General features: G+C 45.0%; 3 protein-coding genes across 4 annotated transcripts in view; 1 reads left to right on the top strand and 2 right to left on the bottom strand.

Annotated features, from left to right (window-relative positions):
- The first annotated feature begins 17,446 nt into the window (after positions 1–17,446).
- On the top strand, positions 17,447–23,469 carry pnpla4 (patatin-like phospholipase domain containing 4). Of its 2 annotated transcripts, none has more exons than XM_056301443.1 (7): positions 17,447–17,595; positions 20,308–20,488; positions 20,689–20,783; positions 21,011–21,146; positions 21,555–21,620; positions 22,075–22,227; positions 22,836–23,469. In XM_056301443.1, exons 2-7 carry the CDS (start codon positions 20,309–20,311, stop codon positions 22,965–22,967), a joined length of 762 nt encoding a protein of 253 aa, XP_056157418.1. In that variant the 5' UTR covers positions 17,447–17,595; position 20,308; the 3' UTR covers positions 22,968–23,469. The 2 variants fall into 2 exon arrangements, with proteins under 2 accessions (XP_056157418.1, XP_056157419.1); XM_056301444.1 differs by having other exon boundaries at positions 20,315–20,488.
- An 18,549-nt stretch (positions 23,470–42,018) lies between these two features.
- Positions 42,019–54,475, bottom strand: sts (steroid sulfatase (microsomal), isozyme S). The gene is made up of 10 exons (XM_056301399.1): positions 54,409–54,475; positions 53,811–53,967; positions 53,448–53,569; positions 50,561–50,683; positions 49,375–49,786; positions 48,896–49,032; positions 47,694–47,831; positions 44,917–45,076; positions 43,496–43,617; positions 42,019–43,010 (listed from the first exon to the last, which is right to left on the bottom strand). The coding sequence occupies exons 2-10, from the start codon at positions 53,963–53,965 to the stop codon at positions 42,655–42,657; spliced, it is 1,725 nt and encodes a 574-aa protein (XP_056157374.1). The 5' UTR covers positions 53,966–53,967; positions 54,409–54,475; the 3' UTR covers positions 42,019–42,654.
- Positions 54,476–66,812: 12,337 nt separating this feature from the next.
- anos1a (anosmin 1a) overlaps positions 66,813–72,089 on the bottom strand; it is a 39,557-nt gene continuing 34,280 nt past the window's right edge. The window contains exon 14 of the mRNA XM_056301078.1: positions 66,813–66,937. Coding sequence (XP_056157053.1) covers positions 66,813–66,937 — 125 coding nt within the window. The remainder of the gene's footprint in view (positions 66,938–72,089) is intronic.

Here is a 72,089-nt window from a genome sequence, read left to right on the forward strand (position 1 = left end):
CCCCTCCACCATACACCACCTCCCCCTAGCAAGAACTGCTAGACGTCTCTGTGGGTACACCTACGCATCAGATGTAAGTTCACACACACGCACATGTGCACGCACACACACACACACACACTCCCTCCAACATACACACATGCACATGCACATGTCAACATAAACACGTGCAGACACACAGACAAACACACACAATGCACACTGCATGGCTTGTCAGACACACACACACACACACACACACACACACACATACAGTCCAACATACAAATTCACAATTACATGCAGAGACCCACATTCAACTCAGATGATCGGATCAGGTGAAATTTAATGACCACCATGGGGAAATTGGGTCATTGCAGAGGCAGCATCCAGATAAGCACGAGACAAGTACGAGAGCGCTGAAGGTATTAATACCACAAGGATACAAAACCAGCTGAACTTATCGCAGTTACCACTGCAATACAGAAAAACAAAGACAAAAATAAATATACGCCGTCGAGAAGAAAGGTTTGCCCTCTTCAAATTCACAAGCGAATGTGGGACACGCTGGTGTGCATGACCGGCTGCCCCTTATATGGAAAAGCAAATGCACAATGATTTATTCATTCACTTTAACTTGTATTTAAATTCAGACTCTATTCATTTCCCTGCCGGCACTGGGCGAAAGGGAGGGAAATCAATCAATCAATCAAACTTTGTTCATAAAACATATGCATAAAAATACAACACAATGGGCGTGAAATGAGAAAAAAATATGGAAATGCATTACAGTGTGTTTGCGGGTGTATGTTAATATATGTGTGGGTGTATGTCAATGGTTCTGCTCCAAGGATCCCCACCTTATAGTGGTGGTGAATCTTGTGTGATCCCAACAGCAACTGCTGTTTGGAGTTTATTTCCTGGTTGGGGTCCCACACAATGGTAAGGTTCATGACGAAGCGAGACCCAAAAAAGTCCTCAACGGCAGAGCTGGCCAGAAAAAGCCGAGACCACAGACCAATGGCGGATGAAAGCCGTAGGCGGAGTCGGCTCCCTGAGGGCCACCTTGAACAAAACAAAAATAAAAATCACTCACCGGGAGGACAACGCAGGAGACAGCCCGGCGTACATGAAGTATCCCGAGGCATCCTCCTATTTGAGGAGTATAGCAGCAAGCACACAGTGTGAAGGCTGCAAGACCCCAGGAGTAACCCCAGAGCTCCTCAGACTCTCACACACACCTCCACAGTATGCCACAGAGCTGGACATTAACCGCCATACCACCAGCCAATACACAGAGAGGTGCAAATAGTCTCAAGCAAAGACTCACTCAGCATTCAAGAGAGCGCACTAATATGGATATGTTGATTAATATGGATATGCATTAAAGTTTTTTTCTTTTTACATTTATGTACAGGAAAATATATGGATTAAATATAAATTGCAGCTAATGTTTGGTTTATACAGACATATATGGATATGTGCAGAAGATCTATATATATTTATCATGAAAATACATGGTTTAGATGAGTAACGGTTACTAAATAAATCACAGAGCAAATCAAGAGGGACGGGTTGGCCTCTGTTGACAGAGATATATTTCTTCATTTAATTGAAGTGAAATGAAATTGAAATTGAAATGCTCAAGAGGCTCTTCGGATGCAGAAAAGGGTAATACGCCTATATCATGCAAAAATGAAGTGTGATCACAGCGAAGCCACACAAACGTGTCAGTCCTCACACCATCCTCAGCCGAAAACCTTTTCTTTTGACACAACACAGTCGTCGCTCTTCATGTTATGTGTTCTTTAATTTCATGAGACCATTTTCTGGCCTTTGTGCCCAACTTAGCACACCTTGGTAAGTCTTTGATTAAAAGCCCAAACACCCCCCTGCACACACACACACACACACACACACACACACACACACACACACACACACCCGTCATATTGTGGACAAATGAGTTTATAAAATGCTCGAATGTGAACAACAGATTTTTTGAGCAGAAGGCGTGAAAAATGGCATTTCACAACTTGTCCCCATTTGTTGGATCCAAACGTGTTCTTAACACATACTCTCTTTTTCTTGCTCTATTTTTTTTTTTTGCTGAAATGAAAAGGAATACTATCAAGCGCAGGGGTCTAAAGATTTCATATCGACGCCAAATGTCTTTTTCTAAAGAAAACTACAATGCTGACTTGGGGCTTTACTTTTGTGAAATAGTGGCCTAACCTTTTAAGGTTGAATCCACTGGGGAATAAAAATAAGACGGGAAAGGGCATCTGCATTCTGTTCAGTGTGCCGGGCCGAGGTCGTTTCTCTCTGAGTGAGCAACGCCACAACTCGGACACGACTCTTAAATCCCCTCTTGAATCACACTCATTAGATACGAACTTAACCTTGGCATAACAGCCAAACAAACACTGAGTCAGTCTGTCAACTTGTACACTACTGTCCTTCTGACACAACTACTACTACTACTACTACTACTACTACTTTTGGCTGCTCCTGTTTGGGGTCGCCACAGCAGATCCTCAGCTTCCATCTCTTCCTGTCCTCTGCATCTTCCTCTGTCACACCAGCCACCTGCATGTCCTCCCTCACCACATCCATAAACCTCCTCTTTGGCCTACCTCTTTTCCTCTCCCCTGGCAGCTCCATATTCAGCATCCTTCTCTCCCAATATCCCAAGTACCTCTCCTCCACACATGTCCAAGCCATCTCAATCTTGTCTCTCTTGCTTTGTCTCGAACCGTCCAACCTGAGCTGTCCCTCTAATTTACTCACACAAGCTTCAGAGAAATCCACCAGACAGCTCACGTTTTATGCAATACCAGAGTTTGTACCCCTAAAATTGTATTAATAACTCAAACAGCCCACCTTTGATTTTCTTACAGAGATTAGCTGTAACTGTTAAAAACTAGCGAAATCTGATTTTCTTGAGTTAAGCGTTTCCATTTGTACCGCCGAGGGATAACAAGCCAATAAGGAGAGTATACAGACTACTGTGTGCACTGCGTTCTAAGAGGTCCCTGTTCTGCATTGGAGATGGGAGATATGCACAAGTTGTAAACCCACCACACTCAGTGTGAACCTTTACTCTCTACTACATAACAGTGGGCTGAATAGTTATTCTCAGCGCGGTATTTCCATGGGAGATTGCTAGAAATGGGTTATCGGATTGCTTTAGCACCTCTAACTGGCATTCTTTCTTATTAACATTTACAAAGAAACCCAACTTTACAGTTAATGACATGCACAACAGTTGACTGCCAAGACATTTTATGGATACAGTGTTGAGCTACATATGACCCACAACAACAAAACCTGCCATGTGCAGTGCAAAGGAAGAGAAATCATATACACGGTGGACTTGACATGAATACAATTTACAGGTAAATGAGGGAAAGTTGTTTATGTATGCATCGGCCGACCATGTGCCTTCACCCGTAATGGTAAATTCTTTAAGATCACAACCCTGTTTGTGAGAAACACGGCGAGAACATTTTCATTTATCTACTCCCAGACGACAATCTCTCTCTAGCAAGCATCATTGAAAAATGGTAATCACAATGGCATTCTGACCTCTCGCAGTTAAGTCAAGTCAAGTCAATTCTGATGTTAATGCATTTTGTTCTTTGGATTTTTTTCCCCACGGCACGTTGGCGCAGTGGTTAGCGCAGTTGCCTCACAGCAAGAAGGTCCTGGGTTCGAGCCTCGGGGTAGTCCGACCTTGGTGGGTCACCCCAGGTCGTCCTCTGTGTTGAGTTTGCATGTTCTCCCCGTGTCTGCATGGGTTTCCTCCGGGGGCTCCGGTTTCCTCCCACAGTCCAAAGACATGTAGGTCAGGTGAATTGGCCGTACTAAATTGTCCGTAGGTATGACTGGGTGTGTGTGTCAGCCCTATGATGGCCTGTCCAGGGTGTCTCCCCGCCTGCCGCCCAATGACTGCTGGAATAGGTTCCAGCATCCCCGTGACCCTGACAGCAGGATAAGCGGTTCAGATAATGGACGGATGGAAGGGTTTTTCCCCCCTTTTTTTTCCCCAATGATACCCGGTCAGTGACCCCACTTTTCCAAGCCGTCCCGGTCGCTGCTCCCACCCCCTCTGCCGATCCGGGGAGGGCTGCAGACTACCACATGCCTCCTCTGATACATACGGAGTTGCCAGCCGCTTCTTTTCACCTGACAGTGAGGAGTTTCACCAGGGAGACGTAGCGCGTGGGAGGATCACGCCATTTCCCCCAGTTCCCCCTCCTCCCCTAACAGGTGCCCTGACCGACCAGAGGAGGCACTAGTGCAGCGACCAGGACACATACCAACATCCGGCTTCCCACCCGTAGACACGGCCAATTGTGTCTGTATTAGGACGCCCGACCAAACCAGAGGTAACACGGGGATTTGAACCAGCGATTCCTGTGTTGGTAAGCGACGGAACAAACCACTACGCTACCCGGACACCCATGTTAATGTATTTTAACGTGTCGCCCAAAAGTTAGCAGGCTCATATAGCTCATATAGCACATTGAATTATCACAGCCGAGGTAAGAAATGCTAAATTCTCACTCAAGTAGTGGTCTGGTACCTCTACAATACAATAAACTTACTGACATCTTCTGGAGCGTGACAGAACACAGTCAATGGCTCAACTCAGTCTCAGTCCTGTTTAATTCCCCCCCCCCTGTCTGGGGAAACCTGCTCTGTGATCTGCAGACTTACTCATTGTTTCAACAAGTAAATTGTTCCACAAGTTGTGCGGTCTTTTAATACTCTCTTTGTGTTTTAGGGCCAATTTTAATGAACGCTGCAGCTAATTATGTCAGTTTACCAGCTCCGCATTTCCAATCCCGATTGTTTGTATTCTTAAGAGAATATTGCATGATGTCCAGGGGCCCAAACAGAACAGGGGAACGGCTGATGTCAATTTTCTGGCTCCCTCTCAGTATTGATCATTATTCATCGGCGCCACTCTGAGGGGACGGGGTTACTTACTCTCACGGTGTGATTCAGAGTTGAAATTGAAAACACAAAACGCCTCCCGGCCTTGTGTTCATAATCACTGTGTGCGTTGTTGGAATTAGACGGGACATGGCATCGGGCGCAGCCGTGTCTGTCCACGGAGTATTGTGTACCCTACAGCGAACAACGTTGTTGCATGTGTTATGTAGGCAACTGTGATGAAACAAATAAATCCCCGGAGAATGCTACCCGTGAAGACAGACAAGGAGACGAGATGTTATTTTCTGCCTTTTGTTGTTCCAAGCCAGATTCCCCTCCATCGGGCGGTTTCATATGCACCAAATACAGTACTGACTAAAAACAAATGAGGCCAGTCTGCAGCCATTGAAGTCACCTCTATAGTGATAGGTACCTATGAAAGTTTAGTGAGAATTACTTCTGGTTCTTCGACAGAAACGTAAAATTAGATGCTCCAGCATTTAAAGGAAACTATCAAAGGATGAGACCAAAAACGTTCCTGTGAGCAATATTTTGAGAGTTGCATGAAAATTCAAAAACGTTCCTGTGAGCAATATTTTGAGAGTTGCATGAAAATTCAGCTACACACCTTTGTCACTCATATCTTCAGTCTTAAGGTCTGACAAAACTGAAAGACTGAAAACTGAAATTTTATGCCATCAGTTGTTGCTCTGATTGCTCTGCATTGTCTCTTTCTACTGAACAGAAAAATAAGTATAAAAGCTCCATCTGTCTAGCCATAATCTGAGCCGCTTATCCCAATCGGGGGTCGCGGGATGCTGGAGCCTATCCCAGCAGTCATTTAGAGCTACAAAACATATGAAAAAATAAATAAAAGTATAAAAAGGTAAATAAATAAAATAAAGTATAAAAGATGGAATTCAGTTTTTTTTTCTAAAAGAGCTCCTCTAATATAACTTCTCTTAGCCAATCTTTTTCCCCTCATACTCATGTCGTCACATGCACTCATTTTACATACAGCTAATCAGATCGAATCCTCAAATCCTGAAACCCCGCCCACCCTGAGTGCCAACCCTTGCTTGCACTCGTCACTCAAAGGTGAGCTCATGAATATTAATGACCATTAGACCCCGCCCTCACTGCTCTTGAGCCAATTGAGAACAGTTACGGATAAAGGTGTAAAAATACACAATATTAGTCATGTACAAATAAAAATAAACGGTTGGGAATGTTTTATCATGCCGCCTTCAAGTTAATTTTTAATTACTGATTACGGTCTGAGAAACTGCAAAATGTTTCATGATAATGGAGAGCGCGTCCACATCTATATGAGAATTTATGCTGCGTCCACTTCATGTATTCCAGTGTGAAACGAAAATCGAGGGGCAGGTCCATCACGAACGCCAAGCCTTACCAAACTGTGTGTTTTCAATCACATCAGTGAGGACAGCTTTTTGGTTCTACTGTATTTGACAGTAACATCAAATCGACAAGGAACACAGGCGAGATGAGAACGTGTCTCGGCGCTAATGACACAAACGCCCCGCCGTCTCTACCTCGCAATCCAGAGATGGGTTTTTCATCGCTATTTTTGGAACAAAAGATAAATATTTAATCAGGCCAAAAAAAAAAAAACACGGTGTTAGGATGGAGCCGTGTAACTAGCTCCGAGGTTTGGCAGGTAGCAATAATTCATGACCACTTCTAGTTAATGTTCACAAATTCTATTCCCAAACACACAAAAAAAAAAGAAGAAGAAGAAGAAGAAGGGACATTAATGTGTTGAAACGTGAGAAGTGTTTGGATGAAACATGTAAAATGTTGTTTGGCTCAGCCAGTTTAGACATGTCAACCCTCTTTACAAAAAAAAAAAAAGCACGTTTCACGGTTCAAGGCCTTCTCAAGTGTTACTCGCCACCTTGCCTTGGTATCTTCTTCACATTATGTTAATGTCGGATATGAAATATCTTTGGAGTGAGAATTTTTCTAAGCACTTGCAATATGACCTGACGGACAATTTCTATCACCAGTAAAGAGGAAAGCGTTAACTGCAAATGAAAAAAAAATCCACATTTTACCCTTACAAGAAAATGGGGGAAAAGGGGATATTTTCCATGTTATTTTCTCTCTGAGATGTTTACATGGGGGGCCAGACTGTGCACTTGGCCGATTTGGGACTCTGTCGACTTCTAAGTCTGGGTGTGGAGTTGTCCAATTATAGCAAGGCCCCAAAACTTTCAACTCTTTTCTTTCAAGGAAACGGCCGCCATTCCACAGGATGATTGAGTTTCGACTCGGCTGGGGTCTAAACGTGATATGGAACACCTTGCTCTTTTTTTCTTTTCTTTTTTTTTTCTTCCTCCAGCCGAGCATCCATTCCAAGAATCACAATTGCTGTTTCCTGTCCTTCCTCCTCCAGAAGGATATCCAATTTCCCCCCCTTAAATAGTTTGTCCTCCATCTTCCTGAGGAGACACGGTGAGATTTTTAGAAAATTGTTGGGGCACTATGGGGCAACTGCTTGTTCCTGTGCACAACGCCATGCCTCTTTTTTTTCTTTTGCACACATACTTCATAATGTGAGTGGACTTAAAATAAAACCCACGCTCTCCTATGTCACTTTTGGACTTGTTTGAATTCAATATCAGGGGTAGCGCAGAGTTACAGTTGCATAATTTGTGCATTTCTGCAGGACAATAACAATTGGGTCATTTTGCTGTTGTGGGTATTGATCTTCAGTCAGTTTGGTCAGGATGTGAGGTTTCCAGCGAAATCTCAACGGAGGGCTATGCAATGGCAAAGCCTTTTCAAATGATGTGACTAATCCCTCAAAGATGCACGGTGTTATGACAGGTACATATTTGCCCTGTTTTGATAACATTGCTCTATAGTGGCCTTTGAGCGTGCCATCACCTTTACTCTCATTTCTGTCAAATCGGGTCAATTTATTTCTACTCCCTACATGCTGCCCTCATGACGTGCCCCCCGTGCATCACTCTCGGCACCCTTTTGATTGCTTCCTTCTTGCCCTATTGCCATATGAATCTATGAATCACATGTCCTTTTTCGATGCACAGGAACTATTTGATCTTTTAACAGATTTATTTTATCTGCGTGACCTTGGGTTGGCTTTCCTGCGGCAGTTACGCTCGCACGTGTATGTGTGTGTGTGTGCGAGTAAGAGGGGGCTCCTTCCTCCTCAATCCATCCATAAAAAAGCCTTCCGGCCTTTATCTGCCAGCCCGAGTACTGAGAAGTGTAATTACGCCCCTTGTTTCCGAGTCAACATAGAGACACACTGGCCGTCAGTCTCTTCCGCGGCATTGGATGTGGCCGAGATAATGTTTCCTACCTCGTTTTTTTTTCTTTTTCCGGAAAAGTGCCTCTTAATTATAACTGGGTTTGGATAATGAGTCTGATATCTGAAATTGGACTTTTCCACTTCCCTTTATCCATGACTTTCATGGACTGTGGGAAGGAAGAGCGTCTCGAACACGCTCGCTCTCCCTCGAAACAGTAATGGTCCATGGCCATCGACTTTATAGGGAACGAGTGCTAGCTCCTTTATCTGGGGAAAAGTAATTAAATCACAGCTCAATGCTAAACATCACAAGTGTGACCTCCGCAGGCGGCTCTATACTCTCTATCAGCTGAGCTGTGCTGAATGAGTTGGTTAAACATTTTTCTCTCGCACAAGTTTTAATGTTTAATTCTCGGCTCCTCCGAGCCAGCGGGACCGAGTGTGAAAACAGACTCCACCCGGGAGAATTAAATAAAGGGGACTGTGTCCCGCCAACATTATGACATTAACACAACACAAATCATTGGAGTAAATGCATTCAGTGCCATACACTATTTGCTGCTGAAAAGTCAGCAGCTACTACAAACACAGCAGCTGCTGGTGATTTTTCTAACTCAGATTTGATTAGTTATTGCATCAGTAAACTTATAGCCTCGGTCTAATGTCATTCATTAAGAGTTTCTATTTGAACGCAATGGCCTAGTTTCAAAAAAGAAAGCATGAATCACTGTCTGTCATTGTAAAAACTGATGCCTCTAGCCAGTGGCGGACTCAGGCTGTTGGAGGGCAGGGGCGAAAAAGCATAAAAAGGCCACCGGGGCTCTTTATCACATTTTGTCCACTGGAAGGGCACCCTGAAGGGAACTTAATTGGTGTGTCTGATGTCGCTGTGTTGGTGTTGCTCCTGCAACATCATAATTAATGTTGCTCCAGGACCATCATTGTAACTGACCAATCACATTGATTTTTTTTTTGTTGAGATACTTTATTGATCTCCATAGGGAAATTATGCTCTGCATTTAACCCATCCTAGCTGTGTAGCTAGGAGCAATGGGCAGCCGCCGTGCAGCACCCGGGGACCAACTCCAGTTCATCTTGCCATGCCTCGGTCAGGGACATAGACAGGAGTATTAACCCTAACATGCATGTCTTTTTTTTTACGGCGGGGGAAACCGGAGCACTGCAGACACGGGGAGACATGCATAATCCACACAGAGGACAACCTGGGATGACCCCAAAGGCTGGACAACCCCGGGGTTCGAACCCAGGACCTTTTTTTCCTCTGTTAAAGGGTTTTTTTTTTTAGGGAGTTGTTCCTTATCCAATGCGAGGGTCTAAGGACAGGATGTTGTGTTGCTGTAAAGCCACTTGAGGCAAATTTGTAATTTGTGATATTGGGCTATACAAATAAAATTGACTTGACTTGACCTTCTTGCTGTGCGGCGACAGCGCTAACCATTGCGCCATCATGCCACCACGGTGTTGTTGTGTTGTTGTGCTTTAGCGGCTCGGGGAAAAAAACAGTTGTGGGATAGGTTGTGAGTTAGCTATCGGTTCGGTTAAGGTTAGTTATCAGTTAAGGTTAGTTATCGGTTAGGTTAGTGTAAGGTTGAGGTTATGTTAGGTTAGCTATCAGTTAAGGTTAAGGTTAGCTATTGGTTAAGGTTAGGTTAAGGTTAGCTACCGGTTAATATTAGGTTAAGATTAGCTATCGGTTAAGGTTAGCTATAGGTTAACATTAGGAGAAGGTTGAGGTTGAGGTTATGCTAGGTTAGCTTTGGTATTTTTCCGGTCTTTTTCCCCGTGTCGCAAAGGCAGGACATCACAAGTTTGACGAACAGACTATCACAAGGGAATTTTGAGGCCTTCATGATGATGGCAACTGAGAAAAACATCCTGACGAAGGTTGACTCTGACGATGTGATTGACAGGGTTGCAGAGAAAAGCAAACTTCTTCATAGCTTGTTAACTGCATGAAGGTAAGACACAGTTTATCATTATAGGCTATACTGTGGCTGTGCAGTACTCTTAACATGTTTTGGTGTAGTTTCGATTATGTACTGTGGCCATCCAGTGCTCTAAATGGCTATAGCCTATATGGTTATGCGCTTGTCACAGTGCTTTGTTTTTCTACGGGTGGAGCTTCCTTTCATAGTATTGTTTACATCAGTATTGCAGAATTTAGTCTTCCTTTTGTGCTGCATAATCCAGCTGTAATTGTAATTTAATACCACTCATGTAGTGTCGGCCTCTCAGTACAAGTTTAGTCTACTCTTATCTAGCTTGTTTCTTCCCATACAAACTGTTTTACTCTCATTGATTGGTGATTGACACAAAATAACATTAGAAAATGTATTGTATTCATTTAATAATACTGAAATCCATTTATGGTCAAAGGACCATATGGTCAGATTTATGGTCAGACCAGCGGGTGTGCTCCAATTATCAGGGCATCACACTGCTCAGCCTCCCTGGGAAAGTCTATTCTAGGGTGCTGGAAAGGAGGCTCCGACTGATTGTCGAACCTCGGATCCAGGAGGAACAATGCAGATTCCATCCTGGCCGTGGAACAATGGGCCAACTCTTCAACCTTGCGGAAGTGCTAAGGGAGGCATGGGAGTTTGACCAGCCAGTCTACATGTGTTCTTTGGACTTGGAGAAGGCCGTGTACCCCAGGGCACTCTGTGGGGGCTACGGTGGGAGTATGGGGTACCGGGGCAGTTGCAATAGGCCTTCTGGTCCTTGTATAACCACAGTGAGAGCTATGGCCGCATTCTCAGCACAAAGTCAAACATGTTTTCAGTGGATGTCGGACTCCGCCAAGGTTGTCCCTTGTCTCCAATTCTGTTTGTGATATTCCCGGACAGGATCTCAAGGTGCAGCCAGGGTTAGGGGTCTGACCATTTTGGGAACCTCAGAATTGCATCCCTGCTCCTCGCATATGATGTGGTTTTGTTGGCTTCATCAGAACGCAATCTCCAGCACACACTGGGGCAGTTTGCAGTTGAGTGTGAAATGGCCGGGATGAAAGTCACCACCTCCAAGTCTGAGGCCATGGTTCTATACTAGAAAATGGTAGATTGCTCCCTCCGGCTTGGGGATGAATTGTTGCCTCAAGTAAAGTAGTTTAGTATCTCATGATCTTGTTCACAAGTGAGGGTAGGATGGAGCGAGAGATTGACAGATGGATTGGTGCAGCATCAGCAGTAATGCGGACGTTGTACCAGACCGTTGTGGCGAAGAAGGAGCTGAGCTGGGAGGCAAAGCTCTCAATTTACCAGTCAATCTTCATTCCAACCCTCATCTATGGTCATGAGCTTTGGGTAGTGACCGAAAGGGTGAGATCACGGATACAAGTGGCTGAAATGAGTTTCCTCCGTAGGGTACCTGGGCTATGCCTTAGAGATAGGGCAAGGAGCTCGGACATCTGGAGGGAGCTTGGAGTAGAGCCACTGCTCCTTCATGTCGAAAGGAACCAGTTGAGGTGGTTAGAGCATCTGATTAGGATGCCTCCTGGGCGCCTTCCTTTGGAGGTTTTCCGGGCACATCCAACTGGGGGGAGACCCCAGGATAGATCCAGAACTCACTGGAGGGACTACTTGTCCAATCTGGCCTGGGAATGCCTTGGGATGCCGCAGGAGCTGGAGGGCGTTGCTGGGGAGAGGGATGTCTGGAGTGCCCTGCTTAGCTTGCTGCCACCGTGACCGACCCAGGAGAAGCGGCTGATGATGAAATGAGATTTAGGGTAATTTATTAATTTATTTCCTCTTCAAATAACGGTGTTGACAAAAAAACAACAACTGTGTTGACTGTAAGGCATATGCTTCAGCAGTACGGGATATATTGCAACAATTAGTGATGCGTGTGTTGACCCATAACCTGCAGGTCGGGTGGGTTCGGTTAAGCTTACCAGAAAATATGACAAGTTCAGGCGGGCGGGTTGAAAAGGGACAAAGCAGTGGTCTGAGTAAGTTATAAATAACTTACAGAAACATTGCAGGCAATAAGCTAGGCTGTGCATTACTAGTCCACCTTCACTTCCCCTCTGTCACTTTCTCTCTCGAACACACACGCACGCAAGCAGCTTTTTCTTCAATTTGCAATCGTGGTTTTGGTCAATGCATGTGTTTTAAGAGTGTTGAAGCTTCACTTATGAGTTTTTCTTTAAGTGGCAACCGTAGCTTTTATTTACACCGCCAAAACTCTTCTTTCTTTCTTTTTTGGGTCAGAAAGAAGAGGCTTGTGTGTGTGCATACGTGTGTGTATGCATGTGTGTGTGTGTGTGTGTGTGTGTGTGTGTGTGTGTGTGTGTGTAGATGAGTGAGAGAGACGGAGAGAGAGAGAGAGACAGAGTTCATGTCTTTAATGAAAGGTTACATATTTTGCTGCTATTCAACAATAAAGAACCGCATTTGGAACACTTCATCTGTTTATTTAGTAGCCTAGACCCAGATGCTATTCAGCTATGATACAATAGGCTATGCCTTGCAATCAGTGTATCAATATGGGCAAACAGCCTAAAAACGAAATAGTGCAACACTGCTCACTTTGCTGTAGCCTAGGCTAAGTTTGGAGGTTTGTGGGTCAGGTCGGGTTCGGGTGGTTAACTAACGCATGTTTCAGTGGGTCGGGTGGGTGGGGGTATTAAAAAACACTGACCCGTGCATCACTAGCAACAATCCTAGTAACAGGCCTAGTATTACTTGGCTAAAGGTGCAGTCGAGGTTGGCGCTGGGTTTGGAAATAGAGCAGTCGCCTGTCAGGCCAGTATATGTTGCAAATGTCAGGGCCGTATTTTGACCCCAGTCCGTCACTGGCTGTAACCATTCGGCTACAGAGACGCTCCCACCACCCCATTGTTTAAAACATCATAAGAGAAGGGATGGACCAATACTGGTATTGAATATTGGGCAGACACCAGGCTAAAGCGGATAATCAGCGAGTATACAAGCTTCCATCCAAAATCTGACTGAAGCCTGTATTTTCTAATGTTGGAGAAAAAACTGATTCTATCTGAATCGCTTTGCCCTTTGACTGCAAGTCTGCACTGTGCAGCAGGAGAAATGGATCAGATCGGTACCCGGCTTAAAGCTTAGTTGCTGGAATCGGTTTGAGCAGTGAAAAAGTGGTATTGGTGCATCCCTACCTAAGAGTAACCGAGGGGGGAGGTCAGGTGGGTCAGTCGACCTTCCCCAAAAAACAAAAGGTTAGAAAAGTCTAACTAAAACATATTCAATGAACCAAGCAGAAGTCACCTGGGGGGCGTCCGGGTAGCATAGTGGTCTATTCCATTGCTGTCAACACAGGGATCGCCAGTTTGAATCCCCATGTTACCTCCGACTTGGTCGGGTGTCCCTACAGATACAATTGGCTGTATCTGCAGATGGGAAGCCGGATGTGGGCATGTGTCCTCGTCGCTGCACTAGCGCCTCCTGTAGTCGGTCGGGTTGCCTGTTCGGGGGTGGAGGGGGAACTGGGGGGAATAGCGTGCTCCTCCCACGTGCTACGTCCCCCTGGCGAAACTCTTCACTGTCAGGTGAAAAGAAGCAGCTGGCGACTCCACATGTATCAGAGGAGGCATGTGGTAGTCTGCAGCCCTCCCCGGATCGGCCGAGGGGGTGGAGCAGCGACCGGGATGGCTCGGAGGAGTAGGGTGATTGGCCAGGTACAATTGGGGAGAAAATCCACAAAAAAAAAGAAAAGAAAAAAAGAAGTCACGTGAAGAACAAAATAAACTCATATTTGCGACCATATGATGTTTTTAAACCTGAAATATACATTACTTGGTGATCCTTTCACTAAATTACAACTTTTAGTATGTTGTAAAATAGAGTATATCCATAGCCATAGTAGGTCAAAGGCCAGCTTGCAAAAGGCATCTTATGCTCAGAATAAAAGGGCTCACTTTTAGGGAAGACAGACCCACTACTTTTAGGCTGACAAGCCTGGCTATCAGTCAAAATCCATGCATTACTGAAACCTCCACTGCTTACATTTTGTTACTATTTGAAATGACCTGCTCCGGCTCAGGTTTCTGAATTTGTTTGGAAAACTAGCCAGACACTGGTATTCAGTGGTATTTGGTTCAGCTTTATGTCACGAATGAATGCTCCCCCTACTCTCCCATTGTGCCAATTGTGAAACTTGTCATGCTTGTGCAGCTGCACATTTGTAAAGAGCAAAAAAAAAAAAAAGTGCACAGTATAAATTATTCCTTGTGGCTACCCATGGACTGAAACCCACTCTGGAAATATATCTGCTGTTAGATTCCAGGACATGCAATATGTGTATCTGTGGCACCATGTGCATCATTACAATACAAAGGCATCATTCGAGCATTAACTGCAGCTGGTTAAGTATTTGAGTCTCTCCATGACAACAGAGAGTGATGTCCCCTCCCTCATAACCTGTTATTAAATGCCATCTCTGCTCTTTACCACAGGAAAAATAAGTATTTGCTCCCCTCCATTATTTCAACAGTCTAATGCACTTGCCTCTTCAAATGGAAATGCTCTGTTTTTCCTCCGTAGTGTGAAATAAACCTAATCCACATTAGGCTATACATAACCATGAGCAACATTAAAGAGGCAGGGAAATTTGTGCTGACATGCCAGTAAAGGAGGATTGGAGCAAAATAAAGAGAATTCCTATTGCAAAGGGTCCTTGGGAAATAAATGCTGACTCGAGTGGGAACGCAGGAAGAATTGCACCCCGGAGACGATCCTTAAGGCAGAAGAGTAACAAAGCACTGCTAATGTTAAAAGTGCAAACTAGTTTATTATCTCCGTTATTACACGATATGGCTACTCAAATCCCCTCGGGGTCGGGGGGGGGGGCTAAGTTTATTGTGGAGAATTAATTGTTGAACATAAAGCTAGTTTTGTTTACATGAACATGATCCCCATACTTAGAACTTCTTGAAATACAGCATGAGACTGGGTGGTAATTGATTCAGCATGGTGCATTTACTCAGATGACTTCTCTCATTATGTGTGACAGGTGACGGCGGCTGTGAGGTCTCGCATTTTGTTCAAAAAAGAGACCTTGGGTCTTCCTTGCCTTACCTTGCTGGGAGTCACAGAAAAGCTGGCACGACATCAGACAATTAATTGGACTTGTGTGCTTTTCAGTGTCTGTCTGGCAGCGGGAGGTTGAGGGCTGATTGAGCTGTAGTCTCGGGTGGACACCACAGTTAAACCTCATGGGCCCAATCCATCAGAGAACACGGGAGTCATTCTTTCGCAGTTGCAAAATGGTATGTTGAAATCTCAATGAAATGGCCAGAGCAGGTATTAATACTTCTTGTCCAGCTTATCCTTCAAGTATGATGATCTACACGCTTGGTGATAAGCTAATAATATCAAGCCATTCTGGTGACAAAAGGATCCAAGTGACAAAGGAAACTGTGGCAGAGTTGGCTGTGGAGTTGGTGTAATTAACTCAGGGCAGATAACTTGGTTCCATGCCCCAAATGAAGATGTGAGAGCCAGAGAGAGACAGAGACCGCTCTCTCTATTAAAGACATTTAATGAACCTTTGTTTTTAGTCTTTTTCACATGGTGTTAACTCTGGTGTCTTTAGTCGTTGTTTTAAATAAATGGGCTGTTGTGCCCTCATTGATGATCTGAGTCTGTGTCTCTGTGCCGGGGAACCCAGGTAGTGGCAGCATACTGCCACAGTGGTGGCCTGTACGGGTGCTCTGGCATGGGAAAGAGATACGGACCTGGACACTAGAAGGCACGCAAAGAAGAAAACCACCGGCTCGGGTTGCAGCATCAGGAGAAGAGAAGACCCCACTGCATCGTGGGCCGGCAGCAGCGAAGGTGGTGCTGACCCGTTGCCGAGGGACAATAGCCCATGCCCAACGCAGCCCTACCTGGCCAGCTCTCTCCATCCCCACCAGGAGCACTGGCATCTCACCCTGCGGCAAACCTTGCGGTTCATAGTTCAGCTGCCTTGCGCCAGAGGATGTGACCACCTATCTCGGTCTGCAAGGATGAACAGCGGGGAGCCGCCTTGTGGAGAGGATCAGAGGACAGTTCATCATCGAGCAGGGAGGAGTGGAGGGTTGAAGAAGACGCCTACATCAGTGGACCGCAAAGAGATTTTGCACTAGGGTTGTGCTGGTGGTGAGTCAAGTGAGTGGGGTCAACCATATGTTCCCTCAGCCCTGTGGGTTAGCTATCAAATAGGTTAGCTATCGGTTAAGGTTAGGTTAAGGTAAGCATTGGGTTAAAGTTAGGTAGAGGTTGAGGTTAAGTCGGGTTAAGGTAGGTTAGGTTACGTTTAGGTAAATTCAGTGAAATAGGGTTGAGGGAACACATAGACACCCCCCCCCCCCCAAGTGAGGTCAGAGTCCGAACGGCTAGCCAACAGACATAGTGGATCCAGCGCCCTGGACCCACCCTGAGGGAGAAGAGGAGCAGAAAGGCACTCTCTCCCTCCGAATGTGGCGGAGTGGGGTGTGGACCAGCTGCCCTGAGTTGGTGTAATTAACTCAGGACAGATAAATTGGTTCCACACCCCAAATGAAGACATGAAAGCCAAAAAACGTTCATTAAAAGTCTCTTCAACAGAGGAGGTTTTTAATGAACTTTTTTTGTGGTCTTTTTCATATAGTTTTAACTCTGGTGTTTTTAATCACTGTTTTAATAAATGGGTCTTTGTGCCCTCATTTACGATCCGTGTCCGTGTCTCTGTGCCGGGGAACCCAGGTAGTGGCAGTGTATTGCCGCAGCAATATACTTTTTTAATATTGCTCAATAAAAGAATATAAAATTTACACACACACACACACACACACACACACACACACACACACACACACACACACACACACACACACACTTTTGCTTACATGATAAATATCCGGAGGGAAAAGAACATTGACGTTTAAAACAATCAAGTTAATCAAGTTAACGTTAATTTCACTCTGAATAAACTTAAAAGAAAAAAATAAAAGTTTACACACAAAAATGTACTCTAATCATTCGGATTTGATCAGTTTTAAAAGCTTTCAAGCAAAACAAAAAGTCTGCAAAAGATCTTCTTATTGGTATCTTGTCTAAATTGGGATTATATGGTTACTTTCCTCTAACTGAAAAGAAAAAAAGAAAAAATATTTTAAAAAAAAAGAATATAAAATCCTGTGTATATGTCGCATGTCGCCAGCGGTGAGCTTTTATTTTGAAATAGACCTACCAGCGCTACACAGGAAGTGGGACGCAGGGCGATGTTATGATAATGGTGCGGTATTAAAACTGTCACTTTCTAAGGTGAAGGAGCAGCGGACGTCCAGGTTTAGCAGCGGAAAACGGCCTCTCTCTGTGGTTTTGCCCGGATGTCTACCAACCACCATGGCTAAAAGTTAAAAGGTAGAGCTCTCTTCCTCTTCGCTTTTCAGGGAACCGCCGCGGAAAGTCCAACAGGTCCGCACTGACACACATGTTCTCTGCCGGTACCGTCTACGTATTCGTTTTCAGTGTGTTAACTGAGATTTAATGACCGATACGCGGTGTTGCCTGTCTTTTAAGGGGTAAATCCCGAAATTACAATTCTGACTTATTTGTATATTATTTATATTATTTGTATACATCTGAGAGCACCGAACCGCAAAACAACAGGGTGCACTGAAAAACAACTACGTGCAAACCAGGCGAATTTCAGACTTCTGGAGTATACGTCGATATGAAGCCAATACATTAAATCCACACCCAGTACCACTCAGAAATCCCCAGGATGTGTCCTCATCAAACCAAAAGAGAGAATTCAGATATCACACTCATAAAAGAAATGGTAAACATATCGGTACTGTTAGTGCCCATCCTATTGAAAGTCTTCCTCCAAATATGTTTTTTACATATATGCTTATTTTTTTTGTACATAGATGAATATATATATTTTTGTACACAGATGAACTGTTGGTTGTCTTTTGGTTGTCACCTAACACTACTGGAATTCTGTACCACATGCATGCAGAGCTATGTACACGATCACGTGTGTGTATATTTATTTGCATGCATGTTGTATATGTGTATGCACATGTGGAGATAGATATTTGTGCTTTGGATGTGACTGTACCATGTGACTAGTATCATGTGATTTAAGATTGTACATTATGTACTGTATTGTACGTTATGATTTTAGTCTGATGAAGAACCAGTGGTGCTCGAAAAAGTCACAGTGGTGTTGGTGCAATATTAATTATAATTGCAGCCCTGCAGTGTTGCAAGCTGTTCCTTTGTTCTTTTCATTATTTCTCTCCTTTGCCATTGTGTTCTGAAATACATTCCACTGAATTCATCACTATCTTCTAAACTCGGGCATTTATCCCTAACTTTAAAAAAGCAAGGGTACTCCCTTCACACACACATACATAGAACCACAAAAAATAAAACCCTCATACCATTTTAACAGAGATGCAGCCAACCCCCAATTACTGAATATAATTTGCCTTTCACCTTAAACATCTAAAATAATGCATTAGAAGACTAAAAGCCTGTAAATTACCATTGTTATTGCACAATCCATGCCCCTCCACACACTTTTGCCTGACTAAAGTACTTTCAGAATTGTCCCATATTAGGCAAATCATACTGTTCCACTTTCCGAACCATATTTCCTAAAGCGGGACAATGGAAAATTTGATTGGAATAACAAATATACAATATGTTTACTCCATATTATATTTTTTGATTAACAAATATATAAACACATCCTGATAAAAACTACCGTGACTGTCTCATCTCATCTTCAGCCACTTTTCTGGGGTCAGGTCACGGTGGCAGCACGCTAAGTAGGGCACTCCAGACGTTCCTCTCCCCAGCAACACCCTCCAGCTCCTCCTGGGGGATCCCAAGGCGTTCCCAGGCCAGATTGGACATGTAGTCCCTCCAGCGAGTTCTGGGTCTACCCCAGGGTCTCCTCCCAGTTGGCCGTGCCCGGTAAACCTCCAAAGGAAGGCGCCCAGGAGGCATCCCAATCAGATGCCTGAACAATATCAACTGGCTCCTTTCAACGCGAAGGAGCAGCGGCTCTACTCCAAGCTCCCTCCAGATGTCCGAGCTCCTCGCCCTATCTCTAAGACTGAGCCCAGACACCCTACGGAGGAAACTCATTTCAGCCGCTTGTATCTGCGATCTCACCGTTTCGGTCACTACCCAAAGCTCATGACCACAGTAATTGAGGGTTGGACCGAAGATTGACTGGTAAAATTGAGAGCTTTGCCTTCCGGCTCAGCTCCTTCTTCGCCACAACGGTCCGGTACAACGTCAGCATTGCTGCTGATGCTGCACCGATCCGTCTGTTAATCTCCCGCTCCATCCTACCCTCACTCGTGAACAAGACCCTGAGATACTTGAACTCTCCACTTGGGGCAGCAACTCAACATGATTGTTTTATTTATAAAAAAAAGTCTACCCTTAAGCGTGGTATTCACACAGGTGCTTCCTGTTTGAAAATTGCTCCACCCTAACCTATGATTGGACATCTAAGACGTCATGTGATTTTGATCACATGACATCACAGCTTGCGTTAACCCATTTGTGTTGACTTTCATTTGCTTGAAGAAGACCTACACCCACTGGAGTTAAGGTGTCCCATATTAATTAGGCAGTGTCCTAGATAACAGCAATTCACCTCCTGTTAATGTCATTTCACTGTCATTGTATGAATCCCAATCAGGGCAGGGCAATAGTACATTGAAATTATCGTTTACTGTCTTTCACTGGTATTGTATCGGAATTAAATTCAAACAACATCATATCATGATACACAATTTTGTTATCTAAATCAATGATGATGACAATCTGGGCTTTGACCTAAAATTTCTTACAAAATGAGTTCTGAAGTATTTGAGGGAGTATTACTTGAAAAGGAGTCTTGGTTTGATATTATACTTTACATTGCCAAACAGTTAAATGTGATGAACCTTAGTTGGAGTCTTAAACATGGTACTTTTATGTATGTAAGCACATATGGTGATATGTTATCGTGTAAAATTCCATGTGAATATCGTGATAATATTTTCTGTATCACCCAGCACTAATCCCAACTAATTATTTGTATTTTCTCTCTGCCACTGTGAGAATGAAGGTGTTGAACCTGTCTTTTGCTGCATGTGGCTTCCTGGGCATCTATCACCTCGGGGCTGCAGGGGCCATCCTCCAACATGGGGCCAGGCTCCTCCAATCCCTCAGAGCTTGTGCTGGGGCTTCAGCCGGGGCCTTGGTAGCTGCAGTCATGGTTACAGCTCCGGACAAACTAGAGGTAAAAAACAAAACAAGAAAAAAAAAGCCATTTCATGCACAAGTTATGCAGTACTCAGTATGAAGCAATGAGGCAGTGTCTGACTGTGTATAGCTGTCCAGCCTCAGACGCTGTGATTCAATATGACGTTATAAGCTGGAAGGGGGATTTGCAATGAGTCGTGATGGCACTGCAGATATCTTCATTTTGCTCCTTGACAGCACTGCAAAGAGTTCACCTACAAATTTGCAGATGATGTGAGAAAGCAGAGGTTTGGAGCTGTCACACCAGGCTACGACTTCATGCACAGGCTGAGGTATTCGCCGACACTATGCATGCCCTACTGTGGGGCAAAAGCAAATATCCGTGTTGTATAATATAGTAATAACAAAATGTCAGATCTGCCTGACTGTGCTTTGGTCTCGATCCAGCAGATTGTATCATAATTATATGTCATCCTAAAAGCCCCTCTTATTTATGCCGCCCAGCGGCACGGTTATTAAAATCTTGACAAATGAGCATCTGTCGCTGCCTGCTTTCTAGAGAGGGGATAGAGGAGATTCTGCCCAGTGATGCCCACAGTATCGTGGCTGGCCGCCTTCACATCTCCATGACACATTCTAAAAGCGGCAAAAACAGCATTGTGACCAGATTTGCATCAAGGGAGGAGCTCATAAAGGTAGAAAGCCAACAAAATTCTAAGCCACATCTCTTTTCCCCCCACGTTAAAGAATGTCTTTTTAATAGAAAACAAAGTTGTTAAATATTGATGATTGCTTTATTCCTGTGTACCCAATCTACCGCCTGGTTTAGGTTTCATTGGTCTCATTCACTCCATCCACAAAAATTACTCTCAAAGCGTGATATTTTTTTTAACTCAGCTTTTCTAAATAGTGCCATTAATATGGATTGCAAGTCTACAACTTGAGTTCTGAGTCTCCCCCACTTCACAGTGCTTCTTTTTTTTCTTCCACTGTTAGTGATGTTGGATGCTGAGGTGGTAAAAGGTCCAGCAATATTAAGCTTCATATGGTTCTGGCCCAGAGAGGGTTTTGCTGACATGATTTCATTTTGTTCTTCTCTTAAGGCTCTCCTGGCCAGTAGTTTTGTGCCTGTTTATGCTGGAGTTCAACCTGTGGACTTCCAAGGAGAGGTATTGGTCTCCTTTTGTGATCTCATGCACAATGACTGAAGCTCTTGCATTAGTCCTTCCCAAACCTTTCTTTTCACAATTGGTACCATGAATGCAGGGTTTTACAGAATCATCTGGTTGCAGAAAAAGTTGCAAAATTCTTTGGAAGTGTTGCCCATGAAAAACAAGACAGGTATTCAGCTCTGTACACAGCATCCTAATTTGATTTTGTATTTTATTTCCTCTTTGACTGAAAAATGTCTCCAGGAATAAGCCTTAAAGAAAGAAATCCGCTTCTGCTTTTGGATTTTACTCGACTTCTCTATTGCGTTTCTTGACTGAAAAATTGCAAGGCTGTTTGTTTGCCACTGAATAAACATGAACTTCTTTTCCGTTTTCCCCCAAATGCCTCTGACCTTTTAAATCCTCATACCGTTTGTGCCCGTCTGGGGACTATATGGCCTTGTCTCATCAGAAATGGATCGATGGAGGGTTCACCAACAGCCTACCCATTCTGCCAGAGGGACGCACCGTTACCGTATCCCCTTTTGCTGGGCCGCAGGATGTGTGCCCCATCCATAGAGGGCGCTCCGAACGCCATCTCCGACTTGCTAATATGAACATAATGGTGAGTGTTTGGTCCATATGTTAATTGTATTAACAGTCGAATTTTTGTTTTTTCATCTTTGTGTAAATAACAGCTTGACTGTACTTACTAGATGACAGCTTATATGCCAATTCTAGTAGGTTATTTGGGCAGCATGGTGGCCCAGTGGTTAGCGCTGCCACCTCACAGCAAGAAGGTCCTGGATTTGAATCCCGGGGTTGTCCGACCTTGGGGGTCATCCCAGGTCGTCCTCTGTGTGGCGTTTGCATGTTCTCCCCATGTCTGTGGTGGGTTTTCTCCGGGTGCTCTGGTTTCCCCCTCCATCAAAAAGACGTGCATGTTAGGGTTAATACTCCTGTCAGTGCCCCTGACGAGGCATGGCAAGACAAACTGGAGTTGGTCCCCGGGTGCTGCCCACTGTGCCTAGCTACACAGCTAGGATGGGTTAAATGCAGAGTGCAATTTCCCCACAGGGATCAATTAAGTATCTCAAAATCCAAAAAAAATGAAAAATAAAACAAAATAAAAATTCAGCACAGAATGATTGTCATTGGCTTTTTATGAGACTTCTTCTGAGTTAGGCCACACCGTGTTCCTTCAGTTATTTTTGTATTCTCTTTTTTCCTTAGCTTTCCATTGACAACATCATAAGGCTGAACCAGGCCCTGTTCCCACCATCGACGAGCCGTATGCACATGTTATGTCAGGAGGGCTTTGATGATGCAGTCAGGTTTTTGAAGAAAGAGGCCTGGATGTGTTAAGCTCTGGGTTAAGTGTGTTGATTTATAGTATTTATGTAACATGTAACTTTAACAGTATTGGTTTTTTTTGGGGGGGGGGGTTGTGCAAATTAAATTCCAAGAAAAATGGCTGGTAAAGTTCTTCTAAGTTGTTGAATCAATAGACAGTTAAAGCTAAAATTCAGAGGATTGTTGTTTTGTTTTACCTACTAATGCCCGAGTGTATTTTGAAACTGGTTATTGCATTGGTTTTTGGCCTCCAACCTCATTTCTGAAGTAGAGTTGCCATTGCTCCTTTGTCAACACTTTTTTTCACTGTTCACCAAAATAATGTGGTTGAATTATATAGTGGAAAAGATCTTTTGCGCTTGGTCTACCAGCTCTTCTTTTGTTAGCCACAACAACTTTGCTTTTTCCTCAAACTTGCGAAACAACTGCCTTAGTCTTTGGCTGCTATGGTGAACACAACACATGATGCGCTGTAATTGTTTTACTCTGAAAAGTATTCATTAAAATGAGTCATTCCACAAAAAAAAGCATTTATAATTTGGTTATTTGTGGGTCAGCTATCGTCTTAAATGTGCCGGTAATAGAATCAAAAAGAATATTTGTTTGGATGTAAATCTTCAGGATTGTACTGTAGCTTTAATGCAGTATAGAACAGAAAAAAATGTCTTTATGCATGCTCAATAATCAAGGTAAGGAAATCACAAAGTTGAATCGGTTCATCTGGACACGTTTATTTTCTCAATAAACGGTGTGTCTAGATGAAGTGATTCAACTTTATGTGAACAGAAAAAAATGGTTTCTTGAATTTTGTCATGACTTGAAAGTTGTCATCCTGCACTGAAAAGGAAGGTCTTTAGTTTGGTTTTAAAAGATAAAAGTGTTAGAGCCAGTCTTGAGGTCACCAGGCAAACTGTTCCATATTTATGGTGCATAGATGCTGAATGCAATCTCACCAGACTTTGAAAATACTTTAGGTACATGGAGGAGATTTCTACCTTGTGACTGGAGAGATCTGGTGGGATTGTAAACTGACAGCACATCTGAAATGTACTGAGCAGCCAGACCCGCGAGTTCTTTGTAAACCAAGAGGGGTTTTGAATTGTCTTCTGAAAGCAACAGGTCGCAAATTAAGTTTTCAGAAGACTGGCGTTACGTTGTCTAATTTTTGATTTTTGGGGTTTGTTTTTTTTTTTGTCCTGGTTAGACATCGTGCAGCTGAGTTCTGGATAAATTATAATCTATGGACTGTTTGCTCAGGAAGACCAGAAAACAGAGAACTGCAATAGTCCAGCCTACTCATGACAAATGCAAGGTTGCGTTTCTCTGAGTCAGACTAGGAGAGAAAACCTCTCATTTTGGAAATGTTTCCGAGTTGGAAAAAGGAAACCTTGGTGATGCCGTTGATATGATCCTTAAAACTGAGTTTCAACATCCATGGTTTTTAATCTTTTCACTGGTTTTAGTGATCTGGACTCCAGGTATTCTCAGACCAGTTATCTCTGGGTTTTAGCCCCCACAACCAGGATCTCAGTTTTCTCCGTGTTCAGCTGAAGGACATTTGCCACTGTCCAGCGATAGATTTCTTCCAAGCAGCTGACTAGGGAGTTTATGGGTTGGAAATAATCAGTGGATAATGAGATGAGAAGCTGTGAATCATCGGCATAATTATGGTAACTAATGTTATGTTTGCTGATAATGTAGCCAAGGGTGAGCATATATAAATTGAAGAGAATACCCAGGATGGAGCCTTGTGGGACCCCACACACTAATTCGTGTCTGTTGGACTGGGAGTCACCAAGTGTTACTATGAAATTACAGTTATGCAGGTAGGATTCAAACCACGGGAGAACCGTGTCAGACAGACCCATCCGATTTGATCTGTGTATCATTCGTTAATTTGTTTTTCAAAATAAAAACAACAAAAAAAGCCACTTGTTTTTCAATTTTCGTTTCCAAAACCAAAATGAAAAAACAGATAACAGCTCATTTTCCAATTTCCAATTTTGTGCTCAAATCACAAATGGATAACAAGCACTCATATTCCATTTTGGGTTTTTCATCGGACACAAGTGGCGTGACCCAGAAGTGACTGTTACTCGCAGAAGACAGTAAAAAAAAAAACCCACAGAAACAATAGCTTTGATATCATGGGCGAGAGAGCTTTTTGAGAGTGGGAGAATGCATGTCGGGATTTCAACTGCACTGCAGCAGTTAGGTGTCCTGAGATGCTCAGAAATGTCAGTCAGAGGGTTCTGTATTCAGTACCAGCTTAGGCGAAAAAAGACATGCATCAGACGCAGAACTGGAAATGACAATTATCTCACCAGAAGACAAGTTTTCATATTTCAACATCAACAAACACATATCTTCATATTCATGGTTGAATGCAGTTGGATTGTGTTCTTTTGAGTGTTCATAGTTGAGGTGTGTATCCTAGCAACCCAACTGTCTAAAGTGTTGAAGCACCGTTTAAGTTTAGATTGTGTTTACTTTCATAAAAGTTTGAGGTTGAAGCAGATGCCTGAGCATATTAAGCCTACCATAGGACTGTTCATCTTTTGCACTCACTCCTCTCAGCATCGTTTGAATATTTACAGGCAATAATTCCTACATTGTGCCTCATTTGCAAGTTCATAATTTACCATATTATGCTATTTATAATTCTATAAACAATACATTAAGCTTTACCATAACTTACAGCAATAAACAAGTGTTGTTAGGTTACTGTTAAATTTGTGTCTTGACAGATGGGCCCAGCTTATGGATGAAAGTTCACGACAGGATACCGGTCATCAATGGGAGTTAGAGCAGGAGAACGTCGAGTGGGAAGAATTCTCAGAGGTGCCCCAGCTATATAACGAGTTGGGTCCCCAGGTAAGTTACCTACACTAATAATTAGCATTCCATGCATGTATGAAGTTTGTAAATTCTGTGAACGTTTGAGCTAATTTCAACATTGACTCAACTTTGTATTGATTGAATTATGATTGTTTTAAGGAGCACGTAATCTAAACCCAGTTCCTTACTATGTGGACTATATGGGCCACAAACTCCACATTAGACCAGAATGAGAAGCTGGGAATATTTGCTGTGACACACATCTTGGCTATTGATGGCTTCAGCAGCAAAACTTGCTGAAGTCACAATGCCAGTGAAGAAGAACCTTCTTATTAATGAGGAAGTTTACAGGCAAGTTCGTTCAAGGTTAAAACCGTAGAAAATAATGGGCATTAAGTGGGATTATTATACATCATTATTATTATTATATTAGAATCGGCCGTAAGGGTCAATATGTCAATAAAAAAAAAGGATCGCTGTATTTCTGTTGTAATTACTCCATGCATTTCAATGTGAAATGAATGTCGTATCTGTCCATCCATATAATATGTATAACAATCTAAACATTGCTTTATTACAGAGCAGCAGTTACCAGCAACGGTGTGTGGGCAACTCAGAGTAGATCATGGCAGGGAGTTTTACTTGACCCTGTATATATACGTATATGCAAGAGAAACTGTGTCAACACAGACATAACATCAACAGGCAACCTTATGTGCAGACAACTTCTTCAAGGGTGAATTTTGTCCTACTAATCACATATGGTAAATGGCGGCATGGCTCAGGAGGGAGACTGGGTCGTCTAGTAATCGGAAGGTTCCTGGTTCGATCCCCGGCTTCTCCAGAGAGCATGTCGAAGTGTCCTTCAGCAAGACACTGAACCCTACCTGCTCCTGATGAGCAGGTTGGCTCCTGGCATGGCAGCCTCTGCCATCAATGTATGAATGAGTGAATGTGAGGAATACACTTTAAAGTGCTTTTAGCGGTCGGCAAACTAGAAAAGTGCTTTATACAAATGCAGTCCATTATCATATATAAAGATAATTAACTTGTAAAGATGGGCTAAAAGCATTTCCAGTGAAAATAATTTTTTTAATTTCCTTACCAAAAATATTGTGTGACCTGTCAGTGTTTCTAATCAGTCTTACAGATTTTCTTGTGTCCAAACAGTATCTTCCGTTTGGAAAGAATTTGGCCAGAGGTTGATAATCAGGTGAACTATCCACTGAAACAGGCCTTGGTTTACCTGCTGGACCAAGAGTTACTCAATATGCAGGATAACGTAACCAAATTTTGTCTCCAACCTGGCAGGTCGAGGAAGCCAAATTGGACTTGGCAGAGTTGTGCAGTCTGGACTGCTCATAGGATACCAGGTATGTTAGTACATGTAGGTATAAAGCTTTACAACAACTGACAAGATTGTGTCTGAAACTAAAAATATTCTTTACCCACATGGCATTTTAGGCAGAGGGACACCAAACCAACTTGCAGCTCGTGGCTGTCCAGCAAGAATTTCCATGGCGCTGCTGCCCAATGTTGCTGAGGCAGCAAACATGTTCGAGCGGGATTTGGGGCCCTCCCCGACTTGGGTGTCTGCCTTGGGATCTGACCCATTTTCGTCAGAGGAAGATAGATGTCATGCAGAGCAGCTGTTTGGAGACAGCTTCCAAGACATGTCTCTTCTTTTTGATGAGTGGTTAACAATGACCAGAGTTTTTCAGGAGGCACTGTTCCACTGTTTTACCTACACATATGGCTGATAGTTCATACTTAGTATAGGTACATATTTGTATATGTATATTAATCTAGATTTTTTTTTAATTTATGACCATCTGCACATTTGGTTGACTGCTGTGTGATTCTTTGTGTCTGCTTTGGTGAGTACTCACCTCTGGGTAGGATTTTTTTTTTAAATCATTACACATGACAAAAACTGATGAGTGCCTAAATTTTTGTGAAATTTTTATCTTTTGTTGTATTATAAGCTCAACTGCACTTGAATAAATACCAAGTTTGTTCAGAACACTGTTTCTTTTAATGTCAAAAATTCAAGTATATCAAGCATAAAACACATGGAAACTCTATACCAAATGTCACAGAAAGCTGAATCGGTTCATCTGGACACGTTTATGGAGACGAACGTTTCATCACTCATCTAAGTGACCTCTTCAGTCTCAACTGACTATATTGTTTATAAGGGTGGGGATACCTGCCGTCAGTTGAGACTGAAGAGGTCACTTAGAGGTGTGATGAAACGTATCTGTCAATAAACGTTGTGTCCAGATGAACTGATTCAACTTTGTGATTTTCTTACCTGGATTATTCAGCATGCAGACACCTTTACCAAATGCCATAATTTAACATTGCAACACATAAGTTAACACAATATTAGACCGCACCGGTGCTTTAAACATAAATACATAAAAACAATGCTATTAAGAACTGTATAAGCAGACAAACAGTTGTGGCCACCATTGTGACGAGAACATACTGCAAGAGTAGCTTTTCCAGTGGTGCCAATGCTTCAGAGAGTCCAGTCACTTTGTGGATGCTGTTCTCCAAATCCACTGCATGACACTTGGCAGTAAGTGTGGGCACTGTTCCACTCCGCAGTGCATCCCCTACAACCAATCAGGTTTCTGCAGCAGGTTGAAAAAGACGGGCTTATCTAAAGGACCTGTAAGTAATAAATAAATAAATAAATCCACAGTGCTTTATAGTTATTTTCATTGTGTAAAGTTAGTAGCTGATCTAGCAGCAAAAAAAAAAAGTTTCCCTACCACATTATTTCTTTTGTAGGAAAACACTAAACTGTAGACTATGAAACACTTCTTTTGAGCTATTACCCTGTATTAGGACCAAGAGATACAAGGCTTCCTTTGTCCCCACTGCCATCCAATTGTTAAATGGTAGATAGTATTAATCTGTTGTCTGCAGATCGCTTGTTTTCCTTGGTCTGTATATTTGAACTCCTTTGGTTCGCCTTGCCCACTATGTCCTGTTGTCAATTCTGCCTTGGTGTTTGTATGTTCTGTTTTTGTGTGAGAGTTTTATTATACTGGCTGGCAACTAATTTCCCTGTTAGGGACAATAAAGATACTTTGTCTTTGACTTCACAACAGTTGCAACGCTGTTTTCTGTTGCAAATTCTTAACTGCTGAAGCAGCTGCACAAAGAAACCCTCTTGCATCTATCTGCATTTGGCCAAAATCAACATATACACTCACCGGCCACTTTATTAGGCACACCCGTCCAACTGCTCATTAACGCAAATTTCTAATCAGCCAATCACATGGCAGCAACTCAATGCATTTAGGCATGTAGACATGGTCAAGACGATCTGCTGCAGTTCAAACCGAGCATCAGAATGGGGAAGAAAGGTGATTTAAGTGACTTTGAACGTGGCATGGTTGTTGGTGCCAGACAGGCTGGTCTGAGCATTTCAGAAACTGCTGATCTACTGGGATTTTCACGCACAACCATCTCTAGGGTTTACAGAGAATGGTCCGAAAAAGAGAAAATATCCAGTGAGCGGCAGTTCTGTGGGCGAAAATGCCTTGTTGATGCCAGAGGTCAGAGGAGAATGGCCAGACTGGTTCGAGCTGACAGAAAGGCAACAGTAACTCAAATAACCACTCATTACAACCGAGGTATGCAGAAGAGCATCTCTGAACGCACAACACGTCGAACCTTGAGGCAGATGGGCTACAGCAGCAGAAGACCACACCGGGTGCCACTCCTGTCAGCTAAGAACAGGAAACTGAGGCTACAATTCGCACAGGCTCACGAAAATTGGACAATAGAAGATTGGAAAAACGTTGCCTGGTCTGATGAGTCTCGATTTCCGCTGCAACATTCGGATGGTAGGGTCAGAATTTGGCGTCAACAACATGAAAGCATGGATCCATCCTGCCTTGTATCAACGGTTCAGGCTGGTGGTGGTGGTGTAATGGTGTGGGGGATATTTTCTTGGCACACTTTGGGCCCCGTAGTACCAATTGAGCATCGTGTCAACGCCACAGCCTACCTGAGTATTGTTGCTGACCATGTCCATCCCTTTATGACCACAGTGTTCCCATCTTCTGATGGCTACTTCCAGCAGGATAACGCGCCATGTCATAAAGCTCGAATCATCTCAGACTGGTTTCTTGAACATGACAATGAGTTCACTGTACTCAAATGGCCTCCACAGTCACCAGATCTCAATCCAATAGAGCACCTTTGGGATGTAGTGGACCGGGAGATTCGCATCATGGATGTGCAGCCGACAAATCTGCAGCAACTGCGTGATGCTATCATGTCAATATGGACCAAACTCTCTGAGGAATGTTTCCAGTACCTTGTTGAATCTATGCCACGAAGGATTAAGGCAGTTCTGAAGGCAAAAGGGGGTCCAACCCGGTACTAGCAAGGTGTACCTAATAAAGTGGCCAGTGAGTGTAAGTGGCTAATGCCATGTATTGAATAATTTGACATTTAAGTATTTTAAAAAAAATCTAAATCATTAAATCTAAGCTGAAAGATATTATGCAGTCATTAAAAACAAAAATGTTCACAGTAAAGTGGATATGTATCCCAACAACATGGTCTAAATTCATTCATTATCCAAACCGTTTATCCTTACTCATGGTCTCGGGATGCAGGAGCCTATCCCAGCAGGAAACCCACACAGACACAGGGAGAATATGCAAACTCCACACAGAGGACGACCCGGGACGACCCCCCAGGTTGGACTACCCCGGGGCCCGAACCTAGGACCTTGCTTTGAGGAGACCACGCTAACCACTGCGCCACCGTGCCGCAATGATCTAAATGTTATATAAAACATAAACTAAAGTGGTGTGAATAAATATTCGGCACCCTAACATTTGTGATGAGTAGAGCATTGAGTGTTATGGGTGGCTGGTGACCAGTCCCAGCACACATTGGACTGGTCACAAGTCAAGAGACAAAAATGACACTTGGACAAACAAATACATTTTATCTTTGTACTAAACATGGTGCTTCGGCACAAATCTGACACTTGTAATCCTGACAAAAGCCTAAAACGTGGTTTTCCCTGTTGCATCACTACTGTGACTGACTGGTGACCAGTCCAGTGCGTGTTAAGACCAGTTAACATCCATCCAAAACCTTGTACAGCGTAACTACCACACATTTTCCTGTGATACTGGTAAGGTAGCATGACTGGGAAGCTACAAAATTAATTTCAATGTGTAAATTTTTTTTATTTTGATATACTTTATTAATCCCCCTGAGGAAATTCATGCTCTGCATTTAACCCATCCTAGCTGTGTAGCTAGGAGCAGTGGTCAGCTGCCGTGCGGCACCCAGGGACCAACTCCAGCTCATCTTGCCATGCCTCGGTCAGGGACACAGACAGGAGGTACTAACCCTATGTCTTTTTGAAGGTGGGGGAAATTGGAGCACCCAGAGAAAACCCACCGTAGACACGGGGAGAACATGCAAACGCTACACAAAGAACGACCTGGGATGACCCCCAAGGTTGGACAACCCTGGGATTCGAACTCAGGACCTTCTTGCTGTGAGGCGACAGCCACTATGCCACCATATCTGATGTGATCTTATGTTGTACAGTGAAAAAGGAAGCCAACTCTAAAAACTGTATTAAGATGGCCACATATAAAGAAAATCCACCCAGCGTTTGAGATCTATTAGAACACACACGAACATACAGAGAAGCGTAGTGTGCAGTGCCGCTTATCTGTCATGATGTCTGCCCATTGAGGCGTAGTAGATAATTCGTTTAAAACATTACCAACCTTTGCAGACAAGACAGCCGAAGACAGCTCTTCAGGAAGCCACTTCAGCCTCTGAAAGCATCAGTGTTGTCGTCATTGTGGAAAGTGCAAATCCTCTCAACTCCTTGATCATCTTCGACAGTTCTTTTAGTCCCCAGGCTTCCTTGACAACCTCTTCCGACATCGGCTACAACCGCTTTGAGGCCAGTATCATCACTTTGACTAGAAAACGTTAATTTACATTAAATTTGATCTTAATTACTTCATACACAGCCACGGTAAAAAAAAAAAAATCGTTGTAGCCTTGCTGGCATTATGTAGTCCAAAAGAAATGCCAATTTAATCCTACTTCGTGAATGAAATCGTGGAAATAATTTATACAGCTGACTTGCTCTGAATGTCCTGTAATTTAGTGAATAAAAATCCACCTACAGTTTCTTCCGTATATAAATAGACAAGTGTTAATTCAATTTATTATAATGTCAGGTCAATTCAAAATAGAGAGGACATTATTGGGATACATCTTTTACATGAAGCAGTTTCCAAAGCTGTAAAACCTTGCTTTCTGTTTAGGACAAAGAGCGCCTCTATTTGAACGCTTGTTTTATCTTGTATGTACATGGGTATCTATTTCAAAAAATAATTTTAAGTACATTAATCTAACTAACGAACAAAAGTTAAATAAGAAGACCAAGGAAATGATGGAGACCAGAGAGAGGAGGACATGAGGAGGGTTGAACTGGTCAGACAGAAAGCTATGGAAGGTAAAAAAAAAATAAAAAATCTGCTGTGGTGACCCCTGGAACAGGGAACAAGCTGAAAGAAGAAGAATCCAACTAACAAACTGTTGCCCCAACACTCTCAATTGTCAAGAAAAAATCTTCACAAATTTATGAGGGATGTATTGTTAAGATTTTAACGGTACTACTCCTCTTACCGATACTGCTTATTGATCCGTGCTTTAACGATACCTCTTACCGGTTTTTGTTATTTTTTTTAAGTGAAAAAAAATTAAGAAGAGAATTAACATTGCTTTATTTTCTCATGTCTGGACAGAGCGTTACTTTTAATCATTAATTCATGCCTGCATAATTTAGTTAACTCCTTGTGGGCTGTAGGCTGCTAGCATACATAACATACCTGAGGTCGATGGGCCAACGAGAGATGAACTATGAGCTAGGCAATCAAACTGCATTCCTCCGCCTATATTAGATGCACTTTCACTTGATGTTTCTAAAGATTGCTTGTGTTTTCGCCTTTACATGCAAAAGACTTGTTGCACTTGTGGCAACGAGCATTGTCAGCATCGACTCTACTGAAGTATAACCAGACTTTCGACTGTTTCATTCTCTCTCCACCATTGTCACTAAGAGCCGGCTCTGTGTGTGTGTGTGTGTGTGTGTGTGTGTGTGTGTGTGTGTGTGTGTGTGTGTGTGTGTGTGTGTGTGTGTGTGTGTGTGTGTGTGTGTGTGTGTGTGTGTGTGTGTCTCTCAGACAGAGGCAGAGAGAGCGGGTCCCACCCATCAGCTCTCACATACGACAGGCTCCGAGAGAGAGAGCTCTCTTCTGGATTGGGAATAGCGAAAATGCATCATAAACACGTCTTAATTTTACTGCAAATTAGAACCGACGTTGGTGAGATAAAAGGTGCAAGATAATGTTTATGTAGCCTAAATAAGTAGGAAATTAATTTTCTTAATTTCTCCAATACCGATAGCACAACTGTTAATGTCGGAGCTTGTCAATACTACGGTCTTTAGCACCAGTGCCCGTTTAATACCAGGTTTTGGTACCCATCCCTATGCGGGACAGAGGATCAGTTGCACAACACACTGAAATATATTTTGTCAGTCAACGCTTTACTAGTTTACTTCACTGACCAATCTAACAAACCACATCAATGGCGTGCCACAAAATTAAAAAAAAAAAAAAATCAGCAGTTAAGTTACCTCAGTCTCCTCCTTTTACCACCTTGTAGCAGCCCCACCTGTTGTTTCTGGCACTGCAAACACTTTTCTGGAATTTTGCCTCTAGTATGTTAATCCTGCAATGACAATAAATGGGATATGATGGTTTTATTATCCTTCAACCAAATATTTGCTGATTGTTGATAACTTTTAACCTACAGGCAGGTTAAGAAATTGTAAATAAGACACTAACCAATTGATTTAAAGCATCTAAGCTAGTTATGAACACAATGACTTTTGTGTGAGAATAAAATACATTTAGATAGGTGCCATCATTCAACTGTTCAAGTATGTGAATGCTGAGAAACTGTGTGTGCTGATAAGCTGTTGTAACACCATCATCAAAAAGTAGCAGAAAATAGCATTTCCACACCAATTACAAAAATAGAACATGATCAAACATACCCCTAGTTCCTTCAGAGTCAAATATTTCACTGTCTTGGCTATCTGTCAAACTGATTTGACTCCTGCTGTCCACCGGCCTCTTTCACTTTTCTGATGATTGTTGCCACACAAGCCTCATCTTGCTGGTCTCCAACTTCCCAGACAGTACTTCACCAATGAAGATGTTCCTGAATATTAATATGGGCATGAAATTTTTTGCATATAAATAACATATATTGGACATTCTATGTTCCAGTACAATATATATTCTAGAAATTACCAATATGCAACATTTTATTATGAATTGTTCAACTGCCAAAAGGTGTGACATCAAACACGATGTTTTCATGCAGGGAAGGACATCCAGACTGTGTGTGACAAGGAGCCAATAGATAAAAGGCATACCATGCATCATCATTATACCTATTTACTTATCTTGTTGTCTATATTACTGTAGCAGGGTTAGCGTTAGGTATTGTTTGGATTTTAATGATTCTGGTTCTGATTCTGCTTATCGATTCCGGTTCTTAACGATTCTCGATTCTGGGTCAAAACAGGTCACATTCTTATTTCATAGGGAAAAAAACTTATTTTCAAAAACCTTTACACAAGTAATATTCAGTCGTATTCATATTCACAATTGACTTTGTATGGTTTATGGCACCTGTAAATTAATTTCATACAGTTTAATTTGGTTGCTGTTATTAAATGATGATTCAATAATAATCCGTTCATTCTTTTTTCATTCACTGTACTTAACACTGAAACCCACCAAAATGACAACAAGGCAACAGTATAAAAAGCAATTAATTTATAGTTTAGGGAGCTGCAGCCCATTTTGATGAGAGAGAAATGAGAATGTCTGTGCGAACGTTCATCTACAAAAAATACATTACATTATTTGCACAAATTTGAGTTTTAGCAATTCGATCAAGTATAGCTAGTTTGCTGTCTTGCTATTAACAAGACAAACGTTATTCAATTTCACTTCCCCAAATGTGATAAGGTGCTGGCTGTTGGCTGACTGAGGAGGGCGAGGCAGGTGAGGGAGTGGGAAACCAGCACAACACGTTGAATACAGTACACATGTTGATTTGTATACCATGCTGGCGAAGGTGTTTTGTCAAGTTAGTAGTGCATCCTCTCCTGAACAAAATAAGTTTGGCACAGATGTTACACTGTGCCGACCAGTCATTTTTTAGAATAAAATGAAGCCACGCTTTTGAGCGCTTGCTGTGGTCCACGATAGCGTACGGCTCTGCCCAGACTCGTGTGCTCACTACTGTTATTGATCTTCCCAGAAAACAAAAAATAAAATATATTGCTTGAGCAGCGTCGTCCAGTCCAGAAAGATGACCAGTTTGTTGCTAAGGAGACAAGATGACATGCGTGCATTCAACTCGCATGACTACATGCACAACCATGCAGATGGACAGCCAGGTCCTGGTACAGAAACTGAAACTAGCGCGAGTTAAACTTGTTTAGGAACCACGCAGCAGAACGGAAATTAAACGTTCTTAATGAGTCCATTGGAATCGGATTTTGGAAGAACCGGTTCTCGAGACCCAACCCTAGCCAGAGGGTACCCAATCCTGCTCCTGGAGATCACGTGTCCTGCATATTTTCCATCTCTCCCTGCTCTTCAAAATAAACACACCCAATTACTTGGTCTGGAGATAGCGTCATCAAGCTCTTGATTGGCTAAACACGCCCGATTTAGCTGATGTGGTGTCGGTGGAGCAGGGAGCGATGGTAAATCTGCAGGATGGGGGTTCACCAGCAGCAGGGTTGGAAACCCTTTTGCAAATAATGTAGCATGACAACCAAGTTTAGCCTCACCTTAAATCAGACAACTGTAGAGCTTTATAAAAAATGTTTAAAAAAAACATTGTAAAAGTACTGATACATCATGTTTTAAGGAGGAGTGAAAGTTTGATTTGATTACCTCTGGAAAGTTTTGCTCATGGTAGCTCATGGAATTGGACACGGAGCTAGCAGCTGTGCTGGGTGGGCGGTGGAAGGAGAAGCGGACAGGATGGTGCGAGGGAGGAGCCCCTGCTGATTCTTTCCACAGTGGCGCTGTCACCGTGAAGCTCTGACGAGGAGGTCAAAGCAGACGAACACGCCATCAGGTCGGGGGAAAACGGCCATGTTGGCATCGTCAGTCAACTATACACTTTGCTTTTGTTTCTGTGACAGGTGTTTAGGAGTTTCATACCCACACACACACACAAACTTTGGCCTAGCTTTTAATGTACTTAGCAAGCAGCCTGATTGCGGCGGTAAAGAAGCTGGCTTCGCAACAACCTCAGTATGGATCTATATCACTGCGTTATTACCGTGGATTAACAAAAAAAAAAACATATCTGGAATATAACCGCTATTATCTCTGAGGTCGTGTCTTCTGGCTTTCGAGTAACCTTCTTGCTGCCGTGGAACAACTCAAAACTCTCCATTCCGATTGGGTTGGCACCTTCCATCGCGATTTTTTACCGTCTTCCATAATGGTCACTTCCGGTTCGCGGCACTTGCGTCCAATGAAAAAACGAAAAAACAAAATGTACCGCGAGCGCTTGTTATCCGTTTTTTTCCCATTGTAATTGGAGCACAAAACCGGAAATTGGAAAACGATTGCGTAAAAAGCAATTAATTGGAATTAGATTGGAAGTGGAATTGGAAGAAAAAAACCCCGTTTTTTGGTTTTTTTCTTTCTTTTCATTTTGGTTTTGGAAGACCATTGAAAAACAAGAGGGGTTTTTGTTTTTGTTTTTTTACGAATGATACATGGATTCAGTGTCTTGGCCTTTCCAGCATGATCCCATGAGCCACTGTCAAGGAGTATTAGGACTGAGGTTTTATTATTATTATTATTATTGTTGTTGTTGTTGTTGTTGTTGTTGTCACTGTTGATCGTCATGTCATCCACACAACTTTTAAAAGAGCAGTTTCTGTGCTATGACACATGTGGAATCCAGACTATCTACCACTGTGTCGGAGATATTAAGATAGCAGTTCAGTTGCTGATATACAACCTTCTCAGTAATCTTACTCAGGGAGGTGAGGTTGGAGATTGGCCTATAGTCACTGAGTACATTTGGGCCCAGGTTTTTTGGAAGTGGTCTAATAGGCAGCAGTTTTCATGCGATGGGAAAGACACCAGTCTGGAGAGAACAGCTTACTATTGAAATGTTGCCTTTAAAAACATTTTTTTTAATACAGATTTAAAAAAGGATGCTGGGAGTGGATGAGAGGGTTGGTTGAGGACTTGAGTAGATTTATAACATCAGTAAGATCTCTGGAGTCCACAGTGGAGAATTGCTTGAGGCCGTCAAAACGCAATGATGGAAGTATGTCATAATTAGCAGTGAAGTTAGTAATTGGGATATTGGGCCTGATGTTGAGAATTTTGTTGCTGAAAAATGACGCAAGTTCATTACATTTGGCGGTTGAGAAAGCATCAGAAGGAACATCAGGGGAGGGGTCGATGACTTTATTAATGGGTGGGGGGATGTTTTGGATCGTTTTTGTGGTTGTTGATAAGATTTTTTCTGGCCTGTTTCAAGCTTCTGTGGTTTTTGCAGGTGTTTTTGAAAATGTCCTGGTCAAGGTGCAGCTTTGATTTTCTCCACCTCTTCTTATTTTTTTGGCAGTCTCTTTGGAGCTGCTTTATGATCTCGGCATTTCTCCACGGGGCTTTACATTCACTAGAGGTTTTTTTTAATTATTTTTTTAGATCCTTGTAGTGCAGCATTATTGATACTGTCTAACACAAGGGAACTAAAGCGATCGACCAGGTCATCACAGCTGCTGCTCTCAGATAAAGGCAACAAGGAAGACTTTGCACCAATAAAGTAAGTTTGTAAAAACTGCAGTGATGTTTCGCAGAAATGCCGTTTCTTGACGTGTCTACTGGGGATAACTCGATCAGCAGCAAGCGTGCAAAGAAGAAAACACAGTAATGGTCTCACGGTGCAACATCACTGACAGTGCTTACTCTGAAATCAGGAAGTACCCATGGAAATGACAAGGAGTATGTGTCCATGCTGATCCATTGGCTCCAAAACATGCTGGGTCAGGTCAAACGACTGCAACAGCTCATTAAAACACTGTGGTGGACACTGTGGAATTATTGATGTGAATGTTGAAATCACCAAAAATAATTACTTTGGGGCAGTCAATACAGAGATTTGACTGCAGATCTGCAAAGTCACTCATGAATGCAGAGTTGCATTTAGGCGGTCGGTACATAATCAGAAGCAGGGCCGACAGGTCACATTGCAGATTGGCAGCAAGATATTCCAAGTGAGACCTGAAGACAGTTTACAGTCAGAAAAAAAATGGCTGCTATGCCCCTACCTCGTTTGTCCTGCCTTGCAGTGTGCAGAAGGTTGTAATTGGATGGTGAAGCATCACGCCGTGTAAAGAAATTATTTGTATCTGGCCATGTTAAAAAGAAAAAAAAGCTTCAAGGACATCTTCAATAAGTTTGCTGACCATAAATGACTTATTGGTCTGGGAACGGACATTCAATATGGATTCAATCATATGCAGAAATCATTTGCAATGCATTTCAATTTGCTTATGTCCTTAAGATGTCTTTTATTAGAGGATCAAGGACTCGCTATAAATTGTAAAGAGGGGAATGAAAGACTGAGCCTTGTATGGTCGAGCTTCAATCTGATTACAACCATGACAACAGAGATTCTATGCATTTTCCTCACCTGTACATGGCTGAGTCTGCACTTGATGAAAAGCAGTCATGTGTGAACATGGACTCTCCATCAATTATCTGAGAAGGCGTTAAATTTCTGCTGGTGGGGGGAAAAAATTACTTCACATACACATACACTTCACAGGAAGTACATACTGCTGTCTTCGAACTTGGAAGGCCCTCTAGGACATGGATGGAGTGCCTATACTTTGAAGTGGTAGCTATAGAAATTGACGTTTCGGCTCTACGGGTGCTCTGCTCTAGGGGCAATGGCTGTCTTCCCCCACCCTTACCCCATGCATCAGGAGACGTGAGCAGGGTTTCTCATTAGTCTTCCAGCGTCTGACCTGCAGCAGGAGAGCCAAACCTCCCTGGGGAGGTGGGCTGTACCCTGTGAGGATACAGCCTGCTGTGCACGATGGACAGAAGCAAAAGCAAATGTGAACTATCTCCATGAAGGCAAGCTATGGGTGCTTGAATGCCTCCAGTTACATCATTCTCTACACCACGGTCAAATTCATTGGTTCCTCTGCTTACATGCAAATCACATACTGTATATTCCTGGAATCTCAAAGTTAGTTGAACAGAATGAGACCTACGAGACTCATAACAGTTCTCCAACAGCCTAACAGACAAAGAACTGCCCTTTCCCTATAGATGAAAAATAAATCTAATATTAGAAACCATTAACACATACATTACAAACCTGCACAGTCTATGGGCATTTCCCTCACCAGGTATTACCCAAGACTACTTGCTGTTCCCCATAATGAGGCATGAAGCTCAATTAAGGTCTCTCTTTAATTTACACCTTCCGCCCAAGGTTAGAGATTCCCAAGCTTATGGTTTTATATGTTGTCAAAGCCCCTCCTCGCCCAAAAGATGTGTAAAAGCACACAAGAGGGGACTGTCGTTTGGAAAGTTATCGGCTAATGGAGCCCGTTTGGGGCCTGTAATGATGCAGCTGCTTACCTCACCATAAACAGCAGCTCAGAAGAGCGCACACCTACATCTGCTGCACATCAACAGAGACAAGGTGCGTGTAAACCTTTATCAACGTTATGTCCTGGCCGGCCTTTTCTCTCAAATGCTAACTGCCTGTGTTGACAGCGGATCAACATCTTGCCTCGATGGATGCTTTTCCACAATGAAGTGGCCTTTCAGTGCAACAAATGACTTCCGACTGTCTGTCTCAGCATGAAAGGCAGACCCCGATATTAAACTTTGACAGCTGTGTCCAAACAGCCCTGTTATGGATGGGCGTGAGGCGTGCAGACGTCGGCGGGGCTGTGATATACAACCGGCATCCCTTCCCCCTGCTGGCGTCGGGGCTGCTGAGGGGCCGGCCGCTGTGCACCATGAGCCAAAGCTAAACGCTTGGGTCAGGAAGGGAGATAAACAGCTGGTCCCTATCAGAGCCAAGTCAGCGGCCGAATCACTATCACCGATCATCTGATGTGATTACAGGCCCAGCGCCGCAACCATTAAATGCTCTTGCCGCTGCAGATTTGATGGGCCTATAGAATGACTTCTCCCCGAATATCACTCATAAATCATCACCACTGGGACTGGATTAGCAGCCGATTCCATAGGTTGGGGGCTTGCATATATTTTCAATCTGATAAAAGAACCAAAAAAAACCCAAATTTATTTACATAACAGTGATAAAATGTGTGTTATTAGTGCAACACTTGTTTAAAAATCATCACATAGATGCAAAAGACTAAATGCCACACCAGGTTTTGGAAAGACGGCACTGGTCTTTTCTGAGTAAAGGACTACAGTGTAAACGGTGTGGGAGCAGCTTTCAAATTCAATCAAAATTCTTCCACGGTAGCTTACTGGCAGAGAGCTGTTGATTCAGAAGCATTGTCCCGACCTTGTCCCGGCTCTCTTATGGCAACGGGGCTGTTGAAAGAGTCCGAACCTCCTCAAATCTCAAACAGAGATAAGCTGGATAATGAAAAAAGAAGAAAAAAGGAGGGGCTCTCTTTATCAGAAACTATAAAAGCAGTAAAACAAGAAAATGCTTGCCTGCTTGACAGGGCACACTTGTATGCAAAAAAAAGAGGAGAAAAACAACTTATCAAAGCAAATGTAGCTGTTGTATTTCAGTTTTATGAGTTAGATGAAAGAATTACCAGCATATAATTGATCATTTTTAACACAGCAATACCAAAAAAACGTCAGTGTTTGACTTGTTTTCTGCAAGCAGTTGAAGGTTTGCATGACACCAGAGGAAATAGGACACTGTGCTCATGTCCAGGGTCAGAGAGGTGAAAGGTCAGCTGAGCAAAAACTGCAGTAAAATATTTCAACTTCAAATAAATTGGTGCAAATTACAGGCCTCCAGGGACAATTTAGTACGACCGATTCACCAGAGTGACCTACGTGTCTTTGGGCGGAAACCGAAGCACCTGCAGGAAACCCACGCAGAGGATGACCTGGGACGACCCCTAAGATTGGACAACCCCGGAGTTCGAACCCAGGACCTTCTCGCTGTGAGGCGACCGCGCTAACCACTGCGCCACCATGCCACGGCTATTACTTTCCCTGAAGTATTATTTTGTAAATGTTGGAGCAAATTTGGAAGTTGCATAACATACAGCTGCTTATGGAGTACGTCTTTGGTGATTACGCCTAACAATTAACTGGGCATACCAGAAACTATGACAATGAACAGTACTGTATATACTCTCACCATCGTTAACTTTTAATTGTAAGTATGTTGTCTTGTGCAGACATTCCCCTCACAGTGTGTTGCGGTCGGCACAGAGGGGTTATACGAGTTCAGTCGTGGGCTTCAAATAATCCCGAAAAAAAAAAAAAACAGTTCAAAATGTTTGAAGTTAATCCCTATTCCTCCCTCGTCGCTCATGTAGTGCATAGTTAGGTATCATTCTCACAGTTATCCATCCTTTTCTTCACACCGGACACACAGCTTCAGCCTGTCAACTGGAGTTCAACGCAATTAATGGGGGACAGATCCGCAATCCTCATTCAGTGCGGAAAAAAGCACCCCACGGTGCAGTCAAAGCTACCATGATGCTCCAGCAATCAATCATGGTGAATTCAAGCGGTTCTTTTGAAAATTAAAAGTTGTTTTTTTTTTTTGGTTGGTTGGCTATGGTCGTTTCCTTGTTACCTCCTGCAACACAGCCTGCAAGACTAACTCCGATGTGGCACTGCAAAGCAAACACTAAGAGGGAATTTAGCAATTAAAATGACTGTAAATTTGTGAAATGACCTCTCCGCTTCACTATGACTGATTGCTGTGGCGTCATGTTAGTTTTGGCTTAACCGTGGAGTGTTTTTGTTGGCACTGGACGAGGATTGTGGATTTGTCCCCCATTCATTTCATTGAACTGTAGATGATAAGCTGGAGCTGTGTGTCCAGGATGAAAGAGAAATGATGGATCTCTTAGAAAATGAAACCTCCCTCTGCACTACATAAGCAGTGAGTATAAAATAGGGATAGACTTCAAAAAATCCAAACTAGTCCTTTAAACAACCACAAGGTAAAGACGTCGCTCTGGTCCGGGTAGTGTGGCGGTCTATTCCGTTGCCTATCAACAGAGGGATCGCCGGTTTGAATCCCCGTGTTACCTCCGGTTTGGTCAGGCGTCCGTGTCTGTGGGTGGAAAGCCGGATGTGGGTATGTGTCCTGGTCGCTGCACTAGCGCCTCCTCTGGTCGGTCCGGGCACCTGTTTGAGGAGGAGGGGGAACTGGGGGGGAATAGCGTGATCATCCCACGTGCTACTTCCACCCAGTGAAACTCCTCACTGTCAGGTGAAAAGAAGCGGCTGTATCAGAGGAAGCATGTGGTAGTCTGCAGCCCTCCCAGGATCAGCAGAGGGGGTGGAGCAGCGACCGGGACGGCTCGGAAGAGTGGGGCAATGGGCCGGATACTGTTGGGGAGAAAAAGAGGGGGAAAAATCCACACAAAAAAAAAAGAGAAAAAAAGATAGTTTTGTCCCCGTTGTAGCCAATAGTCGTCAATTTATGATTAATTCGTGGCAATAGGAGTTGCAGGACTTTAGTGGTCATCATGCAAACATCTGCAGAGCTGGGCCAATGAGGAGCAGCAGGGCTGAAGCCAGGGCTTCCAGACTAGGTTCCCGACGGACATCTGGTTCTCCACGGGCTCCACCGAGTTTCGGTGGCGCTCAACGGCCTCTCCCATTGCTGCCAGGACGGCGTGGAAGGTCGGCTCGGTTGCGGGGGTCAGGGGTGTGGTCTCTGACGGGTCCCTGGAGAGGTCGAACAGCAAAGGAGGGTTGTGGTAGGTCACATAGCCTGCCGAGCAAAGGCAGACCTGCGTATGGGAGCAAACCGTTTCGTTCTCCGGGTAGAAGTCGGGCGTGAAATAAAAGGCTTTCCAAACAGCGCTGCCTGCGAAAACAATTAAAAGTTGTGTTTAATGATCAAGACTAGCCAGCGATTACCCAAGATGGTGTTTTTGGGCCCCACACATTTTCTCATCAGCGCAAAAAGTCTTGTTCTTGTGCAATACTAAAGTGAAGACTGAATAGTAGAGCATCACTATATGAGGATTTTACCTTTTGTGAATGCCAGTTCTTGCTTTTTGCATTCTGTATAGAAAGATAACCACTAAAGCTCAATCAGATTATTAGATATTTCAATATTTTCCGCTGAGTAGATAACTCCTATTGTTAGATGATCTCTACTTTTGAAAGAAATTGTTCGTGTCCTTGTACCTTAAGTATCCCGCCAAGACAAACTCCTAGCGTGCACAAACACACTTGGGTGTCGTTAATATTTGAACATTTTAATTTTGCTGATATTTCCATAATTCAAGCTCTGTTTGCTGGTAATAGTCTGTTATGCAGTTCAGCAGGATGAATGTAGAGACTCACTGTTTCTGGGGTGCCACCGGACAGCGTTTAAGTAGGCATTGCAGTAGTGGAAGAGAAACTCGTGGTTTGACCTCTCCGCCTTTCCCTGAAGCAGCGCCATGAGGTCATGTCCATCTATCTCTCTGTGGCGAGGGAGACAAACAGAAAAAGATCTCCAAGTCACCAACGTCACATCCAGCCACGGTGGCTGTAGCAGTCGTTGTTTTAAGCTACTGCTGCGTCATCCTTAAAGGTCCTTACCAGTGCTGTTACACGCTTTAGCCCATTTACTACACAGTGCATATAATTGACATTTCTGCTTCTCATTTTCCTTTTTGGACACATCTTTCCTTCCTTTAAAGGTAAGCACAGGTTTGCATTCAGTTCAGTATAGTACGAAAATCAGCTTGCAGAAACTTGAAACTTGCTTGAGATACTAGGTAGTCCCATCACAGTGAACATTTAGCCGCCATTATTTCTTTGTCGAAATTACAATTATTTTTTTTTTGTCAGTGTTACATTATCACTACAGGATAACACAGCTGAAAGTTAGGATTGATTTGAGGAGTTGCACTTTGCTGTAGGTCACAACACATTTAAAGATGCCCACACAACAGAATGTGTCTCCACCAGAAAATAGTCCCTGGGAAAAAAAGATTGTTTTCCAAATAAAATTCAAACTTAAAGACTTCTTCATGGCAACAGAAACATTAGCCAGAGAACTTATACAGGCTAAAACATGCAAAAACTGAGCATCCGGGTGGCATAGCAGTCTATTCTGTTGCCTACCAACACGGGGATCGCCGGTTCGAATCCCCGTTACCTCCGGCATGGTCAGGCGTCCCTACAGACACAATTGGCCGTGTCTGCGGGTGGGAAGCCGAATGTGGGTATGTGTCCTGGTCGCTGCACTAGCGCCTCCTCTGGTTGGTCGGGGCGCCTCTCTGGGGAGGAGGGGGAACTGGGGGGAATAGCGTGATCCTCCCACGCGCTACATCCCCCTGGTGAAACTCCTCACTGTCAGGTGAAAAGAAGCGTCTGGTGACTCCACATGTATCAGAGGAGGCATGTGGTAGTCTGCAGCCCTCCCCGGATCAACAGAGGGGGTGGAGCAGCGACCGGGACAGCTCGGAAGAGTGGGGTAATTGGCTGGATACAATTGGGGGGAATGGGGGCGGGGGGGGGGGGAGAAACATGCAACAACACCAGTATGGCCCTTTAAATACTGTATTCTTCAAATTGCACACTTCTCTCTACAGCTAACAGTTATACTCGCTGTGAACACATTATTTTTTCTCTTTCCTGCCATTTTATCTTTCCCAGAGGTGATGAGCACCCACAGAGTCAGTCTGTGCTGTCCTGTTGTCTCCTAGATTCTGAATTATAGTTGTTTTGACTGAGATCTATGGCAGACGTGCTGTGGCATGGTGGCTCCGGCTCACCTGTCATCAGGGACGGTGGCTCCGGTTAGACGCACAACGGTCGGGAAAAGGTCCATGTTGCTGGTGGGTTCATCTACCCACTTACTAGCGGGCAGCTTCCCGGGCCAACTGAGGATCCCTGGGACCCGTATGCCTCCTTCCCAATTTGTGGACTTCCCTCCTGCTCATGGGAGAGAAGAAGAAGACGAAAAAGAAGACGTTGAGCCGGTCTCATATATCATTCATACATCAGCTCGTCTTGTGTTGAAAGGTTGGTGGGTCGGTAACTTAGGGAAAGTGCTTACCGCTCGCTGAGACAAAAGAGCATAGCAAATAGCTGCTGGCTTACAAAGCTCTCGGTGCTGCCTTTCAATCAAGTCTGCAGTGCCAATACAAGAGGATTACATCGAATCTGAGAGTATATTGACAGGACTGCAAGAATCATTGTCTGGCAGCCCTTTTTGAAACACTGACTCAAGCTGACGGCTTCCTTTGCTGGGGAAAAACTTTCTGGTCCAAGTTGACTGTAGCTCTGAACAGATGCTAGCGTACCTGATGGAGGTTCTGTACTAAGGTGAAAGTGTGGTCCTCCACAACATTTAATCCATCGAAGGCGGTTATGACGGTCCTATTTGGGTTTGAGGAAAGGTTTAAAAGACAATTTACCATCAAGTCATTCAAGATAACACAAATCTTTTCTAGTCACCAACACCACCTTTTCACCATTTCCCTTTCGTTTAGCTAATCCGGTATTGTCTACTATTGCATGTTACATTAAAGGAGCTCTCAGATGCTCCTCGCAGGTTGTTAAAGCAGTGTTAGATGTCAAAGAGAGTACAGAGAGTACTAATTTGTGGGTAACTGTCAGTTATTTTCTCAACCATCAACTGTCCTGAGGCTACACTATAACATGACACCAGCGAGCATCACCATGTGGCCGGACAGGGACACAAAACTGCCATTTTGGTGTGTTCGCCAATTCATACATTTGAGGGTATTGTCATATGGTGTCATCACGTATTACCCGACACACTGAAAAATGCTTTACAGCAGTTTATTTATTTCATGTATATTTTAATATTCATGAGGTCTAGCTGTAATGCTACCACTGCCACACTGCAAATTGTGTTCTCATGAGGTCAGGAGGCCCAAAAAAACTAGAGTAGGATACCAGTTAATATGGGTTTTAATGATTACTTACCTGAAATTTATGTGGGGATATTTTAGTTCTTTGTAATAAAAATTTTTTTGGGGGGAGGGGGGTTCCCCCTTTTTCTCCCCGATTGTACTTGGCCAGTTATCCCACTCTTACGAGCCATCCCGGTCACTGCTCCACCCCCTCTGCCAATCCGGGGAGGGCTGCAGACTACCACATGCCTCCTCCCATACATGTGGCATTGCCAGCTGCTTCTTTTCACCTGACAGTGAGGAGTTTCACCAGGGGGACGTAGCACGTGGGAGGATCATGCTATTCCCCCAAGTTCCCCCCTGAATAGGTGCCCCGACCGACCAGAGGAGACATAAGTGCAGCGACCAGGAGACATACCCACATCCGGCTTCCCACCTGCAGACACGGCCAATGTGTCTATAGGGACGCCCAACCAAGCCAGAGATAACACAGGGATTTGAACCGCCGATCCCCGTGTTGGTAGGCAACGGAATAGACCGCTACGCGACCCAGACGCCCTCAACAGATGTACTTTTAGTGTGGTTGTCCTACCTGGGCTTTTTTCAAAAGCCAGGAAGACATCCAAACAGTGCACCAGCCGATCCAACAGAGGAGAAGGACAACAGCTGTCTAAGCGTAAACCAGTGGTGATTCCATATGTGTTGGGAGTATTGGAAAAGCTGAGACGCGTATTTTCCAAACGCCTCAACTCAGTTGCTTTCAAACCCCAAAATACGCTGCACCAGAAATTGGTTCGCCCCAAGGATCGGGTCCCCTGACACCAGCAGAGCAATATAGTGTACGCTGTTAAGTGCCGGGAGGATTGCCATGACTTGTTCATTGGGGAAACCAAACAGACGCTGGCCAAGAGGATGGCACAACACAGGGGAGCTAATACGTCAGGCCAGCACTCCACCCATCTACAGGCAAGTGGCCACTCTTTCAAGGATAAGGATGTGCACATCCTTGATAGGGAGGAACGCTGGTTTGAACGGGGAGTCAAAGAGGCCATCTATGTGAAGAGGGAACGACCATCCCTGAACAGAGGGGGGGCTAAGAGTACCATCTGTCACCATCTTACAATGCTGTGATTGCAACTATTCCCCAATCCTCTGTGAATATTACACATGGCCAGTGTAACTCTAGTTAATGCTCACGGCAATTTGCATATGAAATTGACCATTGCTTTCAGTTGTTATGCCACTGTGTTGTTTATAAGGGTGGGGATACCTGCAGTCAGTTGAGACTGAAGAGGTCACTTAGATGAGTGATGAAACGTTTCTCTCAATAAACGTGTCCAGATGAACTGATTCAACTTTCTGTGTGACATTTTTTTTAGTATTTTAGCCCAACAGGTTCCCAGTCATTCTGAGTCAATCTGCACTTTCCGACTCACCAATACCTAGCGGCATAGGCTATATTGCAGGTTCTATGTATGTATATCTATGGGAGATGTTTGGCTAGCTCCCAAAGATGCTTTTTACACAGTTGTTGATTTGTAATCAGCATGTTTGGCTGCACGGTTGCACTGGACTTTCCATTTAACCTCATTGTGTAGTAACATCAGCGCTTCAGCAACAATACGCACATTTGCCACTGGCAAAAACCGCCCAGTGAGCCCACCCTGTACCTTTATAAATGCCGCTCCAGCCTCTGTGGACCTCGCCTCTGGATGAGATTTCCTCCAGATGAGGCCCCTGGTCAGAGGTCAGGTACACCAGTGTGTTTTCCCTCAGCTTCAGTCTGTCCAGCGTCTGCATGATTTGACCTGAGAACAGACAGGGCAGAGTTGAGCGGAGGTAAAATAACAAATGCCCCAGCAGCTATGTTAACCAGTAATGGTGTGAGATAAAGCCTAACAAGCGCTGGTCGCGTGCGGCCTGGGGTTACCTATGGAGTAAACTGAATAGTCGAAAAAGTGATTTTTAAGTAAATACTTGGTAATTCAAAATTCAAATTTGTTAAATTCACCAAAGTTAAATGTAATGTATTTCAGCCTCAGGGACGACCCACAAATTGAGTTGAGTTATTCAAATTGCGGAGATTGAAATGTTTAACAAATTACGTTTTTGCTGAAGAGTTTGAAGTTACACATAGCTTCGGCTGCACAAGCATCATACCTTCTCCAATAAAATACGCTGGAGCAAAACAGACTGTAGAGTTCCCCAATTCAATTAGGCTCACAAAGGCCAGCAACAACAGTCAACAGGCAGTCCTTGAATTTCTGATGTAATTCAGGAAGAATAGAAGTAACGACTTAGTACGATATGCTGTAATAACACAAGTAGGATGCGAATGGAGTCTTTACAAAATGACTCCAACAAACCCCATACCAACAAGGTAGGCAAAAGAAAATCATCCTTAATATTTAAGCAAGAAAAATGTGAAAATGCAAACATTTTAAACAAAACTTGAAGCCAGACTATGCTACGACTGACATATAAGCTGTCCCTTTCCGTTGAAAAATAAAAAGCAAAATAAAATAGCGCCCCTCAATAAGAAGGCTAGGAGACGCCGGCTGGTTTCGCCAGCACTTTATTAGCAGCGGTACACAGGCTAACCGCTTGGCTCCGCGCTTATCATCTAACTCCGCTCCCCAGAGCTAACGGGAACAACAACACAAACGTTCTCCCTAGCTCCCATCACAGGGACGCCATCTCACCCAAACCACCTCCATAGGCAACTGACAGTGACTGACAGGCCCCACGGCCTCCAAGCACACAACGTGCTCACTGACAACCCGGAAACCCCAGCAACCTCAACAAACAGTCCAAAACCAACAGGTCACTCAGTCCGTTACAATATTAATAAAATAAAGCATCCTGCACTCACCTACACTCCAATCCACCTCTTGGACGGCGTCGCCATAGATACCGTGGCCACTCCTCCCCCGAAACGGAGCGGACGCAAACATGGCCGTGTGCACCTGAACGAAGGACAAGAAGAGCAAGAATGGCCTCTCTGAGTTCCTGAGGGGGGGGGAAACACCCAGCCCTGTTTCGTTACTAATGCCAAAAATAAGTCCAATGCAACGATTTACATCTTAATCTTTTTTTATTTGTACTTGTCAGCGGGCATTTACAGTCATAGGAAAGAGAGTGGAGACGAGGGAGCCACTTAACTGATTTAGGAGGTTTATATTATTGCTTACATATGTTTTATATGCAATTACTTTTCCCCTAGTTTGTAGAAATTGCTTCTTTATGAAGCATTATCTGAAAAATACACGACTTCTATTTAGACTTACTCAAGCAGACGTTGTATATGCCAGGCAAAATGAAAAGCCTTGTAGTACAAGTGTGGAAATATACCTTTCTATGAAGTCCATCGCTTCATGCGTCATCCTTTGTGTCAGGTTTTCGCTAACATATGGCTGCTCCACGACCTCGTGGTCCCTCATAAGCAAACAGTTGAAGTTAGGGAACGTTGTGAGAAAGGCCATTAAGAGCCCCGCGACCGTGGCGGACAGCAACACCAGGCCCAGGACCAGCGCCCTCCGAACCGTCGCCACACCCGCGTAATGGATGAAGGCCACGGTGAGCACGGCCACACAAAACGTGCCAAACAGTATGGGTGGGAGTTCAGAGAACACCGTGCCATGGCCCGGCTGGCAGTCCCGCAAGTTGGTCACCGTGAGTCCGTAGAAGTGGTCAAACCCATGGACGCTGGGGTGGTGGCAGTGATCGTTGCTGTTCTCACAGTTAAGACCCAGGTGCCATTTGCCTGAAAGGAGAACAAAATGATGGGGGAGGGGGGGAAATCACAGTTTCAAGTCTGCAAACAAAGCAACATATGACAAAAGCATTGAGCGCTGATTTCATCACATCTTACTTCTTTTTTTAAACAATTAAATGCAATTGATGAAATGTACACCCGTGGGGGTAGCGTTTACCAGCTAGCATTAGGTTTGAAGGCAAACAGACACCCTGCAGTGGTCACCAATCTGTTAATAATTCACATTTCCATTAATACCGATGGGCAATTTAGTGTCTCTGATTCACCTGCCATGCATGCATGAATGAACGATGATTTATTTCGAACATGTAAATAAAGTGATCAACAAATCCACACATCAAACTCAGTGAACAAATCTCTGTATGCATCAGATTATTTGTTACGTGTTTGAAAGGAGTAGGAGGAAGTATACACTTATTTTTTCCTACCCCTTCTCACCTACTCTTAAATTAATCCAGCTACTATACATTTCAGACTCAATTCCCACTGTACTGTATAGTTCAAATTCAATGCAAGTTGTGCTGCACAATACAAACTCAAGTACTGTGAAAAATAGGAGGAAAAAGAAACTGCCATGCATGTCAAAAGATTTTAGATATATAGTGGAAGGAAACCGAAGCAGCAGCAGGAAGCCAACAGGTACACTGGGAGAGCATGCAGAGTCTGCACAGAAGGCCTGGGACCTTCCTCACTGTGAGGCAGCGGTGCTAATCTCTAAGCCATAGTGTTAGCTCATGCATAATTAATGATAAATGGAGCCACCTATCAGCGCCGTCTCATAGCCTTGTTGTTTTGCAATCTTGGCGAAGGAAATCTCTCGGCTCGGGAGGCCGCCAGAGGATGCAGAGAATAAGAAGACTCCAATTCTTCCTTTGCTAACCATACCTGTCCCAAGAAAAACAAACATCAAAAAACAAACATCAAAAACACAATATCTAGCATTCACAGTGTTTGGTGTATTTAAACAATAACATAGTATACTTTCACATACTGGCATGCTAATTCTTACAACACAAGCTATATGACATTATTATATATGCACATGCAATGGCAAAGGAACAAGATTCATATTCTGCTTGCAGTGCCGGGGGAGGACAGATACAGGTACGCCAGTTAACAGAAGGTATACACCCTTCTCTCTTCTTTAAATATTGTAATAACCTCTAGTCCTTCACGACTCATGTAAGATCTGGATAAAACCAGTCAAACGCCAAACATTAACTTCAGCTATTGTTTTTTTTTTAAGGCAGCCAGTTGCCCATGTACCTGTCTACCTGTGTTACTGTCATAGATGTATGTCTTGTCTCATTACATCACTTGTGAATGATACTTAGTGTGTTTGTAGATGAAAATCAGCTTGATCTGATGCACAGTGCATCACAACACTGTGAAAATTAACATTTTAACTGTGAACTGACCCTGTTGCACAAATCTAATGGTAATACTCAATAGCAGAATGTAACTAAGTACATTTACTCGAGTACTGTACATTAGTACAAACTCAAGGTACTTGTACTTTCCGTGTGTCCATTTTATGCAACTTTATACTTCTACTGCACTACATTTCAGAGGCAAATATTGTACTTTCCACTCCACTACATTTGTCTGACGGCTCATCTAGTGAAAACCATGTCTCTCCAAATTTGGTGATTTTGATTCGATAGTCTGATACGCCGAAGGATTAGGTGTTCCTTTATGGGTTGAGCAAATACTCCTACTTCTTAAGCTAAAGAAACTATTTAAAAACCCTCTTGGATTAGATGGAAAATGGGTTATCACAAATTTGAAAACGGCTGTTTTTCTGAGCTCATGAAAAGTTGACTTTTCAGAGACACGTGGTTCTCACAGGACATCGACCCTACAAACATATGATGATGTTATAGAATATGATGCATTGCATTAGATTAAACGACCAAAAGTATATAAAGTAGTTAAAATTAGCTAAACCTTAAAAATCTACGGCAGTAAAATGCAACATACACATTACTGCAGCAGTAATATTCAGAAATCAGGAACCTTTATTTGTCATTTCATTTCATGTCTTTGTGTGCATGAAATGAAATGAAACGAAATATCGTTTCCCCAGCCCACAGCAGTGCAACACAGACAAAAAAAACAAAGCAACAAAAAAACATATCCAATCTATAACACATATATCCAAAACTACAAAAAAAACTACCAAAACTACAAAACACATACTATAGCCAACATAGCCCCAAAAAAAATTTTTTTCCCCCACTGTCCAAGAGAGTGAACACCAGCCAGGATGACAGTTGGAACTGCCGGTCTGCATGGGCTAGCAGTTAGCTTAGCCTCCCCCACTTCCGCGTCCTGTCAGACCGCCCTTGGTGCGTCCTCTTCGGGCACAGCTCCAGGCAGGGCCGTGGTCCCTGGGCCACAGGACACAGCAGACCAAGCTCTCCCTGCCGATCCACCTCCAGCTCTCCCAGCCATCAAACGAAGACAGCTTAAGATGCAGACGCGGACGCAGACACTGCATGGACAGTACTGGGTGAGGCTGTCGCACCGCTATCTCCCCACACCGGAAGCGGGATATTAATCCATGTAATAGCATAGGCTGGGACAGGGATCATTTTTCTGCAGAATGAGTAATTTTACTTTTCATACTTTAAGTACATTTTGCTTACTTTTACTTAAGAAAGGTTTTGATTGCAGGACTTTTATTTGCAGTGTAGTATTTCTATAGTATGGTATTAGTACTTTTACTGAAGTAAAAGATCTGAATACTTCTTCCGCCACTGATAATGATGATAATAAAGAAAGTGAAAACGGAGACGAAGAGATGTTTTCCAGTACAGAGCAACAGTCTCCAGACTGGGTAGGTAGTAATTGGCAGTCTGCTTAGTGGAGGACTGATAAAGTTCACCTAAGCTTCTCCATCCACATGGACTCACTGACTTTATGTGGATGGGTGGTGGGGTACTTGCTAAGGGGTGCAGCCAGGGAATTTGATCAAATCAGCCTGTGTTCAATAAAACTCAATGTGACGTAGAGATTGCATCGCTTAAAGGTTCGGTTGAACGTCGTGTCACATATGTAAATACGAGTGTGTTTTGCATGAAAATGTAAAAAAATTCAAATTACCTGTGTGTGCTAGCTTAGTCAGCTAAAAAAAAAATCACTTTCTGATTTCCAGTATCAGAATGATTTTGACTGTTCAGCATATTCCAACTGTTACACGCCGTCTCCCTCAGAAGAAGATCGACCCATGGGGGTTTTAAGTAGTTGAGTCTGAGCTTTTGGAGCCAGGCAAGATCGCATACAAGGAATTTGACTTGGTACATTGCTCTCAGTTACACGTAACATATACGCTTGCAGACAAGCAAGATAGGAGATGTGTAAATTTGGGGAAAAGCTAAGTGCAAAGTTAAACATCAAAAATTAAATATGATAGGTATTAAGCAGTAAAAAAAATATGAGTGCAGATGCAATAATAAGCAATATCATTTATTAGCGGTGTAAGAGAACAGGTGTGTGCTGTAGGTAGGCTATGACATGACCAGGTACCGTGATGTATGAGGCATGCAGGTTTGCGCAGTAGTGAATAATGTTGCACGATCCTGTGAATGAAACTGCACCAGACACCGCTGCACAGACCAACTATATGAGCAGGATTAAATGCACTGGCCTGATCGTATAGGGTAGCGTCCAGTGAGGAAGGCTGCCCTGCTGGGCGTGCAGAGGGGTGCCGCTGCAATGTGGTGTGTCAGCCTCACGCCCTCCTGGGCCAGCCGGTCGATATGGGGAGTGCTGAAACAACAACCCATTATCAGCAATAACACCACCTTTTAATGTGAATTCAGTAACAATAGGAACGTGTGCATGGTGGCGTTCACCTACTGGCTCTCAAAAAACTCTCAATGACATGCGCCCCCCCCCCTCCCCCAAGTCTTGCAGCAGAATTCAGAACTGCAAGTCAACAGCAGGACCAAATGAACTGTATGCAACAAAAGAAATAAGGTTCACGTAGACATGTTCTTCAAGTTATTACCTCAAGGTAGCGTTGCCGTAACAGCCCAGGTCCCCGATTCCCAGGTCATCCACCATCATCAGGACAAAATTGGGCTTGCTGTTTTCCAGAAGGAAGACAGAGCGTGCCTCTAAGCACAACAGAAGTAAGTAGGGTGGGGGCCACGCACATTTCATTTCTGTCATGAGGGAAATACTGCAGGATTAGAGACAGCCAATAGAGACAGACAACAATAACACGTTTTATTTGCAATGCACTTTTCATTAGAAGCAAATCTCCAGGTGCTGCAGAATACTCCAGCTGCACAAAAAAAAGAAGAGAAAAATACAAGAATGCACAGAAAACAGACACAAGCTCAAGGAAGTGACGCTTAGATAATGCACATGGATATTTTCAATCGATTCCAATATGTAGGTGTTCACCTACAAACCTCAGTGTTTTGACTAGTTCAAGGAGACATGTCGAAAACACACACACACAGGTCGATAGAGAATCCATGTGTTATGAACTTCAAGTCGAGGTCGATGCTGATTGCAGAATAGCATCAGGAGAACAACATGGCACATAGATTCCCATTTTGAGTTTCATGCTAGTTCAGTTCAGAGCTTTACTTCTTTACCTGACTTCGTCGACGGTTCAGTCAGGCGTCCCGGCTGCTGAGTGCATGTGTCCAATGTGACACACACTCACACTCACACACACTCACACACACACACACACTCACTCACTCACACACACACACTCACTCACTGGGCTGCAGACCCGCCGATCCCAGTCGGGGATGTTGTCCAAACACAACGAGGAAGCGTCAACTTGTGCAACTTCCCCGGCTGCCACGTGAGAGGAGTTGAGCATTTTCATTGGCTGTTCGTGCATAAGCGACTTTAAAGTGGCGCATGCATGTACAGTCTGGCACCGTGCACGGGGCATATTTCCTCCCTCCTTCGGTCCCAGTCACATGTTTTTGGTGATATCAAAAAGTCTCATTAAGTTGTCAAAAAAAAAAAAGGAGAAGAAAATGTTTGTCTATATTCTTTGTGGATTCTTCGATCCAAAGGAAGACCGGCTATCCTTTGCTCTCCGAAACCTTTTCCAAATCCCTGTCCGGGCTCTGTGGTGCCGTGCCAGACGCTGCCTGGTCGTCGGACCCAATGCATGTATGGAGAAATACTGGCATCTGTTGCATGGGACCTAAATTGCAGGACATCAACCCCTTCAGAGAGAGAGAGAGGGAGAGAGAGAGAGCGTGCGTGCGTGAGCGTGCGTGAGCGCGCGCACGTGTGTGTCGGTATCTGACCCCCTCTCTAATATCTCTAATATAACTTGGACCTCGTGTGTACTCACAGGGTGTGCATGCGAACGCCTGCACTGGATCCACGTGCATGTGCCCCTTGATAACACGCACCGTATCATCAAAAATAAAATAGAATAAAATAAAAAAAACAGCACTTTGCCTCTTTGTTATCGGGCTGCCACGGACCCGGACATGATAGGAGTCTTCATTAGTAGTCAAGTCACATTGCCCCGGGTGTCTCCGGCTCCCTCTGGGCACCATACTTAAAAACACTACAGCTCTCAAGGCTGTAACTATCTGATGCTTCATATGTGTGTGTGTGTGTGTGTGTGTGTGTGTGTGTGTGTGTGTGTGTGTGTGTATATATATACATATACATATACATATATATATATATACACACGTATATATATATATATGTGTGTATATATATATATATATACGTATGTATATATATATGTGTGTGTGTGTATATATATATATATATGTATCTATCTTATTCTCTTTCTTTCAAGGCTCATTAAGCGTCAGCGCCGTCACTCACTTGTGCAACAGAAACATGCAACCGGCACGTGTTTGTTGTGAGCCACCACTTCTGGTGGAGGTGGTTTTTGAAGTCGGTTCTCGTTTTGTGACCGTGCACCGTTATTAAACCCTGTGTGGAATCAGGTGCACCGCCTGCACCGCCTGCGCCGCCTGCGCTCAGGTGCATGGCCGTGGGTCACACACGGAGCCCATCTTCAGCTGGATCTTGTCGAATGCGACTCGATGATTGCAGGTTTTCTTCGTTCTTCTTCGTCAACATTGCACATTTCTAATGTTAAGATGGCGACGCGTCGTGATGTGTGTCGCCTGTGCAAGTCTGCCGGTGTTAAAGTGGAGGGCTGGAAATGTCCCCCAGGCCCAGCAGTACAGACCACCCCAGATAGCAAAATTGCTGTGGCCCAGACCCGTCCCACACTGACACTTTCTTCCGGCCCACATACCACGTGGAATGATGGCACGCCTGGGCCACTCCTGTTTGCCAGATCTGGGCCAGAACCGAGCCACAGCAATGCCCCATGTGCCACATATTTGCCAAAGGTGGCCCACATTTGATTTGTTATATTTGGGCCATATTCACCATTTACCACACGGGCCACTTCAGGGTCACATCCAGATTACATGGAGCCCAGAGCACCACGTCTTTTCCAAAAATTGCCCACATGTGATTTGGCATGTTTGGGCCATATTTGCTATTATGCATGTGGGCCACTTCAGGCTCACATCCGTGTTGTCAGGGCCAGAAGAAGGCCATCAGTGCCGCATCATTGCCTGAAGTGGCCCACATCTGGATGCTATCTGGGACCGGTCCAGGTGGGGTAGTTTGAGGGTAAATCAGCCGACCAGTGGTACACAGCCACTCCAGGATTTCTGGGGTTCGATCCGTCCAAATCATCACCTCACCGCCCGGCCAGAGACCAGGGAAATCGCACCACGTTGTAACATCTGTAGCTGCGTTATTCAAAAGAACTGCGTCTGACCTTCAAATCTCGTTTCTTTGGTCCGTCTTTCTGTACTGACAGGAGATCTGACAGGAGAAAATGTCCCACAATTGGCTCATAATCATCTAATTACAGAAAGGCGACGAGCGAATAACAGTCAGCCTTCCAGATGTTACTGAAAAACATTTTTCCTCAGGATCCATTTTTTTACATCGCATCTGATGCATCGATTTCCCCGTCTTTCCCCCATTTACCGTCATCTCTGCAAACTCCAAACCAAGTTATCCTACCGCCGCCCTCTTGGTCTGAGCGTCCGTGTCACTAATTGGGCCTTTATGCAAATGAGGGAGCTACGTGTTTGGTACATTTCTGCGACAGGCTGACGTACACTGCTACCAAATCCTGCTTCACGTTATTGTGCTGACACTGCTTTTGAAAGACCTGCCATGGGGGGAAACGTCATTGGGGCGCCGCAGACCACCAGCAGGGGGCAGTGTTGCAGAGCAATCCAAACGAGGGCATTTTGCTGTCAAAGGTCAATAATGAAATAAGCAAATATATGGATAAGGTGCTTGTTCTCTAAAACGCAAGACGCAGCCATTTTGAAAGGGATAAGACTATTTCCTGCATGGACAGACGATGCGACGCATGCATCCGGCTTGCTAAGACAGCATTGGCGTCCAATGTCGACAGGTCTCAGCGGACCCGACTCAACGCAGCGCTCTGCACACGAGCAGGATTACACATTAACCGAAGGTAGGAACCCTTACACCTGTCAATCCCACTTTTCCTGCAAATCTTGCAGATCTGCCCCCCGTCACCGCACCCCCCACCCCAAGCCTCGCCCCCCGAGGACCAGGCTCTTATTTCTCATTTCCCTCTGACACATCTACTCAACACCGTGAGATTCAGGGGCATCCCCCATATCTCTCTCGCCCCCTCCCTCCCTCCCTCCCCCCCCCCCCCCGGGCTCTGTTTCATGCCGCTGACCGGTCCCTTGTGTCAACAGATGACCTGTCAGAGGAGTATCTGGCAGCCTGGAGCTCCCTCGGGCCCCCCGTCTCTTGCTCTGAGCTCCAGCCGTGTCCTCGGCCCACCCAAGATGATCACTGAGAGCCCCAGTATCAAATTGTTCGAGTCCCTCGAACAATTTGATACTGGGGCTCATTTGTTGCTCGTTGTCCGTCTGTCTTATCTGACTGCCTACCTGCCTTTTACCACCCTCAACACACACGCGCACACACACACGCACACACACACACACACACACACACACACACACACACACACACACACACACACACACACACACACGCGCCCCCCTGTGAGATCCTCTTTCTCCTGAATGGTGACAGCACACCTGGGTTTAACGGCCTGGGTGGGTCATGCACACACAAAAAAAGAAGAAGAAGAAGAAGAAGAAGAAGAAGAAGAAGAAGAAGAAGAAAGTACTGACAGACTAATGGCAGGGATGTTCCCGGCACCCTCTTCACTTATACATTTTCAGCCCAGCGACACCGACAGCGGCGCTGTAGCCACCGCCGCTTCTTGTTGTCGCCTGCATTTGTCTGATAGAAATCAGCTTTGGAGCTCGTGGCTCAAACCCGGTGACGCGATTAAAGCATGTTTACATCCCGCCAATGTTCCTATAGGGGGGGAAAAGGGTGGGATAAATTGCTCTGCCTCAAATTGTTAGGGTTTTTTTTTTTGGATGCCTCTTCATTTGACACTCTCGGCAAGGGGAAAGGCTTTGAAAAGGAAAATGATGAACAAATGCGTCTGCTGCTGTGAGCCGCGGCACAGCGCCGGAGCCTCTGATTGGCTTCACGGGCCTTTCCTGTCGGAAAGTGTATATATATATATATATGTGTGTGTGTATAATCAAAAATGCTCCCCGAGAAACCTAATTGAAATTACGAGACTCTGCTTTGCAGCCGAGACTGTGGTATTAGTGTGTAGTGGGCGACGCCTGTGAAGTAGGTATACATATTTCATATGAAGCCCCCTCTCCCTCCTCCCCCCCTCCTCCCCCGGAACAAAGTCTGGGGCTATTTTTGTGGTTGCGGAGTGCAACTGAAACTGAGCACGGGCACGCACACACCGTAGGTCAAAGGCATGAAAGACATCCACAGCCCCCGGCACTTTTCGGAGGGCTGCGCGCGTGTGAGGCGCCGTCAACAGAATTAGGCCAGGGCGTGCACGTGACAACGGCGGGGGGGGGGGGAGGAGGAGGAGGAGGAGGGTGGTACAGATGCACGTGCACAAGAGTCAATACAGCATTGCTGGGCTGCATGTGATAAAGAAGAAGAAGAAGAGAGGCTGCTTAAAACACAGAACCCCCTGTAGGCTTTTAGACTATTAGAGCAAAACAGTTTGAAGACGCTCTCACCGCCAACGCCGCAGAGCTGGGACAGACCTCGCCACGCTCGCGTCAAAGTCGAGAAATATCTTCTTTCTTTTTTTTGACAATATTTTATGTTCACGACTTCACGTCGGGTGCAGCAACGGACGAGTTGCAGCTCTTCTCCTCCCCTGGACGCTCGGCCGTGTCGCAGGCTCTGCATTCGGCTCAGCAGCAGCCTGGTGTTATATATTGGACATGTTGGAGGGGGGCATTCAGAGGCCCGTCCCAAATACATTAGTTGGGAAATTGGTACTGATGTTGCAGTCAGTCTCAGAACGCAGAATGATTATCCGGCACGTTGTCACTCATCTGGTTTCTCGGGCGTGAGAGCTCTATCCATCAATGCCGCCACGAGGCATCGTCGATAACGAACAGTGAAATGAATATGACTGCTCTCCTATCACTGGTGCGTCTCCTTTAGGAGGTGGACACCTCATCACGTGTCTTTTGACAGGGATAAACCGATTGCTTCCCGTCAGGACTGTGCTATCTGTAGTCAGGGTGGAGAAGCTTCTCTTGGATCGCCCCCTTGTGGTGGAGAAGCTTCTCCTGGATCGCCCCCTTGTGGTGGAGAAGCTTCTCTTGGATCGCCCCCTTGTGGTGGAGAAGCTTCTCCTGGATCGCCCCCGTGTGGTGGAGAAGCTTCTCCTGGATCGCCCCCTTGTGGTGGAGAAGCTTCTCCTGGATCGCCCCCTTGTGGTGGAGAAGCTTCTCCTGGATCGCCCCCTTGTGGTGGAGAAGCTTCTCCTGGATCGCCCCCTTGTGGTGGAGAAGCTTCTCCTGGATCGCCCCCTTGTGGTGGAGAAGCTTCTCCTGGATCGCCCCCTTGTGGTGGAGAAGCTTCTCCTGGATCGCCCCCGTGTGGTGGAGAAGCTTCTCCTGGATCGCCCCCTTGTGGTGGAGAAGCTTCTCCTGGATCGCCCCCTTGTGGTGGAGAAGCTTCTCCTGGATCGCCCCCTTGTGGTGGAGAAGCTTCTCCTGGATCGCCCCCTTGTGGTGGAGAAGCTTGCGCGTACCAGCGATCCCAAGAGCGATGCCGTCCGGAGCTCGGCTCCTGGTAGGGCCACCCAGGGTGGGTAGGTCACCGTGGAGGTTCCAGACGAAGCGCGATCCAACAAAGACCTCAACGGCGGAGCTGGTGGAAGATGTCTTCAGGTCACAACGGCAGTGAAGGCGGGGGAAGGCTGCAACAGAGGATGGTCCCCAATCGTCTTGGTTCTCCAGGCCATTGGACTCTGGCCACCCCCTGCCAAGGACCGTGTGGTGGCTGCAGGCGCATCAGCCACTCCATGTAAAAAGCTGTCATGCGCAGGCGTCCTCCCATTATGCGGCTCCGGGATCGGCCTCTACGCCCCCCTGGAGACCCAGAGGGAGGACCACGGGCGGCACGGTGGCGCAGTGATCAGCACTGTCGCCTCACAGCAAGAAGGTCCTGGGTTCAAACCCCGGGGTTGTCCACCCTTGGGGGGGGGGGGTCATCCCAGGTCGTCCTCTGTGTGGAGTTTGCATGTTCTCCCCGTGTTGGCGGTGGGTTTCCTCCCACCATCAGAAAGACACGCATGTTAGGGTCAGTCCTAGCTACACAGCTAGGATGGGTTAAACGCGGAGCGTGATTTCCCCACGGGGATCGATAAAGTACCTCAAAATCACAATCGAAAAGCACTCGACCCCGGGTGACCGCCGATAATGATGACGGCGATGTGGCGAAAGCCAGGCTGTCCAACCTGAGGCCAAAAGTACTGTTGCCGTCTCCTCATGTGTCTGTGATGTGCACATATTTATGATGGGGAGGGGGGGGGACCCCCAAGTACACCTCAAGAGAGGAAAACAAAGGCCTCTTGAGTTCAGCGTACACTTGCCCACTGGCTGTCTCCTGCGCGCAGAGGAGTAAATGGGACGCTTGGCGCTCCGAGAGAAATTCCTTCAGCTCTTGTTCGGCTGCACTCAGCGAGACATGTTGACGGTGCACCTCCAGGAGGAGAAGACAGTGCGTGTGTGTGTGTGTGTGTGCGTGGAGGGTGAGGGATTCGGGTTGCTGTGGGAATGGATGGGAGATGGGGGTGGTGGGTCGAGTGGTCGTGGGGTTGCAAAACAGCCCCTGACATGGATCAGAATCTATCAACACCTCACGGCAAAAAACAAACAACTTCCTCACATCACTTCCGCGGCGAAGGTGTGAATTGAGGGCCTCTGGAGCCGCCACGTCCATTATGCAGCCCGCGTAGAACATAACTCATCTCACGGCTTAACGTGGTTATGACACCATCGATTTTCTGTGGTTAAAAACAACGTTGTTGTGTTTTTTGTTTTTTTCTGGCAGGAATACTTTGAGCTCTCACCACTTCAACCCCTGGTGGTTTCGTGTTATTAGACCCCCCTGAAAAAAAAGAAATCCAAGGCTGTAAAAAATAATGAAATGGGGCGTCTATCTAACCACCTCCACATTGTGCACGGTGTGCATATGGAGGCTGCAGTAGCCTATATATGTAAAACGAACCTCCATGTTTGTGCGGCAACCGACTGTCGTCAGACTTGCGTCCCACGATCAGCAACCGGATGACTCCTGAAGAGGCAGGACCCTTGCTGCGACCCAGCCGTCCCGGTCGCTGCTCCGCCCCCCTCTGCCGGTCCGGGGAGGGCTGCAGACTACCACATGCCTCCTCCCATACATGTGGAGTCACCAGCCGCTTCTTTTCACCTGACAGTGAGGAGTTTCACCAGGGGGATGTAGCGCGTGGGAGGATCACGCTATTCCCCCTCGAACAGTTGCCCGACTGACCAGAGGAGGCGCTAGTGCAGCAACCAGGACACACCCACATCCGGCTTCCCACACCCGCCAACCCACAGTCAGTTGTGTCTGTAGGGATGCCCGACCAAGCGGAGGTAACACGGGGATTTGAACCGGCGATCCCCGTGTTGGTAGGCAACGGAATACACTGCCACGCCCCCGAGCAACACCGTCTCCCTCCCAACCCGTCACATATGGACGCTTGGTCAGGACGGCTCTTCGTCACCTTACAAGAGCCACGTCTGTCTTACGTCTGTTGAGCCTTCAGTCTCTAGTGTTCTTCTCTCCTCTCTCTCTCTCTCTCTCTCTCTCTTTCTCTCTCTCTCTCTCTCTCTCTCTCTCTCTCTCTCTCCTCTCTCTCTCTCTCTCTCCCTCTCTCTCTCTCTCTCTCTCTCTCTCTCTCTCTCTCTCTCTCTCTCTCTCTCTCTCTCTCTCTCTCTCTCTCTCTCTCTCTCTCTCTCTCTCTCTCTCTCTCTCTCTCTCTCTCTCTCTCTCTCTCTCTCTACCCTCCCCTTTGAAAGTTGATGGCTAAAGGGGTACCCAGAGCATTGCAAAGTGAGGAAGAGGGGTCCCTGCCCAAACGTCCATGTGACGAGTTGGGAGTGAGAATAGTAAGAATAAGAACTTGGATCATCACGTCATGCAGGATAACGGTGCTACCGGATGTGACTCGCTGCATCACGAACCATGACCGCCGGTCACCGAGGAGCCCACGTTAAGCGGCCTACGTGGAGATTCAAAGCCACAGAGCTAAGCACGCTACACATCCAGGGGCAAGTTAACATCCTTGCCAATAACCAACGCACCTGGTCCGGGAGCGCTGGAGACAAGCCAGACCAGCACCGGGGAAAGGCTGCAACAACACCGTGGACCGAAAGGCCTCGGGAGGGCGACCTGAACATCAGCATCTCACGATCAACACCCGCCTGCAGCAAGCGCAGTCATGACCAGTCTGGGGAGCAGATGACTGACAGCCACCGACCTCTCTCCAGCAGCCAGTCAGGACACCGCGCGAGGCCCAACAACAGCCCGACACGTCTTGGCTTTTCATAGCTGATGAAAATTACAGTGGCTGACCAGTGACTCATAATAAGAGTTGCTGAAATCAATATAATTTTGATCCGAGCCGGTCTGGCTCCGGCGCTCGCAACACGCTGGCTTGGCGTCGTGAAGATAAACGAGTCGGGCAGTTGGGGGGGGGGGGCAGCCGTCGCCTCTATCTCGACGGCACTGATTCCTCACAAACATCAAGAGCATTTCCCCTCCCCCCCCCTTTAGTGCGTGGATGTATATGCATGTATGCAAGCGCATGATAGATCGGAAGAGCGTCGTGTAGGGTCTCCCAGGCTGACAGATTATCGGTTGTACTCGCATGACTGTGAATGCATGTGGACGATTTTCTATTCGTCCCCGATAAAAGTCGGAGGAGTGATCAGTCATGCTAGGGTAAACGCAGATCGTGGATTTCAGGTTCAGACGTCCTCCTCAGCTGTTTTGCTCAACGCGTTCTTCAGTGCAGGTAATAAAAGCCACATGGCAAAGTGACATCAGAAAACCCACTCTGCATTACCAACCTGTGTCGGTGTAAACGGGCTGACCCGCGCATGTTCCAAAGAGGTCCGAATGCAAGTATTTAAAACGCTTGCAGATGTGCTGGCGTGATGCAGCATGTTGCAGAGCAGCCAGTCATGTTTCTCCGCTGTTTATGTGGGAGCCAGATAAAAGCATGACAGACACATCATCAATCCCACTACTACACGCCGTACAGATACGCTGGCTGAATCTGCACATATCTGGAATACCTTCCCAAAGTCAAGCTGGGCCAGATTTGTGCTCCCCCGGTCGTTTCACAAGCCACATATTGTCTCGAAGCTGCAAAACCCTTCCTTTATTTTAACCAGTGCTTTTCAGCCGCATGTCCACTTCCTAACTGAAATAGATTACACGGGTGAAACCAATGAGGGGGGACAGCCTCCACCTTCGTGTACTTCGCCAGGTGGCTGAATGGAAAATGAAGGCGATCATAGCTATTTTCTACCTGCACCACCTATACTTTCAGAGGCAAACAACAAAAAAAAATCAGCAGGAGAAGGATCGACTGCGGCGTGATTATCCCTTTTGTAAGGCCTCTTCCCCGCTTCCTTTCTGCTGGACACTGTTCCCGCGGATCCCCGAAGGCTCTGAGGCAATGTTGGACCGGCCTTGAAACACAAATCAGTGTTAAGGAAACTGCCAGAGAACACTTCTTCAAAGACACCATCGCTCTGATCTTAGGGGGATTACTGCACGCAACTGTGCATGTGTGCGCATTTGTGCACAGGTGTGAGTGCATGTGCATGTGTGCAAATGCATGTGCACGTGTGCACATGCATGTGCGGGCCTGTTGTGCACTAGTTTTGGCTAGACACCCTTGTTTTTTTTTCTTCCATGACATATACGTTGAATGACCATGAACTGAATTACACAAGTTACCTACTTGTAACATGTCCATAAATAAACCTTTTACTCCATCTTGTCAGTTCTGTGGTTAGGAAAACGTCATATTACTCGGCTTTATCCAACTGCCGTCTCACCTGCAAAGACATTGCGCTGGTTCCCATTCAACACCAGCCCCCCCCCCCTTTTTCCCCCAGTTGCACCCGGCCAATTACCCCACTCTACCCCCTCTGCCGATCCGGGGAGGGCTGCAGACTACCACATGCCTCCTCCGATACATGTGGAGTCGCCAGCCGCTGCTTTTCACCTGACAGGGAGGAGTTTCACCAAGGGGACGTAGCGCGTGGGAGGATCACGCCACCCCCCCCCAGTTCCCCCTCACCCTCGAACAGGTACCCAGACCGACCAGAGGAGGCGCTAGTGCAGCGACCAGGACACACACACCCACAATCCGGCTGCCCACCCGCGGACACGGCCAATTGTGTCTGTAGGGACGCCCGACCAAGCCGGAGGTAACACGGGGATTCGAACCGGCGATCCCCGTGTTGGTAGGCAGCGGAATAGACCGCCACGCTACCCAGACGCCCTATCACCCTTTGTTTAAGAGTAACTTCCCGGTGAATAAGCATCCTTCATGGATGTGAATGTCAACACACAGATTTATGAGTCCAAGGTTGTTTGGGGCTCAATCATGTTGACCAGCTTTCCAGAGTGCAAGGGCGCTCACGTCGACGGGTTCAAAAAAACAAAAACAAATCTAAATGGGACCAAAGATTTGAGTAGGAAATGCACAGCTGTTCACACTGGCCACTTTAGTTCTAAAGAGACTTTCCATCAGCGCCCCCTTGAGCACATCCCAGTTATGAAAACGGATCGTCTGTGACCGCTCTCCTCTTTGTGGGCCTTCTAAGGCCCTGGTATATTGATGAGAGCTGAATGTAGACTGACAGAGCCATAGAGCTATCCTGAATGCCTTGCCCCCAAAATGCTCATAAACACATCTGCTGCCGCCAGCGCCCCCAGTGTGTGCCAACGTGTTACTATTGTATGCCTTGTTATTAACAATGTATGTAGCCATCTCTTGTCTGTCTGTCTGTCTGCCTGTCTCAGGGGATGAGTCATTTCTGTCTCACCTCTGGCAGCTCACAGTTCCATTATTTGAGGTCAGCGAAGGGCTCTGCACCACTGACAAGTGAGTTAATCACCACTGACACAGCATTTCAAAACGATGGGAGGGGAGAGCCGTGAGTCGGCGCCTGACATTTCGCCGTCTCTCACCAGAAGCCCTCCCTGATTGAGCTGCATTGATTTGCTCCCCGTGCATGGGCTTTACAAAATACCATTTTTATATAACATGTATAGAATGACATTTATAATTTGATGCACTCCCTCACCCCCCCCCCTCATCTTTGCGATTGTGAAAGCATCTCTGCAGCCGACGTTGCAACCTACGAGTTGGGTCTCGGCAGCCGTAATGTCACTCCCCACACTGTGCATCACACAATTAATGTCTTGGTGATAAATCCCCGACTGAAAAATGTGAATCCAACTCCAAACAAAATCATAATACTGGCCACTGTGTCACATTATTAGGTACTGGTTCTGGTAAGTTCCCCCGGGAAATGCACAGGTAAGAACCCAAACGCACGACACACAAACAGGGAGGTTACCGTAACACTCAGTTTAATGGTCAAGGGCAGGCAGGGGTCAGTGCACAGGAAATTAGTCCGACAGGCGACCAGATGGACAACGGGCAGGCACAGGCAAACAGGCAAAACAGGTTCAAAACTCAAGTTGTAGTTACCGGGGTTTTCAGTCCAAACAGATCTGATGAGGGGCAGGCAAGAGAAACAAGGTCCAGGAAGCCGGCAGAAGACTTCAAACACAGGTAGAATGGTAGAACGAGAGTTAATGAAACGCTGGATAGCTTGGCTGAAGATAAGACAGTCTGACAGGGGAACAGGGAAACCAGGGGAGTATGAGCTGGGGAGCTAATGAGGGAATGAGGAACAGGTGTGGAATACATGGGGTTGGCTGAGGTCAAAACCAGGGGCAGTAACTGACACGATAAGATGGGTGAACTTAAAAATAAAACAGGCAAGAAAACAGACAATGATAGCGGTAACAGGCTGACTCAAACTATGGAAGACGATGACTGCCGAAAATAACTGGACTAAACTTAACTAGAAGACATAGTAAAATGACTGACCGGGAGACAAGGGACAGATTCCAGATGTTCCAACAAGCCAATCGGGAATACCGAGCAGGGTGGGTGGAGGGGGTCTGGAGGAGGGATTCAGGGGCAAGTGGCCTGGGAGCCGATGAATGGGGTCGGGGATCTCAGGTGGATGGCCTGAAGGCTGGCCTGATTGATGCAACCGATCTAGAGGGCGACCAGGACGCAGGACTAAAGGGTGGAGTAGTTCTAGTGGACAGGCAGGAGGACAACCAGACGTGCACGGCCGCTCTAGAGGATGACTGACCTGGAGGCCGGCGACATGGGTGGGATGGCTCCTGAGGCTGGTGAAGTAGGCAGGACCACTTGGAAAGTTGACCAGATGAAAGGAAACCAGGAAGGCGGTGCTTGGGTGGCCGGCCACAGTGCAGGGGAATCTGGTCAGAGGCCCTGGGACCGAGTGGACAGGAACTGAGCAAACAGGAAGCTGGGGGTTAGACCTCTAGAGCCATAGAAAGTGGGGCCTCTTAAGATCCCGGAGGCGGAACTGCAGGAGACGAGGGAAGCTGGACCACAGGGGACACAAGAAGCTGGGCCACTGGGAATGCTGCAGACTCTGGAAGTGGAGCCACAGGAGACATAGGGAGCTGGGCCACGGGGTGCTGCAGATTCTGGAGGGGGACAGGACAGGCTCTGGAACGGACTGGTCTGGTTTCTGCATGGCCTGTTTAACCACTGGGTTTCCGACCACGAAGGCTGAGACTCTGGTTGATGCTACAAGGACCTCCCTGGGCCAGGCAGGTTCCCAGGAACAGGTTTAGGGCTGGAACCAGCTCGGGACAGGCAGACTGCTGTGTCTCCGCTATGGAGGCAAATGGCTAGCAATGGCATGAAAGGGCCAGCATATGGCTGACTAGGTCAGCAGCCTATTCAGACAGCAATCCGAGTCAGCTGGGTTCATGTGTAGCCAGACTGTACTGTTACGTTAACCAGGGAAACTGACAGATAAGAACCCAAACGCACAACACAGACGGGGAGGTTACAGTAACACTCAAGTTTAATGGTCAAGGGTAGGCAAGGGTCAGTACACAGGAAACCACTCCGACAGGCGACCAGATAGACAAGGGGCAGGCAGACAGGCAAAACAGGTTCAAAGCACAAGTTCATTACCAGGGTTTTCAGTCCAAACAGAAGAACAAATACTATTACGGGCAGGCAAGAGAAACAAGGTCCAGGAAACCGGCAGAAAACCTCAAACACAGGTGGACTCATAGACCGAGAGTTAATGAAACGCTGGATAGCTTCGCTGAAGACACAAGACAATCTGGCAGGGGAACAGGGGAAACCAGGGGAGTATATAAACTGGGGAGCTAACGAGGGAATGAGGAACAGGTGTGGGATACACGGGTTGACTGAGGACAAAGCCAGGGGCAGGAACTGACAGGACGACACAGGTGGATTTCAAAATAAAACAGGCAAGACTTATAGACAATAATAGCGGTAATAGCCTGACTGACTCAAACTGTGGAAGACGATGACTGCCAAAATAACTGACTGAACTAAACTGGCAGACTAAACTAAACTAGGAGACATCGTAAAATGATTGACTGGGAGATATCGTAACAAGTTATGTAAAAAACATAAATATAGGCTAATGATGACAGTAACAATACTATCGTATGATGGTGCTAGAAAAGCATCATTCAATCTGATGAGCCAGGATTCAAGCATGGTGACAGCAAGCATCCACCTCTGCTTAGTGTCCTTCAGCGTGGCTGAAAGAAACCCAACAAGTTCCAGCTACACTGTTGTGCAGCTGGCCATAGGCTTTGACTGTCCTGAGGGAGTGTGAATAAAAACAGGCTCTCTTTAGGATACTGCTCTCACCCCTTCTTCTTTTATTTATTAGCTGTTAATCCGCTGTTGATTTATCGAATGGTTAATCAGATATATTTTTTATTAATTTCATTTATCAAGGTTTACACTTTTATTACAAGTCTGTCCACCTGTCTTCCTCTTTCTTTCAACATTAACTTTTTTATCTGTGCAATTTCACTTAATGTGAAGCGCAGTGCATTTCAATGTATACATTGTGCTATATAAAGTTTGATTGATTTGTTGATTGATTGGTTGGTTTATTGGTTAGTCGATTGAAATGTTTAAATCAAGTTTTAAACCAAGTAGTGAACATAAATCAAATGCTAAAAATAGGTGATGGGTGTCAAATTTGTAAAATAAAAGAAGGCACGTGTAAAAGAACCCTTTACTGAGCCCTTTACTGAACCCTTTACCAGCTCTGTCAGAGATATTCAAGATATCTGCAGTTTCAATCTGACTTGTAAGAATAATAATTAAAGGTATCTGTAATTGCATTTTGACAGGTCAAAATATCTCAAAATATATCTGTGATGATGTCACGGATGACGTCACTTGACTCTTCTTACACACTACCGAGTTTTATTGACGTGGGGCACCCGGATAGCGTAGCGGCCCATTCCGTTGCCTACCAACGCAGGATCGCCGGGTCGAATCCCCGCGTTACCTCCGGCTTGGTCGGGCGTCCTCACAGACACAATTGGCCGTGTCTGCGGGTGGGAAGTCGGATGTGGGTATGTGTCCTGTCGCTGCATTGGCGCCTCCTCTGGTCGCCCCCGGATCGGCGGAGAGGAGGTGGAGCAGCGAACGGGACGGCTCAAGAGGAGCTGGGTAATTGGCCGGATACAAATTGGAAAAAGGGGGAAAAAAGAGTTTTATTGACGTGGGCGTCCGGGTCTATTTCGTTACTTACCAACACGCGGGTTGGCGGTTCGAATCCCCGTGTTACCTCCGGCTTGTTCGGGCGTCTCCATCCATCCATTATCCAAATCCTGCTGTCAGGGTCGCGGGGATGCTGGAGCCTATCCCAGCAGTCATTGGGCGGCAGGCAGGGAGACACCCTGGACAGGCCGCCAGGCCATCACACACACATATGAGATTATAATATTATCAAATCACTCAAACTGTAAAGTCCCCTTTTTTAGTTATCATAATGTTGGCAATCACTACAGATATAATTCTTAGCCGATTTGAGCTAATGGCTAGTTGGGCCATTGCTGTCTATTAATTTCCAATTTTCTTTGAACTGGAGTTATATAAAGTCCAATTAATACAATCTTAAAATCCAGGAGTCTTATTATATTACCGGTATGGCTGTAGTGTCCGTCAATCATAGGACCTGGAGTTCGTTTCCGTAATTTATTATTAACTTCCGGGTTGCCAGCGGAATTCCCCGTAAATATGGCCGCTCGTGTCTTTCGCCGCAAAAAGCGGACGGACGTTCGTAAACTGACCTCAAATAACGTGTATTTTTCTGATGAAGAATTAGTAAGTCAAACTTGTCATTGCGGGCTAAATTTTCAGGAAGTAAAACGGATGAGGTCTGGCAGCGTTTTAGTTATAATGCCAACAAAGCCACAAACTATAAAGTTAGCTGAAACTGACGAAGATACGAAGAAAACAACGTGAAGAAACAGCTTCCGGTCTCCATCCCCCCCATCTGTGTAACGGTAAGTGTTCCCGCTGTTTGGTGGTTAATTTACATCTTATTTTCATTGTGCCTCTTAACCAAAGTTATCAGCTAGCTGGTGAAATGAATGTGACGTGTCATTGTGAGGAAAAGGCAGTGAATTGACATGGTGGGACACTGCGTTTGGCCTGTTCGTCTTGTCGAGTCACGTCAGATGTGTTGGTCTAACCCAAATCACGGTTAAGGCCCAGAGGGCTTTACGTGCACAGTTACACTCTGCACATTGTCCAACCCCCTGTCTTCTGCACTTTACACTGAAAGGGGTGCAAAGGACACACCATTCGGCGATTGCAAAATGCAAAGTAATTTAATTTCACGGTTGGGTTTGACATAAAGACTAAAGTATTCAGCATCTATCAAGTTTATGTTACATTTTGTTGGCTGTTCCAGAGACAACCCTTTCTTCAAGGGCTTCAAGGTTTCCACAAAGCTGGGGGTCCCTTTGGCCTGAGAAGAAGCGAGGGAGATGACTTTTATTGGATTATAGAATATAAAATGGGGCTAGAACTAGCATTAAACTTCAAGGAGTATTTGTCAACTAAAACTAGACTAAAATCAAGAAGAATAACAATGACTAAATGTGACTACACCTAATACATGTTGGATGTAAGGACTAAAAGAGTAAATCTAATGTAGGTACACTGTATTTGTGAAATCCACAATAAGTTTATGTTTTGTGCACAATACATCACTGGACATCAAATTTATAGTATTGAACTGTATATCCCAGGGAATAAATCACTGGTCGATGGAAAATCATAGCGATCAACTGTTGAAAATACTGTAGCCAGTGTATTATTGCAAGTTTTTTCCCTGATTTAAAAAAACAACATATTCTAATCATTGAGTATATATAAGCCGTCTATGATCTGCACAAGAATGAAAAAGATTCAGGGTTAAATGCCAATTAATCATAGCAAATACTGAATTATTGATAGAAACTTGTGGTGCACATCAAAGGCAAAAAAGAGTATTTCTTGTTGGCTATGATCATTTGATATCCACTTATGATGATATGCAATAATATTTCTTAGATTCTGTTTGAATTTGTCATCAAGCTTGCTTGTCTTTCATTCTGCTCTTTCTGTTCTGCCTTTGACTGTCAAAGCTGCACTGAGTTCAGTCCTGTCAACCCTGTATTAAAACAAACCTGGTTCGCCTCCATATAGTGATACTAGACTAAGTGAAGTCAGTTTGAATGTGAACTAAATTCGATTTTGTGTCGCCATTCCACGCGCCAAAACACCGCAGTTTCAGTATAGCAACGTTAGCCAGTAGTGACCCGAAAATCTGCTCTTTCATTTTCAGCACATGTGCTTCTGTGATTTTTGTTTAAGTGTGATTTTGCCGGTGTATATGCATGTGTGTATGGTTAAAGGTTTAATTTTTTTAAATGTTGAGGGGGAGAGAAGTAATCGAAAACGTGTTTTTATCTTTGCCAACGGGCGTCCACTTTTAGCCACAGGCTGCAGCTTGCCATTAGCTTCACTCTATTCTGAAAGTAATGTTAAGTTAACGTTAGAGACAAGATGGACTGGACTTGCAGCAGGGGCGGTTCTAGATCAGATCTTTAGGGGGGCTCAGCCCCTAATGAGAAAATGACATGCATATCTTGCCTTGCAATTTTTCAACCCCCTCCCCCCGCTAAATCACTAATTTCATTGGATAACAATATATTAATATTTTTTATAAATGATATTTTAATTTGCAACAATACTTTTAATGAATAACCAGTAAGTAAAGCGAGGCTTAAACTGCAAAATATTTTTTAAGAAAAATAAAAATGGAAAATGCTGTTTCCAAAAGTATTCAACCCCTTTCACTTTAGCAAACCCCAATTCAATTAGGTACACAGTATTACCTTTAGAAGCAACCCTAGACTTCACTAATACACCTGTTTTAGAGAGGGCCCACAGTCATTTAATGGTACCTGAGGCAAAGACTGAATCATAATAACTAGAACTTTCCATAGTAAATAAAAGAGCAAGTTATAGCAAAGCAGATATGAGGAGAAATGTACAAGACATTGTTTCATTCGCCACATGGGAGCAGTCCATATCACCAAGCAATGAAAGAAGCATCATAAAATAATAATTTTGACGGACAGCTTGCTAAAATCACGTTGATACAATGCCAAATACACCCAGTCATCT

Source organism: Lampris incognitus, chromosome 21 (assembly GCF_029633865.1).
Source record: "Lampris incognitus isolate fLamInc1 chromosome 21, fLamInc1.hap2, whole genome shotgun sequence".
Lineage (NCBI taxonomy): Eukaryota > Metazoa > Chordata > Actinopteri > Lampriformes > Lampridae > Lampris > Lampris incognitus.

Excerpts from the sequence above, each read along its gene's own strand:
- sts (XM_056301399.1), bottom strand. The coding sequence starts at position 53,965 with ATGAAATGTGCGTGGCCCCCACCCTACTTACTTCTGTTGTGCTTAGAG. Across the intron at positions 49,033-49,374 it reads GCGATGGACTTCATAGAAAG|GAACTCAGAGAGGCCATTCT; the intron begins GTATATTTCCAC and ends CCCCCCCCTCAG. Across the intron at positions 43,618-44,916 it reads GCCACCGTCCCTGATGACAG|AGAGATAGATGGACATGACC; the intron begins GTGAGCCGGAGC and ends CCCTCGCCACAG.
- pnpla4 (XM_056301443.1), top strand. The coding sequence starts at position 20,309 with ATGAAGGTGTTGAACCTGTCTTTTGCTGCATGTGGCTTCCTGGGCATC. Across the intron at positions 20,784-21,010 it reads GACTTCATGCACAGGCTGAG|AGAGGGGATAGAGGAGATTC; the intron begins GTATTCGCCGAC and ends CCTGCTTTCTAG. Across the intron at positions 21,621-22,074 it reads CTGTGGACTTCCAAGGAGAG|AAATGGATCGATGGAGGGTT; the intron begins GTATTGGTCTCC and ends TTGTCTCATCAG.